At 34.7% G+C, this 62,285-nt stretch overlaps 2 protein-coding genes and 1 pseudogene across 2 annotated transcripts; 2 read left to right on the top strand and 1 right to left on the bottom strand.

Annotated features, from left to right (window-relative positions):
* Positions 1–4,618: 4,618 nt before the first annotated feature.
* Positions 4,619–10,566, top strand: LOC142531469 (casein kinase 1-like protein HD16; annotated as a pseudogene).
* A 135-nt stretch (positions 10,567–10,701) lies between these two features.
* LOC142531468 (flavanone 3-dioxygenase 2) lies at positions 10,702–13,615 on the bottom strand. Its single transcript, XM_075637596.1, has 3 exons — positions 12,888–13,615; positions 12,320–12,674; positions 10,702–11,077 (listed from the first exon to the last, which is right to left on the bottom strand). The coding sequence occupies exons 1-3, from the start codon at positions 13,421–13,423 to the stop codon at positions 10,853–10,855; spliced, it is 1,116 nt and encodes a 371-aa protein (XP_075493711.1). The 5' UTR covers positions 13,424–13,615; the 3' UTR covers positions 10,702–10,852.
* A 36,323-nt stretch (positions 13,616–49,938) lies between these two features.
* Positions 49,939–51,804, top strand: LOC142531083 (histidine-containing phosphotransfer protein 4). Its single transcript, XM_075637107.1, has 6 exons — positions 49,939–50,092; positions 50,310–50,440; positions 50,551–50,619; positions 50,974–51,045; positions 51,197–51,269; positions 51,671–51,804. The coding sequence occupies exons 1-6, from the start codon at positions 50,048–50,050 to the stop codon at positions 51,716–51,718; spliced, it is 438 nt and encodes a 145-aa protein (XP_075493222.1). The 5' UTR covers positions 49,939–50,047; the 3' UTR covers positions 51,719–51,804.
* The last annotated feature ends 10,481 nt before the right edge of the window (positions 51,805–62,285 follow it).

Genomic DNA, 62,285 nt, shown 5'->3' with positions numbered 1-62,285 from the left:
CTTATCAGCTGGTGCAATGTGGTTTTCCATGTGTAAGTCATGGCAACTCCATATCCTTCTCGCTATATTCAATCATTTATCTCTTCAATGACGGACAGTACCATTGGCCAGTAAGCAACAATATCATATGACTCTTTTACCTCTATAATCTTCCCAACTTGGTTTTTTCCTCTCATGGGGGCCACAGAAGCGATCCAACAACTCAATCCAAGGATATCACTTTGTCCTACTTTAAAAGTAATTTGTTGGACTTCAAATTCCTCTCTTGCTAATATCAAGCCTCTATGCTTTTCAACTGTATCTCCAGTGGCCTTTTCCAAATTTTTTTTCTTTTTCTGATCCCTCAACTTCTTTCATACGTTCAAGAGTTCTCTCTTTTAGCAATCTTCTAATTTGTGTTGTATGGAGAGGCTTTGGAAATTTTGGATGTTCCATATACTTCCATTGTTCACTAAGTACTGAGCTTGGAAGAATAACAAACTGAGGCCACATTGCCTTACTTCTTTGAGAATTTGAGAGTGATTTTTTTAAATGATCTGTTTCAAGATATTATTGGTCCTTCATCTCCTTGTCCTTGCTCGACCTGAAAGACAATGTTTCATATGTAAAGTGATTCCTCCTATTGTAATGATTGATCTGTAACGCTCCAGATTCAATGATTGTTCTCACTGTATCAAAACATTTCTGTTCAACATACTCATGTTCTCACTCACGCACACCCTGATAAACTTCTCATAACGTCACTCATCCCAAAATTTCCCCAAACCAAACACGTTTAACTTTAGAGTTCTGTGTAATGAGCCCCCAGAAAAAAAGATGTACCTTGATGATATGAGTAGTGTCTATCAAATATCTTTACCCTTCCTCAAATGTACAATATCACACCTTCATAATCATGGTATCCCTTTAATTCTTGGATGAAATATCACATTCAATCATCTTTCAAAATGTAAAGTCCTCGTTATGGCTATCTCATCAATCCATCAACGTAGGGAATCTAGAGATGGTTCATACGGGTTCAAGAGGTAGCTCTCGTGCGTGTATCACTTTGCCCCATGCAACGTAGAACTTTGCCCCACATAACACTTATTTCCCCGTGTTTCTGCCTGCGACCGTCTTTGATACCATTATGTAATGCTCCAGATTCAACGACTGTCTCTACTGTATCAATATCAATCTTTTCAGCGTGTTTATGTCCTCAGTCACATGCACTTTGAGAAACTTTTCAGGGGGTCACCCATCGCAGAATTGCGCAAATTTAAACACGCTTAACTTTAGAGTTCTTATGTAATAGACTTCCGAAAAGAAGATACACCTTGATGGTATGAGTAGTACCTAACAATTTTTTTTAACCCTTCCTCCACTGTAAAATCCATGTCTGCACAGTCTTGAAATTATGTTCATTCTTGGACGAGGTATCACACGATCCTTTATATTGAAACTTTCACCTCTTCTGTCTTTGGCTTTGATAACCATCTTAGTTGGTATCCAACACTTTATGTTAATGCTTTTTGGGCCAACGAATTTATTCTCAACCGTGTTCCTCCTCTCGTAAAAATGATTCTCTACATGAACTTCTTATGTACGTATCATTCACCTCAAAATTCTTATCTCTTGACACCCGACACTCTTTTATGGATTTTTGTGAAGGAATTCTTCCTTTTCCAATTTGAACATGAGTTTTTTTAGCTCAAATATCTTTTCTTTGAGAATCCAATATATTTTTATCATTTTCTTCATATTTATCTTCTCTATTCTTTTTCTTTGTTTCAATTTTTCTTTTTTTTCCTTAATTAAACAATGTATCATTTTGTAGGACCGAGCGCTTGCCGCTTTACCAAAAGGTATAGCAGGTGGTAATGGTGCAACTCAAATCTTTTAAACCGCATAACAGCTCAAGCACTACGGTTCGATCGCTCTACTAAACAGGGACAATTATTGCACCCAACAATCTCCCTCTCAATAATTACACTCTTTGCAATAAATGAGAATCGAACCCGTGACCTTGGCTCTGATACTAATTGTCGGACCGAGCGCTTGCCGCTTTACCAAAAGCTATAGCTGGTGGTAATGGTGCAACTCAAATCTTTTAAACTGCACAACAGCTCAAGAACCAAGGTTCGATCGCTCTACCAAACATGGACAATTATTGCACCTAACACATCTGAGCAAAATATTCTTTCATATGATAACTATATGAATTTTAGATATCTTTCTTCCACGTTTATGTGGCATGCAAACGAATTTATAAAAGAGGTGATGAAAATTCCATGATGATTCTCCTATATCGGCATTTTTTTGTGGCCACTATTCCGGTCTTCTTCGATATTCTGGCCTTCCTCACTATTTTGGCATTCCTTACCTTGGCCAGAACTCTGTTGAATTTACAGAGCTTCTTTCAATCAACTCACTGTGGTTTACATGATCTTGCTCACTTTTTCTACCATGAGACGTAAAATGTATAGATTCCTTTATACGTCTCTTGACACTTGACATAATTAAATCCAATTTATCGATCTCATAATTCAGTTCTGAGGAAACACGAGAAACTGATAGTTCCTTAGGGATTTTGTTAGAATTCTCCTCTTGATATATGTTTATCTCCCTATGTTCTACCATGTGATGGACGGATCCTCCAACTAATCCTCCTTGTTCTTTAGAGCCTTGTGGTAGTACCTCATGTGAAACCCATGTTTTCTCTCTTGAATCATAATCGTATGGATGTGAAAAATCAGAAATCACATATTCTCCAATATCAAACTATGCATTATATTCTTGTGTATGCATTCTTATGTTGTAGCTTTCATCTAAAAATTTCTCTTATTTTCTCTGTAAAAGAGATTGAGGAATCCACATTTTATCCTCAGAAACACAACCATATAAACATGAAGATTTTGGATTAGGATATTCTCCAATAATTTATCCGTGTACTCGGTTGATGCAATGAAATCTCTCAATAGTATTCACCATCTAATCCTTCAATCTTTTCTCGACAAAAATACCTGAGAAATCCAAGTTTCATCATGTGAACTATAATAATATGAATCTGGAAAATTAGTATCAATAGGTCCTTCATTGCAAGTATCTTTTGAGTGAATTCCCTTACGATGATTCATAAACCTACTGGAATTTGAAGCATCCTTCCGCCATTCTCAGTGTTTTCCGATTCCTTGGCGGCATGGTCATTCCCCTATGATTGGGGAATTTCTTCATGCTTCTCAGTATATTTTGGAGCCATTGTGTCCCACCGAGCGTGTCAATTTTTTACCACAAAATTTCCGCATGTATGCCATGCTAGGCACCAGATGGTGACAAATGTGAAATCTTACTTTTAAACCAAATGATGTGAGCTCCGAATCAATCGTTATTTTCAAATCCCTCGGTAAGCATCAAGAACCGAAAAATATTTTAGAAAAACAAAGGAATTTGAAATAAATAGCCATAAACAAAAACAAAACAATTATGCTTTTATGAATCAACATTTTACAATTAGTTATTGAAAATAAAAGCTGAAGAAATATGCTAAATCTAAGGAAAGCTAAAATCATAGAAACTAGAAATACACGAACTAGAATGAATAAAATTTGCAGAGCATTCTCTTTGAGTTGTTTATTGATGACTTGTCCGTATGGTTTGTTTCTGATCTTCCTATTAGTTTTCTCCCGTTCTTCCAAGCGGTTTGGTCATCTTCCACGATCAAGATCATGGGTAAACTTTCTCAGTCGCATGTGGTCTTCTCGAATTACCAACTGAAACTCTAATTGACATTAGTAGAATTTGGGTTTTTTCAAAATGACCTTTCATTTGAATTCAAAACAGCGACTAACCCAATATTCTTATCGGACAGTAATTTACATATCACGTTAGTTATGTCAATCGCACTGGGTAAACTCTGTGTGACAAACTCATCCGAGAACATGTTTATGGAGAGAATCGAACTTCTAACTACTGCTCAAAGTGCTCACCTACTCCGATAACACGGAGACCCCCTAATGGATAATATTGATGGTTTGTTAATGTACATAATTTTGCATTTGAGTTAATAGATTTAAATAATGATTCAAATTATTTTTCGAAAACTCATAAATACGTTGAAAAGAAAAAAAGGATTATTTTTTCCTAAATAAATTTAACCAATCCTATTTCAAATATTCAAATTTATCATTCCATTTTATATAATCAATTAAAATAAATTTATTCTATTTCCAACGTACTTAATTGTTTGAGAATTGTAATTTTCATTATCTATATATTTTTTATTTTGTATTTTATATGTTGTCCAAATTGAGTGTATATTTTCCAACTTTTTATAATTTCAGTTATATTTATCTTAATGTGATGCGACACTTTACACATGAGCATCGGTCAATTGCTATAATCGAAAAATGATCATGTTTGCAAAAGAAACAAAAATAACAACGTAAAACTAACATTTAACAAAATAAAAAAAAATATAAATTACAAAAAAAAATCAAATATATAAAACTAAAATTACAATTTTTTTCGATCATGTTAATGTTTCGAGTTAACGAGTTCGAAATCTCTTAAATTTGATATATCCCAAAAATATATTGTTAAATATGAAATTATTTTACATCAAATTCACAGAAACCATCCATCAAGTCCTTCGGTATAAGCGAAATCTATTTCTTGTCAAATTCTTGGTGCATTTCTTTAATTATCTGTGAAGCCCAACGATCAACCGGATATCTAAGTATTGCTACTCTTCAAAATCATCTCTTGTCTACTTTTTTTTTTTACTTCAATTCAACCGACTTCAATCCAATTCCAATTCTCGGCACGTAATTTTACTCGTTCTTGATTCATGGTTCGATTAATCAATATGCCCGTCTTTCTTTCTTGGAAAATCAGCGATGTTTGCGTACATGCAGTCAGGGGCCAGCCGAAAAAGTATTGATATATTGTTTGAACGGACTGGTTCTTGAAAGGCGATTTAGTAGTTGAAATATTGCATTTTTAAAATGATTACATAGAGTTCTTTATAGACAGTTCATGTAGATATGTTATTGGGATTTATTTTGTTTTTATTTTTCTTGAATCCGGGAAAAGGGGACTTTGATGAGAGAAACGGAGGAAGAAAAGCCAGCGGATGGCTGCGACAAATACAAACATAGAAGTGATTATGAATCAGCCAAGGCTGCAGGTCTTCCTGAAATTGTGAGATCATAATATCAGATTATGTTCCAAGATTTTTATGAGTTTGTTATCTTTTGAGTTGTGGTGTTGTCGTTTTTTGTGCTGTCACATGCTTGTTGGGGTGAACACGAGTAAAGATAAATTATACGTGCATTCATGATTCCGAGTTGAAATATATAATGACTGCTAGGAAAGTGATTTAGATTTTGAAATTGTTAAACATTTAATTCTTAGATAAATTTTCGGAACTATGCCAGCTGTTTGAGATTCAGGTTTGAAGACGAGTATAAACGCTTATATATGTACATTTGATGTATGAACCATCTTTGTTTCCTGGTTATCTTTATATGTTCGCATGTATGGGCCTTTTTATATGTAAGAACCAACTAATTTGAAGGGAGAGCTACAATTTAGCTTAGTTTTGGTAAAAAACGTGCAAATCTTTTTATTGTTTATTTTTCAGTTTTCTGGTCTTTAGTTTTTTGGGTGTGATATCCTGTGACACAAAGTGTCGAAGAGTTATTCCCACACTTAAGAAAAACAAGCTCTTGCGTTCTTCTAGAACCTATTGGAATTGGAGACACTCTCATCTTTAATCCATTTCATGACTCGGTCATTACAGATTCAGATTGATGATTCGCTGACGTATAAAATTGAAAAGAGGCTAGGTAAAGGAAGTTTTGGACAGGTGTATGTTGGTCGTGCGATAGCTGGTGGTAGCATTTCTAGAGGAACTGGTCGTGAAGCTGCAGAAGTAGGCATTCTAGGTTCATTTAATTCTGCTGGCTCTCAATGTACACATATATTCTCCATCATATTGAAATACCTCTGCTTGAACTTAACAGGTGGCTATAAAATTTGAACATCATTTGAGTGAAGGATGCAATTTTGGCCCGCCTTATGAATGGCAGGTTTATTAGTAAGAATCTTCAACCTATTCTGTTGTGAATTCGTCTCATTGATTTTGCAAGTAAATATGTTATGAATTGTGACGAGCACAGTAAGATGGAGGAAAGTCCTGGTATACCACGAGTGCACCATTTCGTTCGGAAGGGTGACTATTATATGATGGTATGTTGATTACAGCATTTATCTGTTCTTCTTTTGTCTGGTAATATTGTTTTAGGTTTTCTTCCTATATTCTTCCTTTTGGTTTCTCAATTTGAAAGTTGAAGTTGGAGAATTAATTTGCAGATCATGGACAAGCTTGGACCAAGCTTGTGGGACATTTTTTGCAGTAATCCCCAAGTGTAAGTGTAACAATGCTGTGGTTTCTCTACCATTTCCAACAATGAACGTTCTTGGTTGTTTTTTTTAATTGCTCAACTAAACTTTTATCTTGCAAAATCCAGGATATCTTTTACAATGGTGGCTTGCATAGCTGTCGAAGCTATTTCTATACTGGAGGGGATGCATTCCAGAGAGTGAGTTTTCTTCACCATTTGTGCAAGTCCGGGCAAAACTTTGGGGGTTCTATGTTTATTTAGTTTTTATGTTATTATGATTCAGCCTGTGTGTTCAAATTGGAGTGTTTTTTATAGTTATTTTATGCCAGGTTGTTAGTTTGCAGATTGTATTTTCAGAATTTTAGTATGTCTTCTTTTCTATGTTGATGCAATGATTTTATTTTTATGTTTACTCCCTGCCTCTCCAGATCCACCAACAGCCCAAAAAAAACATGAAACTTCTAAGTGAAAACACAATGAGTTCATTCTTCAATGTCTAAAATTTGAGTTTTGTCCAGATAATCAACCCTTCAGAATCAATAAATACTGAGCCATAGTTTCAGATTTGTTTTATTATTGCTTGCATCTTCTCAATTACTCACAAGTCACAAAGAGTAGTGGATGCTTGTTGTTCAATTGCAGACTTTCAAGACTTAAGTTAAGGAGACTTTTGAAAATGCATCACATAACTTGATGTGTTCCACTTTGAGAAGTGAAGGGAAGTTTGAATTGCATTTGATCTACCTTATATTCTCTTTGAAACTCTTAGGTGCGGTGAACTGGTAAATCATACAAGCTTTGATCTTCTTTTTATGCGTCTTTCTCACGGATGATGATGTGTAGATACTTGCATGATGAAACATAATTGATCTTTTCATTAATTACTTGAAAAAAACTGACAGGTTTGTCCATGGAGACGTGAAGCCTGCAAATATATTGCTTGGTCCTCCAGGGACCCCAGATGAGAAAAAACTATACCTTTTAGATCTTGGTTTAGGTACCTGATTTTGTTTCTTGTCGATTCATTTGTATCTCTTGCAATACCTAAGAATCTATTGCAAGTACTTTTTGCATCACCAGCCTCTAGATGGAAGGATGCCAATTGCCAACTCTAATTTGCATGTGCAATATGACCAACGACCAGGTTTGTTCAGGTATAGGCATCCAAATAACTTGAAACTTGTAGGGAAACCTCATTGTTTCTATCCATGGTTTTCATCCCTTTTGTTCGGGACACTGTTGTTGAAATGTGTTTTTTATTGGCTGTTAGGGGAACTCTCCGTTATGCTAGTGTTCATACTCATTTAGGTCGAACTGCTAGCAGGAGAGATGATTTAGAATCTCTTGCTTACACACTCATATTCCTTTTGCGGAGGGGATTACCTTGGCAAGGATTCAAGGTCAGTGTCCTGAACTACCCGTGCTGTTACTTTTTTGTGTCTATCTTCTCATTGTTCTAATCACATAATCTCTTTCAAACATTTTTCTGCTGTAAAATAGGGTGATAATTGTGAGTTCCTTGTTTGCAAGAAGAAGATGGAAACTTCACCCGAGGAACTTTGCTCTTTCTGTCCACAACCTTTTATGCTGTTTATGGAATATGCGGTAAATTTGAAATTTGACGAGGACCCTGATTATGCTAAATGTATCTTCTTGTTTGATGGAATCGTTGGGGCAGAGCCAGATTGCAGACCAATCAACATCGAGGGTGCACAAAAGGTGCTTGCTGCTAAGTAATGGACTAAAAAGTTTTCTTTTTATGTTTATTGGATGATAAAATGTACGAGTGACATGTAGTTTGGCTTACCTGTTTGTTTTTTAAATGAAGCTTATAAATAAGGTTGGTTACAAGAGAGATTGGCTTGAAGATGAAGGTGATGAATAACCTAAAAATTATCCACTGTATTGGCTTGAAGATGAAGGTGATGAACAACCTGAAAAGAAAGTTTGCTTCGGAATACCTGCAGTACAGTGGATAAGCGTTTATAATGGTTGTAAACCCATGCACCAAAGGTATTTGACCCCTTCATTCTCAGTTCAATTTCTTCAAAAGTTTATTTTGAGTTTCAGAACATCTTGTTTCTGTTTGTTGTTTTCTCGACAATATTTTCTAAAAATTTATTGAGAACGAGAAGTATTTATGTATTATTTTTGAACTGAGATATATTTTCAGATGGATATCAAATGATATATATTGAATTCTGATTTGAGAATTATGTAAAATAATGGATATATAATTTTTTCAATAGTATGTTTGATATTTAAAGTTTTTAAATATAGAATCTTTGATAAAACATAAATAATATTAGAATATTTATTGGAGTGGTGAAGAGGATGGAAAATCAGTTTTGGGGAGGAAAATGAAAATGTGAATACAAGGTTTTCTTTTATTTTAACAAATGGAGAACTAATCCTGGAGCAAATATTACTTATATAGTTAACATTATACTTCTGGTGACTTTCTATAGGTGATTTGTTTAAACATTGAGTTTACCTTTCAGTCTTTATTTATTTCCTTTTTTTACTTTTCTAATATCGACTTCACGCTTGATTGGCTACATTGAAGATACCATTATGATGTGATGGATTCAAGGCTTGTCCACCACATTGTAGAGGGAAGAAACCAATGCTTATTCATCAGAGCCGTAGCATCCTGCGAAAATCTGTGGGCACTTGTAATGGATGACAGTACTGGCTTCACCGAACAAGTTTGCAGGCTATCTCCTCTCTTTCTTGACAGGGTACACACTACCTTTTGGTTTTTTTCCCAACCCTTCCAATGTGTTTTATAATGCATTGATGTAGAAAACTATACTGCTTTTACTCACTTCTGTTTGAAATTTTAGGTCATACTAAAGTTTTCTACAAGATAACATTCTGTAATCAAATTCGATATTGTCAAGATTATTATACATATTTGATATGGTTATATGGTTTTGGATATATTTCCTTTTATCTATTAAAATATGTGTTTTAACCTATGAGAATAAGTTTTACTCTCTAAACATTGATCAAGCTAAGTAAATTATGTGTTATGTTCTCTATTTAGTGTACATCTCTCTATCCTTTAGAATTCAGCACTGCTAATTTTTGGGTTATGGTAGGAATGGATATACGAACAATGGGACGAGAATTTTCACATCAGTGCAGTTGCTGGAGCCAAGGATGGTAGTTCGTTGGTTGTATTGTCGAAAGGTAACTTAGTGTTCGTCTCTGAATATATTATTTTTCCAAAAGGATCTCCTAAATTTTTCGAACTTGACTCAAGGACGCTTTACACGGAACAGAGTTACAAAATATATGATTCATTTCCATATAGGTGGGTAAGCAAAAAGTGGAGTGAAGGTTACAAAGTTACGTCCATGGCCACTTCAGGCACTAGATGGGCAGTTGTTATGTCTCTTGGTGCCGAATTTTCAAACCAGGTTTCCCCATGAGCAATGGTTTAACATCCTGATTATTAATTTCGTGCAACCTAGACTGATTATCCCTTTCATTCTGTAGGTTCTAGTGCTAGATTTCCGGTATCCTAGAGAAGAAATTCGTCACCGCTGGGATAATGGCTACAGCATAACTGCGGCTGCAGCAACCACTGATCAGGCGGCGTTCATTTTAACTAGATCAGTTTTAAATCCTATGGATGAAATACAAGAAACAGCATGTACATCTACCTTTCCATGTTCCAATATCGCGGTTAGTTAGCCTTAATCTATAAATCCTTTTTTTTCAGCAATCATATTTTTATATGTTGGAACTCTCATGACATTAGGATTGATTGCTTTCTTTTTTTTTTTCTTTTTTTTTTCCGGGGCTTGTTAAAGGATATGTGGTTGAGAAACATGTATGTTACGTTGATTTGTTATGGTCGTACAGTTTCTAATAATCGCCATGGTTAAGATCCTTGCTTGATTGGAAAGACCGGAGCTTTAAAGTCGAATACATGGTCGATATATGCAACAAAAAGATGAAAAGAGTTAGTTATTCTTGGACTACATATGTAGGTTTTGTAAAATCTTGGTTACTGAATAGGTTTTATAGGTTGGTAGATGAGTAGAAAAAGGTGATATTGGATCTTGTATATTCTTTTTGTGTGTCTTGCTAAACAAATGTGTACATAGTTCTTATGGTAGCAACTTTGTTTCTTTTAGAAATCCTAGATTGGTAAATTGAATGCCAATCTATTCATAATAATAAATCATCCAAAAAAAAAAACATTACGAAATCGTTCTATTGGTTTTTCAAGAGACGGTCTCATGAGTTAATTTTATGAGACAAATCTTCTATTTGAGCAACCCACGAAAAAATATTACTTTTTATGTCAAAAATATTACATTTTATTGTAAATGTAGGTAGAGTTGACCCGTCTTTCAAACAAAGATCCGTGAGACCAGATCACAAGATACCTATGATGGGATATCTACGAAAACAAACTGCTCCACTCCTTAATTAATGAAATGATCACAATGACTCTATCTGAACAAAATATTGTAAACAAAAACTAAAAATTGAATAGAAAGAGTGAAAAATAGAGCAAAAATGGCTTGTTGGGCGAGTGAAATGACCACAATTTTGTCATCTTGGAAGAAGTTTGGAGATGGTGAGTAGAGGAAACTCATTGAAACGCACTTTTCTTGATCTTCACCTTTGAATACGGTCCTTCCTATTACATGTTTATATTGTCCTCTACTCCAAGCCTATAACCGTGAATATATTAAAAACAAATTAAATCAAAAAATCAAAACAGATCATTTATTAATAATGATGGCAAAAATAAAATAAATTCTCAGTTTTGATCACCACGATTTTAATAATGGGATAAAAAAATTCGCTAAAATTATATTCAATTATTTTAATGACAAAAATTATATATTATTAGAATGAAAATTTATAATTTTCATCTGGTACGTTTGTCTCGTGTCGGATTTGGTCATATTTGTTGTTAAAATTGAGTTTTAGTCTCGTTTCTGTAAAATTTTGATAATTTAATCATTCTGATGTAACACCGTACATATGAACGTCATATCTGTATCAAATCAACATCATCTTAGAAAAAAATACACATGTCGCACTCATCTCGAAGCTGAATAAACTTTTGCACAAAATATGTATCAATATAATATAACTTTTGATGTAGCAACAAGTCGCGGGGTAGACTCAGCAACTCGTGGGAAGAGGGAATGCACTACTTGCATTTATTTTCTAATATAAGTAATCCAATCCCTATAATAAAAGTTTTTATAAATATCAATGTATTTAATTTTTTCAATTTTCTAAAATGCCATTCTTGCTAATACTTTTAGCAATACAATGTATTAAATTTTGATACTAAAATTATTAAGTACTAATCTAACATATTAATTTAATTTAGACGTGCATAAAGCATGCGCAATAATATAACACGTATATATAAATGAATTACAATTTTAATCCAACATTTTTTATTTTTTAATTTTATCTATAAGATGTTTTTCTCAAAAAACTTTTATAAACCGCAATAAAAATTCCCAATTTTATTTCTTCCATTTTTGAAGTTTTGATGCAGCCAGAGGCGGAGTCAGAAAAATGAAGTTAGTAAAATATATTAAAAATTTTAGGGGAGTTTAAATTTTAAGGAGAGGAAAACGAAGTAATATAATTATATTTAACACTCTAGTATATAAAAATAAAAGGCAAAAACTTGTGTGAGACGGTCTCACATGTCGTATTTTGTGAGACAGATTTTTATTTAGGTCATCCATGAAAAAATATTGATTTTTATGCTAATAGTATTACTTTTATTGTTAATATCGGTAGGGTTGACCCGTCTCACAGATTAGAATCCGTGAGACGGTCTCACATGAGACCCACTCAAAATAAAAAATAACGGGAGATCGCACTGCTCTGGATATAGCAAAAAAAACTAAAAAAACATGGATAAATAAATAAAAAAAGTGTACCTGTAATTTGTCACCAACGGTGATTACTAAAGAATCTTTACTCGGGCTGAAGGAGTCCCATCCTTTCTTGGAATATACATGAAAATCATTGGATCCGTTGCATAAGTGCAAACACAATGCATGAGGGGATTCCGATCCCTTTATCAACATTCTTATCACATCGTATCTCAACGACTGCTCCGACTCGTCACGCGAGCTCGTTTTCCGGCCGTGTTTGTGTATGTAACAACCCTTTTTTGGGATTGTTTCTTGCTCATTTTTATGGCAAATGTTTTTTAAAGTGATAAGTTGAATAAATCGTAGGATTTTGGCAGCTACCTCTTCAATTTGGCCCGACAAATTTTCCATATGTTTCCTGTAAAAGACAAGTGAGTCTCTTGTGAGACGATTTCGTAGGTCTATATATGTGAGACGAATCAACTCGACTCATATCAGTCCTATAAGTTAATATTTTTTTGCATAAAAATTTATATTTTTTTATGAATTGAGTTGGATCGAAAATCTGCCTCACAAAATTAAAAATTATAATTTGCGTATTTATGGTAAAAATAAATAATATTAAATGTACCTGAAATTTGAATATTCGTTAGGCCAGATTCTCTCCATTTCCAAGCTCAACATCTCCTCTCCACACCAAAAGAACTCTTCTCCTTCCCTAATCTCGTCCTCTCCGTCGATCTCCTCGAACCCGTACGGCGTCTCAAGTGACCTCGCCATCGCCCTCTTTTTCTCCGGCGGAATCCCAAAAAGTCCGTCCCCCAAATCCATCACCAGTTCGATCAAATCCCGGGAGATCCCATGATTAATCAATTCCAAGGACCCCAATTCAGCAAGCGGTCCCAAAATATCCTCCACGTATTCGGTTCTCATGGACGCCAGATCCTGAAAATCTAGCTTCGGAGCAGCTCGAATCGAATTTTTACGAGGGAAGACCTTGTCGGGCAAGATTAGATCAGGGACTTTAAGCGAATGCTCGATGAACTCCGTCAAAACCTCCTCGTTATTGAAAGATGAACGCCGGCCGTACGCCTCCGGAGAAGGCGGAGGCGCTCGGAAATTGACAGCATTGTTCATCTGTAACGTTTCTGGCTTCATAATCTCCATTCTTAGAATTTAATTCTTCAGCAAAAAAAAAAAAAAAACCAATTTCGAAAACAATATGCTAAAAAATATAATTGCTTTCTCGATTAAATTCTGAAATCTGTATCCTTTATTTATATAACAACAAAAAAAAGCAGGAAGGAGGCAGGAATGATTGAGATGTTTGGAATTTGGGCTACATTTGGAAAATGGGCATCATAATTCAAAAAAAAAAAAAAACAAGAAGAAGAAAAAGAAAAAGTTGGTTGCTTTAAATTTACCTTTGCTTTACAGAAATTGAAGATTATGGTAGTAATTATATCTTGTTTGCTTTGGGGTACCATTGCCAGCTGACACTCTCCAAAGCACTTTTTTTGTTGTTGTTGCAGAGAATTCTCTTACATATTACAATCATTATTATAATTTTAATTTGAGTAATCTAACAATATTTGGCATTTGTTTTTTCATTCATACTTCTCTTTATACTTATTTCGCGTTTTAAAATTGTCACATATTTTTTAAGACGTGAGAATCCACTAACGCTATTTTTCGGTGCACACTTAGTTAATCACTGAACTAATATATATAGTTTGAAAATCATATTTGTCAGATAAATCATATTAGATAAATCATGTATGACAAGCTCTTCCGATGAAAGTAACTAATTGTAATTACGTTTTCTGCTTTGCAATGTCATCAGATAGAAAAATTTCAAATTATATTGAGTTTTATACTTTTGATTGGATATTATTTTGTACAACCGCGTCTGAACACATGGGGCAGGCCCACTACCATTTCATTTATATGATTAGATGTTTATGTAATAATTGGGATTTGGATCCTCGGCTGTGTTGAAAACATTCGTGTTGTGCATTTTTTACACAGGATGATCACTTGATCATCTCGTTTAATTTGACAACTTTTTAAATATATCTTATATGATTTGATGTCCACAAGATGATCACATTATCACCGCGTGTAAAAAATGCACAGCATCAAATGCTGTCTTTTCAACACATTAGAGGATCCAAATCCTGATAACTGGATCATATTATGTAAAATTAATCATATTTGATAGATGTTAATTTCACACACACACACACATATTAACCTACAACTCCTTGTGTAATTATCAAATTACACCAAAATAATATTACCATTATACCCTTCATTAATTAATAATTTAAAAAATCAGAATTGTTCATTTAGTGTAGAATGTACATGCGTGCAACACATGCAGAAGAGAGCAAGAGAATTGGATCTCAATGGTAGGCATTGAATCAATTCAGAACAGATCCGAATTCAGTCTGGTTCAATGTTGAACCAATTATATCGGTTTCATTAGTGAATAGGGGTTGGGTTGTTTCAAACGGACCCAAAATTATTTTAATCTTATTTATTTGAATCAGATACCGAACTAGTTCACGACCAGTTTCTTGTAGTTATAATAGATAACATGTAAACTATATATATATATATATATATATATATATATATATATATATAAATATCGATAATTAATAAATATACTAAGAATTTACAAAATACTTATATTTAAATACATAACGGTTTTAAAAATTAATTGCAATTTGATTTCAATCCGGTTCAATTCGATTTCAATACAGCTTAATTCGAAGGTGTTTGTACCCGGAACGTTTTCAAGAAATTATTTGTGGCGAGTATATAAATTATAAAGATACATATTTTAAAAAATATGTCCTTATGATTCCGAAGATATTTGTTCCATCATCAGTTTTTTCAAGCAATTTTTGCTGATATACTAGTTCTCCAACAAATGTCCGCGGGGTGTCACGCCCTGAACCCGAGCCCGCGCCTGCGTGACTACATAATGAGCCCCTATAGCAACTACTTCGTATTCGTTATCGCTTTTAAGAAAATGATATCTCAAGTATATTTAAATTACATTTGAAGAGTTCATTTTTTAAAAAATTAGTTCAAATATACTTGAGAATATCATTTTAAATAAAATAGTTGACCAATGTTATTTTACAAATTTACCTAAGAAATTTGTGGGAAATAGCGACATTGTTCTCCCCATTTATAGTGATCTTCGTAATCGAGATTAAGGGTATATTTTAAAGGTGATTATGATTGCCTCATGTTTTGTTAACCCATTTTTTTTCACAATTTTGGTCTCCTGTCCCGTTACAATATATGAGTATCTTTATCTTTCATTTAATATTTTTTTTTTTGTAATTTTAGTTATTTTTCATAAAAACACTTACACAACATTGGATACATAAACGGTCATGTTAGTGTCACATCAGTAACAAGCAGGAAAGAATTAAAATTTGCAAAAAAAAATGCATATTAAGAATAAAATTATTAATATAAATTATCAAAATCATAAAAAAACAAATATAATATCCAAAATTATAATTTTTCACGTATATTATATTGAGAAATTAGAAATGATCTGGTGCACTCTGATCTATGTGGGACGATGTCATTGACGCTTTGAGGAGCGAGGTACTGGGTAAATTTTATGATGAACATTCTCGAAAAATTTAGGTGTGGACTCTCCTAACCAAGGACCAAGTAGCGGAAACATTCAACAAATTTCTGAACTTGGTTGAACTACAAACATGCATAAAACTCAAATGTATTCGAACAGATAATTGAAGATAATACATTGGAACATTTGATGAGATATGCAAAAGAAATGGAATCAGACATCAAATGACACCACAACTCAACGTATTAGCTGAGATGATGAATAGAACTTTGGCAAAAAGAGTTTAAAGCATGCTCTCACATGCAAAGCTGACTAAGGAATTTTGAGGTGAGGTCGTGGTTGTTGATGCATATATATTGAATCTCTCACCTTGTGTTCCTCTAAATTATGATGTCTCGAAGCAGGTGAGGCAAGGAAAAGAAGTTTTCTATAATCATTTGCGGGTATTTGGCTGTGTTGCTTATGTTCATATACCAAAAGTTGAAGATATAAGTTGGATCTCAAAACAAAGAAGTGTATATTTATAGGCTATGACAATGATCAACTTGGTTACAAGTTTTACATTATAGACCTCAAAAAGCCTATAAAAATTCGTGATATCGTATTTCAAGAGATTGAATTTTCGAAGACAGCGGGAAAGGAGATTTCATGATCTGAACAAAATATGGAATTGTGGTCTTCGACGGTAAATTCACAACCGGTTGAAGATGAAGATTTGCAGAACGATCATGAGGATGATGTTGTGATTCGTGTTCACAGTGAACCACCAGCAGTAAGTTCTCGTGGTACATTGACCACATGTTTTGGAAGTGAAGTGCGACCCTCAATCAGATATTCCACAAATAATTATATTCTACTAATTGACGGGAGAGAACTAGAGAGCTTCGAGAAAGCTATTACCAGTGAACATAAGGATAAGTGGATGAAGGCCATGTAAGATAAAATGATATCCTTGTATGAGAATGAGACATTTGAGCTGGTGAAGTTGTCGAAAGGCAAGAAAGTTTTGAAGAATAAGTGTGTGTTCAGGTTGAAGCACAAAGAACACAGTAGTCAACCAAGATTCAAAACCACATTCTTTCATGGGGATTTAGAGGAAGAAATCTACATGGAGCAACCAGAGGGGTTTGCAGAGAAGGAGAAAGAGGACTTCGTGTGCAGATTAAAGAAGAGTTTGTACGGTCTCAAGCAAGAACCAATACAGTGGTACAAGAAGTTTGAATATGTAATAACTCAACAGGGATTCAAGAAAACCAATGCAGACCATTGTGTGTTTGCCGGGAATACCTCTGATGATGATTTGATGATGCTTCTGCTCTATGTAGATGACATGTTGATTGTTGGCAAAGATGCTTCTGAAATCAAAGGCCTAAAGAAGGAAGACTTTTTCTATGAATGACTTGGGGCCAGCAAAAAGAATTATTGGCAAGGAAATCAATCGAGACAGGTATGCCAAAAAGACCTGGTTGTCGTAGGAGAAGTATATTGAGAAGGTACTACAAATGTTCAACATGGACCAGGACAAAGCGGTTGCATGTCCTCTTACCAACAACTTCAATTTGAACTTAAAGCAGAGTCCTATTACGGAAGACGAGGAAGAAGAAATAAAAAGTGTTTCATATGCTTCAGCTGTTGGAAGTCTGATGTAAGCCAAAGTATGTACTCCGCCAGATTTAGCTCATTTTGTAGGTGTAGTGAGTAGATTCTTTTCAAAACAAAGAAAGGAACATTGAGCTGCAGTAAAATGAATATTCATATTTTATGAGGCATCTTTAAACACAGATTGAGTTTTAGAAGATACAGACTTAAGCTTGCGGGCTACACAGATGCAGATATGGCTGGAGATGATGAACAAGACATTGTCGAAATGGAATTTGGAATACTGTAAGGCTGTTACAGGTTTGATCGAATTCACAAAATGATCATGAGAAGGATAATTGCTAAGAAACAAGCCATTTTTCAAAAAAGCCAACTTTGAATTCAAAGCACATCATTTTTTTTATAAATAATTAAAACATGGTTTGAGTTAGCAAAAAATATTAGTTTTATTATATATGCAATGATGTATAACTTTTTGTTTTCGTTCTCAAACCTCACCGATAAATACTCATCAATTATTCATTCTTCATCACACCAAAACATAAAATTATCTCATCTACAATCATAAATGCAGAAGTGAGATAAATGATTTAATTAAGATTTCTTAAGGAGTACTTATCCTTGAATGGAATAGCTAAAAGAAAATGAGTGTTTTTTTCTGCGGAATTAGATTTTGAAGTTCTCCCCGAATGTGATCAATAAATTTTTTTGTCTTGGTTGCTTATATTTTTTCTTGAAATTATATCGCATTTTATATTGTTTCGTACTGGAGGAAATTAACTCCACTTAAGTGATTTCTATGTCACTCAGTCTTACATCTCTTCCAAATGAGAATCAGATTGGGGAGAATCACGTTCCCGCATCCGAATTATATTACTTTCCGCTGCTGTAGTTTGTAATCCTGTTTAGATAGTGTGTTTATGCTATTATAATGTGATCGAGAAGCTTCCATGTTGATAAATAAAAAGACTAGTACTTTTTAGCATGGTTCTTGGAATTGTTTATTTTTGAGTTTCGATAACATCGTCAAGCCAAGCTTTGGATCTAGGGCGTGACATTAACCATATTCACCTTAAACCATCCATGTTCTATTCTCAATTGACAGGCTTCTTGAATTAGCTTTTAATCAAGTCACTAAAGTTTGAGCGAGCTTTAGAATGGCATCCACTTCATGTACTCCAATTTTAGTTATATATATGTTGTGAGTAGGAGGTCTCTTGTGAGACGGTCTCACGAATCGTTATCTGTGAGACGGATCAATCCTACCGATATTCACAATAAAAAGTAATACTATTAGCGTAAAAAAATAATACTTTTTCGTGGAAGACTCAAATAAGAGATCTGTCTCACAAAATATGACCTGTAAGACCGTCTCACATAAGTTTTTGCCATATGTTGTATATTGTAAGCTTAATCATGTGTCTTGTCGAAGTTCATTTTTCTTGATTTTATTACATTGATCTGTTGGATCTCGGTTTTCTACACGCCCAAACGCAGCGGAAGTTTTAAAATTTTTATTTATTTTGACAATCAAAATATGTTTTGTTTTGGGCGCTCGTATGATTTAATAATAAACATTCATAGGGTGTTGAAATTTTATACCTTTGTGAATTAATCACGTGGCTCCAACTAATCCGGTATAAACGGATTAGCTCTTGATGAATCCCTACGAACTTTCTTCAAGGACTCCTTTATTCTAATCAGGTCCACGTCGAGATTATTTGTCTCTCTTCTAATTTGCACTAGAAAATTGGAAGAAGTTTTTCGTTTGAGATTTAAAATTTGAGAGAGACTCAAATCTCTTTTCTTGAAAAAATGGAAAAACTATTTTGGAGGAATTTGAATTGTCATTCACGTGAATCACAGTGGGGATCCATGGAGGCTACCTTTTTTTTTTCTTTTTATATTAAAAACAAAAGCTTTTAACCTAAATTCCATAATTATGGATTTAGGTTCCTTAATTAAATCCAATGGGCTTTGTTAATTAAATGGACTAGTCAAACTAGTTTAATTAATTATATTAAAGTCCATTAAGAACTTTAATCATTTAATATGTTGGACTTGTACTCCTACAAGCCCATTAAATATATCTCCCATCATATTTAATTTAATATTTAATAAACTCAACTTTTGAGTTTAATAAATTAAATCCATAATTATGGAATTTAGGTTAAAAGCTTTTGTTTTTAATATAAAAAGAAAAAAAAAAGGTAGCCTTCATGGATCCCCTTGAATTTTATCACCTCAATAATTTAATATTTAATAAACTCAACATTTGAGCTTAATAAATTAAACATATTATAAATTCAACATTTGAATTTAATATTTAAATTATAAATTCAACTCCTTGAATTTTATCACCTCCAAAATTTAATATTTAATAAACCCAACATTTGATTTTAATAAATTAAATTCTCAAATTTTATAAATTCAACTCCTTGAATTTATTCTCTCCAAATTTCATAAATTCAACTTCTTGAATTTACTATATCATAAATTCAACTCCTTGAATTTATTTTCTCAAAATTTAATTATCATAAATTCAACTCCTTGAATTTACTATATTATAAAATAAATTCAACTCCTTGAATTTATTCTCTCAACGGGAACAAACGATCCAGTGCTTGTGTGACCCTCAATGGTTCAAGGATACAGCTAGCCGTGGGTTCACAACTCTTTGTGATTCAGAATAATATTTATTCTTATTCGGGCTTACCCTAGTTAGCCCCATTCTTTTCATCAACACCTTGATTAAGAATGTCAGAACTCATTTATGATTGCACCCATCAGATCATGGTAAGAGCGTCTAGTAGCATCGCCCCATGATCCCTAGGTATCACTGATAGTGCCTGCAATAACCAGTCGATTATGATTAACGCACAGTACGGTCCATTCATCTCATATATCCCGATCGAATTTGCAACCATTGGTTCAACGAGGGTTGCATAATAATTCGATAACTATGTGATAACTATAATAGTGGCATCGCGTGTACTATTTGGAGAACTCCTTCTCCAACGTACATCTCGTACTCTGGCCAGAGATTCCATGCACTATTATTTCATTAGGTCACATAGGATATCCACACCCGTAGGTGAGCGGTGAATCCCCAACTACAATGCACTGGCTCCTATATGTGTCGCAACTGTACCCAACCTCGCCACCTGATGACTCTCCTGGAGCCGGTAAACGAGTCAAAGCACAGCCCTAGCATATAGAGCCTCAGTGTTGTCCCGGGTCGTAAGGACTAATGGTGTACAATCATAACCACGGACTTATCCTCTCGATGAATGATAACCACTTTGAAAGTCCGAGGGAGGGTTGTTCAGTATAATCATCATATGACTATCCATCTGCATGTTTGGACATCTCCATGCCCTTACCAAGAAACGCAGTACACAACATCACAGATGCTAGTCTCGAGCTCAAGCGACATTTATCCCTGTTTTAGGCGGCTGAATCGACTAGGAACGAATTTAGAATATGCAGTGTTTACAAATGAGTTTCAACATCGAATTACGATTCATTTGTATTAAAGCATAATCAAGGACTTTATCTATGCTGTTTGCATGGGTATACAGATAAAGTATAACAAGACCATAAAAAGTTAAATTATTTTAAAATAAAGATTGTTTATTTCACTTGAGTCAATAAATTTCCTAGTCAACCGTTGGCTTGCAGGGCATCTACTCTAACAATCTCCCACTTGCCCTAGAGCCAACTACCCTTAATCCCATTGCTTTGCGATGCTTTTCAAACAATGGTCCTGGCAAGAGCTTTATGAGTGGATCGGCAACATTATCTGCAGAGGGGACTCTTTCAACTGATATGTCTCCTCTTCCCACCATCTCCCGTATGATGTGGAACTTTCTTAGTACATGTTTGGATCGCTGATGAGACCTTGGTTCCTTTGCTTGCGCTTCGGCACCAGTGTTGTCCCAGTACAACGGGACTGGATCAACTCCATTAGGAATAACGCCCAACTCTTGGACAAAATTCCTCATCCAAACTACCTCTGTGGCTGCATCAGATGCAGCAATGTATTCAGCTTCAGTGGTGGAATCCGCAACGGTGTCTTTCTTGGAACCTTTCCAAGAGACAGCCGCACCATATAGCATGAATACAAAACCAGAGGTCGATTTCGAATCATCTACGTCACATTGGAAGCTAGAATCAGTGTAGTCTTCCAATTTTAATTCTCCACCCCCTTAGACCATGAACAAGTTCTTAGTCCTTCTCAAGTACTTAAGAATATCTTTCACGGCTTTCCAATGCATTGGACCAGGGTTCGCCTGATATCTGCTTGTAACACTCAAAGCATAAGCAATATCAGGACGTGTCGATATCATACCATACATGATACTACCAATAGCTGACGCATATGGAAGACGTGTCATCATCTCTATCTCTTCATCAGTTTTGGGACACATAGATAGAGTAACACCATGACACATTGGTAAATATCCTCTCTTGGACTCTTCCATAGAGAATTACTTTATAATGGTATCGATATAAGTGGCTTGGGTGAGTCCCAGCATCCTCTTCGATCTATCTCTATAAATCTGTATTCCTAATACATAAGATGCTTCACCCATGTCCTTCATGGAGAATTTACTGGCCAACCATACTTTGGTTGATTGCAGTAATCCTACATCATTCCCAATGAGCAGGATATCATCAACATAAAGTACTAGGAATGTCACTGCACTCCCACTAACTTTCTTGTACACACATGGTTTCTCAGGATTTTTTGCAAAACCAAACTCTTTGATTATTCTATCAAATCTGAGGTTCCAACTCCTTGATGTCTGCTTGAGACCATATATTGATCTCTGAAGTTTGCATACCTTATGCTCACTTCCTACTGATGTGTATCCCTTGGGTTGAGACATATAAATTTCTTCTTTGATGTCTCCATTGAGGAATGCAGTCTTTACATCTATTTGCCATATCTCATAGTCGTACCATGCTGCTATGGCTAGTAGTATTCTAATAGACTTAAACATAGCAACTGGTGAAAAGGTTTCCTCATAGTCAACTCATTGCCTTTGAGTATATCCTTTTGCAACCAGTCTTGCTTTGAAGGTCACTACCTTCCCATCTGCCCCAAGCTTTCTTTTGTAGATCCATTTGCACCCTATAGGAACGATTCCCTCAGGTTGATCCACCAATGTCCAGACTTGGTTTGAATACATAGAGTCCATTTTTGACTGCATGGCTTCAAGCCATTTGGTTGAATCAGTATCAGATATTGCTTCCTTAAAGTTCATTGGATCATATCCAACACAAGACTCATCATGGTCTTGTTCATGAAGAAGCATATATCTAGCAGGTGGTCTAATAACACTATCAGACCTCCTAGGAGCTTGTACTTCAACTACTGGTTGTTGGAGATTAGGTTCAACTACTATAGTTGAGGGAGTATCTTGAATTTCTTCAAGTTCTATCATCTTGCCTTTTCTATCTAATAGAAATTTCTTTTTCCAAAAAGTGGCATTTCTTGAAACAAACACTTTTGCTTCATTGGGATGATAGAAATAATATCCGACAGAGTTCTTTGGATATCCTACAAAGTAGCACAAAGTGGATCTACTATCCAATTTGTCTCTCACTGTCTGCTTCACTTAAGCAGGACATCCCCATATTCTCATGTAAGAATATGTGGGAGTTTTTCCCATCCATATCTCATATGGATTTTTATCCACTGCCTTAGTATAGACATTATTCAACAACATTGCCGCAGTTTTAAGCGCAAAGCCCCAAAACGATGTAGGCAATTCAGTGAATCTCATCATTGATCAAGCCATGTCCAACAAGGTTCGCTTACAATGTTCAGAAACACCATTCAATTGTGGTGTTGCTGGTGGAGTCCACTGTGAGAGAATCACATTCTCTTTTAGATAACCCAAAAATTCAGCACTCAAATATTCTCCACTTCGATCAGATCGAAATGTCTTAATACTCTTTCCAGCTGGTTTTCTACTTCAGATCTGAATTCTTTGAACCTTTCAAATGCTTCAGATTTGTGTTTTATCAAATAAACACACCCATACCTCGAATGGTCATCAGTAAAGGTAATGAAGTAGGATTGCCCATATTTTATGCTAACACTTAGCGGGTCACAAACGTCTGTGTGGATCAAATCCAGTAGACCATGTGCACGTTCCACGTTTCCATTGAATGGAGTCTTAGTCATTTTTCCTTTTAGACAGGACTTACAAGCATGTAGAGAATTTATATCTGACAAGTCAAACATACCTTCTCCCACTAGCTTGTGCATCCTTCTTTGGGAAATATGACCTAGTCTAGCGTGTCATATTTGTGTGGGATTTGGATCATCTAACTTTCTTTTGTTTGTTGTTGAAATCATGTTTACTCGGACATTCACTTATCATTTTCAGAACATTTCTGGCACATATAATTTCTTATGTCCGAACTTCTTGCAGTGAAATAAATATGTTCTAACTTATCGGGCTTTGTAGGCCTTTTAAGTGTCTTTCAGAGTTTGCCTCTTATTGGGATTGTTTTTCTTGTGAGGGGCAGAACATTTCTTTCCCTTACCTTGTGGGCCATTTTCGTCTGACGAGAGGCCCATTAGAAAAACAACGATTTTTCTTATTTTATGGTGATCTCATAAGTTATAAGCATATTGACTAGCTCTTCAAGGCTATCAAATATCTTATTAAACTTGAAGTTCACCATAACCCCGTCAAATGAGGAAGATAAACACAACAAATTGATGTTATCAATTAACTCGTTAGGAATCACATATTCCAGGCCCACCACATTTTCAATAAGCCCAATCATATGTACACCACGCTCATGGGCCAGAGCCCCATCTTGCATGCATGTAGTCATGATGTGGGGACCCGGACGCTAATCATCATCTTAATCATCTTTGGGATTTAATTATCAATTAAGATAAACAGGGTCTAAAAATTTTTCTTTTAAAATGCGGAAGGTAATGGAATTAATCTATTATACAAACCAGTATAATAATACAAATCTTGTACAACATGCTTCTAGTTCAAACTAGTGTAAGGTTTAACTACTAAATTTCAAGTATTAAACCAAGTCTACATCCAAGTCCGGAATCACAACTCTAATCTCGATCTCTCATCATCTTCTTGACCCTGATCTTGTCCCACCTGTTGTCATGCACACATACAAACAAGACAACAGCCGGATACTCCGGTGAGAATAAATCCCAGTATAAATAATGTATACATGCAGTTAACTGATTTAACATAAAAGCATGAATTATATCTTATCACATGTAGCATAATCAAACAACATGTAATCAATACCAGTCTGTAAATGAAACATGAATCATAATCTACGAAACATAAATCAATACAAATCTGTAAATCAGGTTCTAGTCTCGATATCTAAGACTCGACTCATCTCTCATTCTAATATAGTCTAGGGATCCCAGTGAATAAGAACGTAACAAGTCTCCCACCTACTACCACCAGTCGCATTGGCGGTACGTTCTTATTTCTGGACTTTGGTCTAGCTGTATCGAATAATCTACAATAAGAACAATATCTGTATCTTAAGCACATCGATACACCAAACGTCCAGTGCCTTGGCGTATCTACCAAGACTAAGCCTATTCTGACAATGTGCAATGGGTCAGTGACAAGTCTGTCAAAATCTAACCCCTCTGTCAGTGACTCTTACTTAATAGCTCTCTACTTTCTACTTCTAATTTAATAGAATAAACATACTCATTAAAACACAAAGGTATAAAAACAATACCATACAAGTATGTGGTTTAGGGAAACTCGAGTTAAATCTAACTCAAGTCGATCTCCCAATTGACATCCATTTATACCTTTCTCTTCTCGGTCTGATGAAGACGAAGTCTTGTATTCCAATCTGTCCATATCCAAATCTGATAATGACAATCATATAAATAACATATCAGTATATAACTCAATTCATGACCTGTTCTGATCAATACTCAAATCGGTATATAATATGATCCATATCTGAACAAGGTACAATCTTATTCATATCAATGATATCACGATACAATCGAAATCATTACTGAATCTGATCAATATCAATCTACTGATGTTTCGACGGCATAACAATACAGTCACGATAACCCCGTCTATCTCAACATCACAGAGATACTACCAGAATTCATAATCAGTATCAATACAATTCATAATCTCAATATCGGTACACTTAAAATCAGTAACAACCCTACTCTGATATCAAATCTCAATCAATATCTTTCGAAAATCATAACAATTGCATGCACAGTCTGTTCTGCGATCTGACTTCAATTATGCGATGCATACTATATCAGAAACACCACATCTGGTTCATATTCAAATCGAACAATATCATGTTTCCAAATCATCTCAAAACTTAATAAAACTTACGTCCTTGTATAGCTCGTAGCGAGAGGAGTACGATACTGCATTCGGATTCGACTTCTGATACACGGATATCTCAAAATCACTATTTGAAGATATGAAAAGCTTTAAGAAATTTGTTGAAGGAAAACCCACGATTTCTTCTGCTGAAATTGTGAGAATCAATACATATATATATATATATTTCAATTGCATGTCAAACAAATGGCTAAACCTTCATACTGCACGTCGCACCGCGGGTGCGCTCACTTTTGCACCGCGGGTGCGCTCCATGTATTGATATGCATCAATTTTCCCCGAAGCTTGGACCGCGGGTGCGCTCTGTCTTTTAACGCGGGTGCGCTGACCCTACTGGTACAACACCGCGGGTGCGGTCTGTCTAGCACCGCGGGTGCGCTCAATCTCCAGTAGCAACTTTCATACCCTACTGGCCATGCACCGCGGGTGCGGTACTTCTTCACCGCGGGTGCGGTGTTACTTCTGTAATTAATCTCCAACTCTCTGTCCATCAACCGCGGGTGCGGTCTTGTTCGTAGCGCGGGTGCGATCTAGACTTTATGCAACCCTTCATAATCTCATTCAGTGCCTCTCATTACATGTCATGCATACTCATATCTTCCGAATATCACATCAATGAAGACTAATAAATCTCGAGCCTTACACATGAGCTCCTTGAAAGTGGTGTGCATAGTTTCATGCACCATGCAACTCTTGCACGTGCATTCGAATGTCAGCAGCATTCAAAATTTCCTCAAACTGTCCCTACAGTTCATTTGATATAGAAGCGAGCACATCACACTTTAGCTTGCATACTATGGTCCTACCATCTTGCATTCATTGTCAGTTCAACAAGACTGACATTAGTGTGTATGTCATTTTCTCTGAATTCAGAACAATTTTCCCAACCAGTCTTGAAAATTAGATTCGATTAGCTTGTTAATAATAAAAATTTATTACGTGACGAAATCGAAAAATATACTGATATGGAAACAGAATAATGGTTGCTGATTATTTTAAAATAATTTTAAGATATAAAATATGGACTTTATTTTATAAATCTCCCTCCCACTATTTTGACATTTCCACCACCCTCTGATGAAAAAGGGAAATCGTATTTCCTTAGTGGGCACATAGGGTCCAATTAGCCAATTATAATCCCGAATAATATCAGCCAATTATAATTTCTAAAAGGTAGAATCCAATTGCATCCCTATGCAACCTCCGCGTGTTTTGCCTCACGTTTAATAAGGACCCAATAATATGAAGCCGTTTATTTTCGCGTGTCAAACTGACCCATCAATATTGAATTGTAGTAGACGGTCGCCATGAGTTCCCCCAATGATATGAGCCGAAGTCATGGGAGTTCCACTCAATTCACATCATATGACCGGTGGAAGTCACAGCTTTCCGGCGTACAGGCCTCCCCAATAATATGAGCCAGACACTGTCCGCGGGTAGCGATCAACATGCAACCACGGTTGATGGAAGGCAAGAAAAAATTAAACTCTTTTAATTTTTACTTTTTCGGTTTGATATAAATTTTGAATCATATTCAAAATGAGGGATTTTAATTTTAAAATTGTCTCATCATTTTAATTTAAAAATTGCGTGCCACGAGTTTGTATGTTTGCCGGATTCATGCAACTATATTATCTTATAATATACATACATGCATACTACTATATATCGCATATATTATAATATGACATTCAACAATAAATAAGGATGATCGATTGCCAACACTATTAGATCCATGTGAGCCATACATGGATCTAGGTCCAAAACCTAGGTGAATGCAGGGATGCAAATGCAACTATTACAAGAGCTTCCAATATTTTACATGTCTTCATCTCGTTCATCGGGCCCACCATCTTCCAGTCTTGATCTCCCACTATTTCTAATAATTACATTTAAATAGCCATGGCACATAAGGGATACATCTCATGGGGTGGGAACGGGTCATAAACCAGGCCCACTTTAATAATATCAAATATTAACAAAACGAATAAAACGGTAAAATATCCTAACATACACCTAACACATTGGTCAAGGCTCTCGATTATCCTTCATGCATTTAATATCAAATATTAACATCAATTAATTAAACAAATTTAATTAACTGATCAATCATATATCTAATAATTTATCACTAACCACCACAATTATTAAAGAATTTAATAAATTAAATAAACTCTTTTATTTAATTTCCAATTAAATCAATAATAATTGATTTCTTATAAAACTCATTTTTACCATCAATAATTAAAATCATATTTTAATTATTTATTTCACAAGAAAATTATTAATTTTTCAAAAATTAATTTCAAAAATAAAAATTGAACCAATTTTCAAAAAATATCAATTTTGCCCAAAAATTTGAAAAATCAGAAAATTGCACCCTGGGCTGAAACAATTCAAGCCCGCCATTCAGCACGCTTCCCGAGACGATCCCGGGCAGTCGCCCTCGCTGCCCGAACGTTTCGGGCAGTGGCGGTAGCCCCTGTGCGCGCGGCGCTGCGCGCTGGCGTGCAGGACGCCGTGCGCGCTGCGCGCTGCCGTGCGCGTCCCTGCGCACACGACTGCCCGGAACAGTTCCGGGAAGATTAAATTTTTTTTTTTCTGAAAAAAATAATTTTATGGTGCATCAATTTTCTGAAAAATTTTCTTGTGTGGTCAGAAATAAATTATTCAATATCAAACCATACGATTTAGAAAAAAAACCTTGGCTCTGATACCACTGTTGGATCTCGGTTTTCTACACGTCCAAACGCAACGGAAGTTTTAAAATTTTTATTTATTTTGACAATCAAAATATGTTTTGTTTTGGGCGCTCGTATGATTTAATAATAAACATTCATAGGGTGTTGAAATTTTATACCTTTGTGAATTAATCACGTGGCTCCAACTAATCCGGTATAAATGGATTTGCTCTTGATGAATCCCTACGAACTTTCTTCAAGGACTCCTTTCTTCTAATCAGGTCCACGACTAGATGATTTGTCTCTCTTCTAATTTGCACTAGAAAATTGGAAGAAGTTTTTCGTTTGAGATTTAAAATTTGAGAGAGACTCAAATCTCTTTTCTTGAAAAAATGAAAAAACTATTTTGGAGGAATTTGAATTGTCATTCACGTGAATCACAATGGGGATCCATGGAGGCTACCTTTTTTTTTTTCCTTTTTATATTAAAAACAAAAGCTTTTAACCTAAATTCCATAATTATGGATTTAGGTTCCTTAATTAAATCCAATGGGCTTTGTTAATTAAATGGACTAGTCAAACTAGTTTAATTAATTATATTAAAGTTTATTAAGAACTTTAATCATTTAATATGTTGGACTTGTACTCCTACAAGCCCATTAAATATATCTCCCATCATATTTAATTTAATATTTAATAAACTCAATTTTTGAGTTTAATAAATTAAATCCATAATAAATTCAACATTTGAATTTATTATTATAAATTCAACTCCTTGAATTTTATCACCTCCATAATTTAATATTTAATAAACTCAACATTTGAGCTTAATAAATTAAATATATTATAAATTCAACATTTGAATTTAATATTTAAATTATTAATTCAACTCCTTGAATTTTATCACCTCCAAAATTTAATATTTAATAAACCCAACATTTGATTTTAATAAATTAAATTCTCAAATTTTATAAATTCAACTCCTTGAATTTATTCTCTCCAAATTTCATAAATTCAACTTCTTGAATTTACTATATCATAAATTCAACTCCTTGAATTTATTTTCTCAAAATTTAATTATCATAAATTCAACTCCTTGAATTTACTATATTATAAAATAAATTCAACTCCTTGAATTTATTCTCTCAACGGGAACAAATGATCCAGTGCTTGTGTTACCCTCAATGGTTCAAGGATACAGCTAACCGTGGGTTCACAACTCTTTGTGATTCAGAATAATATTTATTCTTATTCGGGCTTACCATAGTTAGCCCCATTCTTTTCGTCAACACCTTGATTAAGAATGTCAGAACTCATTTCTAATTGCACCCATCGGATCATGGTAAGAGCGTCTAGTAGCATCGCCCCATGATCCCTAGGTATCACTGATAGTGCCTGCAAGAACCAGTCGATTATGATTAACGCACAGTACGGTCCCTTCATCTCATATATCCCGATCGAATTTGCAACCATTGGTTCAACGAGGGTTGCATAATAATTCGATAACTATGTGATAACTATAATAGTGGCATCGCGTGTACTATTTGGAGAACTCCTTCTCCAACGTACATCTCGTACTCTGGCCAGAGATTCCATGCACTATTATTTCATTAGGTCACATAGGATATCCACACCCGTAGGTGAGCGGTGAATCCCCAACTACAATGCACTGGCTCCTATATGTGTCGCAACTGTACCCAACCTCGCCACCTGATGACTCTCCTGGAGCCGGTAAACGAGTCAAAGCACAGCCCTAGCATATAGAGCCTCAGTGTTGTCCCGGGTCGTAAGGACTAATGGTGTACAATCATAACCACGGACTTATCCTCTCGATGAATGATAACCACTTTGAAAGTCCGAGGGAGGGTTGTTCAGTATAATCATCATATGACTATCCATCTGCATGTTTGGACATCTCCATGCCCTTACCAAGAAACGCAGTACACAACATCACAGATGCTAGTCTCGAGCTCAAGCGACCTTTATCCCTGTTTTAGGCGGCTGAATCGACTAGGAACGAATTTAGAATATGCAGTGTTTACAAATGAGTTTCAACATCGAATTACGATTCATTTGTATTAAAGCATAATCAAGGACTTTATCTATGCTGTTTGCATGGGTATACAGATAAAGTATAACAAGACCATAAAAAGTTAAATTATTTTAAAATAAAGATTGTTTATTTCACTTGAGTCAATAAATTTCCTAGTCAACCGTTGGCTTGCAGGGCATCTACTCTAACATGATCAGCATCAACACCATATCACCCAAGTGTCGTCCCGTGGAACAACAATCAATTATTTCATATCTCTATTAGGCTCAAACTTAAGATAAGTAGAAGGAAACTGTATAGCGTATAGAGCAAAATTCAATTTAGATTAAACCATAGGGTTATATGATACAAATTCTTGAAAATTACGTTCTCGTGAAAACCCATGATTTTTCCTCATATTCCCCTTTTTAATTTGATTCTTGATATCTGATATTTCGTCACTTTGTACGCGAGATTCTTGTGTTCTATCAAGGCAGAAATGAAAGTTATATATTTGTGAAATCCCGATTTTTTCGGAGATAAGAATTTTGATGATAACCCTAATTTTGAGATAAATAAACCAAGATCTAAGATTTGATATGATATTGATACTAGATAAAGATCTAAGATTTGATATGATATTGATACTAGATAAAGATATAAGATTTGAAGATAATATGATCCCTAAATTTCGAAACATTGGAGTATTTAATTAGGATTTTCGAAATTATGGAGATAGAAAAAATTATGCACGATAAAAAAATACAGACATGAGAAAATTTAAAAGTTCACCTATCAGAATTTTAAGAAAAATCAAGAGTATTATTTTTGGGATAATTACCACAAATTTGAAATTACTAAAGGAGATTTTTGGGATTTAAGAGCAAGGATTTAATTGTACTGGAAAATAATAGATCTACCGAATATTGAGAATTAGACACAAAATTCGATATTTTGCATGCTTGGATAAGAGAATTTTTCTAAAATATATCCAAGGAATAGATATATAGATTTCGAAATTATCCAGTATTATGGATAAGATATGATAATTATCCTAGATTTAAAGTTTGATTCAAAGTTCAAACGCGATGATAATACACGATCAGGATAGCAAACAACCCCTATAAATAAGAGAGTCATGCCATTAGAAATTCACACCTCCACATTTTCGAAATTTCTTCTCTAGTTCTCCCTAGGAATTTTAGAGACTTTGCTCTCTTAGTGTGCCGAGTATCGAAGCTCTGCAGCAATCCAGATCCAGGCTCAATTTCGAAATCCTACCATCACCAATTCTCATTTTTTCGAATTATTCAAGATAAGTGGGTTTTTATTACACTATAATTTGCACGCTTCTCCTTCGCAAGTGCGCTTTTGTTATGCATACATTCTTTCGTAAGTGGGTTTTTGTTATACTATAATTTGCGTACTTGTCTTTCGTAAGTGTGCTTTTGTTATGTATATACTCTTTCGTGACTAGGTTTTTGCTATATTATAATTTGTGTACAAATCTCCCTTCAGTTTTCTTTCGAAAGTCCATTCGAGCATAATTTCTTGTTCACGATATGTTTTCTTCAAGATTTGTCAAATTATATGTTCAAAGCACTGTTAGGATTCGATTGGATATGAGAAATGATGTCCGAACTATGACCCTTAGACGATGAGATGGTAACTGTTGTACGGCCTCACTCCATAGAGGATTAACATATTGGACATGACATCACTCCTTAGAGGATTAACATATAGGAGACTGATATCAGGAAACCATGGAAATGAGATGACTTTCAGTGCTAAACAAGTATGATATGTGATGACATGTTATGATTATGAAGTGTGAATATTCGTTATTTTTCAAGTTATGATATGCTATGTAAAATTTGAATTCAAGTATATGTATATTTTGCTTCATGTCTCAAACGGCCCCCACTTGCTGAGTATTCCCAAAATACTCACCACTTACTTCCTCCCCACCCAGATAAGAACGAAGAACGAATGGATGAAGAAGAGCAAGAGCAATTTTGGGGATAGTACAATATCTCGAGTAATTCCAAAAGTTTTAAGGCTTAGTTTATGTTTATCGCTTCCGCACTATTAAAACATTTTTAATCAGTTTAATTTGATATTGGAGTTGTAAAGACGATTTTTTTGTTAATTATGAGAAATAAACTGGTTTTGGTATATATTGTACTGCGATGCTTGTTGTTTGACGATTATGTGATTGTTGAGCAACGTCGATGTCAACTAACCCCGGTCTCGGGGCGTGACAATATTCATACAAATGGAAAAAATAAAAGAATTAAGTTCAATCATGTGCCACAAAAATGAAAGCGAACAAATGCTCATTCTTGCGGAGAATGATTGGAATTTGGAAAGAAATCTTTAAAGCCAAACTTCATTGCATAAATCAACGCCACATATATAAAAATTTTGAATTAATATTCTCAATTAGGTATGATTCTATGCTTCCAAAAAATTTGATTTTAAAATAAAATTTATATACTAAAATTTTTGAATTCTCATAGGTAATGTTGCATCATACGTACATTGATTTAGACCCCGTTCTGAACCGGTGAAAATTTAACTCATACTTGATCTGATCATACTCGAAGTTCAGAAAATTTATTTTTATTTTATATTTTGATAAATTTAATTTTTTTTATAATACATTCATTAAAAAATAAACAAAATAGTTGGAGTTAATACTCTTAATTATCATAAAAACAACTCGATCAAATTAATTAGTTTTGTAGAATAATGTAAGATAATCTGGCCAGCGTCTACTTTACATGTGCCAACACATTCATTTTTTGTTTTTTAACCCAAAATGTCCGTTCATTTAAAAAAAATAAACTTTAAGGTAATGGGTTGGCTTCTTTCTGTTTATTCCCTTTAAAATTAAATGGCTTACAAACTTTAGGGATTAAATGACGTAATTCATAATATAAAATGTGGGGACTATCAGATGATTAATTAAGCATCTTGTTATTAATATCTATGTTATATGTGAAGGTTGAGGATTTACTGGTCGGGCTTTATGATACCGAATAATTTTTATGAAAATGTCATATTTATTTGGATAAGTAATTTTTTTCATAGAATTTACTATAATTACAATAGCTCGTTCATTTTAAAAAATTAAAAAATTCACATATTATCTCTACAAATCACATATTTAATATAATTACATTATTTAAATAATAATTAAAAAATATAAAAAAATATTATGAATCAACTCGATATATTAATAATCATGGTTATGATTCATATACGTAATAGTTATTATTTTACATATGCATCGTATGTGTGTCATTCGTTAGTTATTATTTAATTATAGTCGAGGCTCTTATACTAATTAATATCTATTAACTATATTGTTGTTATATGTTAGGATCGAGTTAGAGTTTAGAGAGGAGTGAATAAACTCTTTAAATTTTTTTTCTAAATCACTAGATTTAACGCGACTGGTTTTGATAGTGTTTGCTATGCAAGACCTGTTTTTCTCAACTTTAAATAAATGGTCGGTCCACAAATAGTGTGAAAAATGGTTTGATGGTTCTTCGGATTGTTATATACTAAAATATATAAAGTCGAAAAGATAAATAAATAAAGTAGAGTAAATGACACATGATATATTGAAGTTCGAATGCAAAATCATTATAGGTCTCATTTTCTTCTACTTTGAAATGAATTTACTAGAAGACTTTAGTTTTACAAATCCTACGTAACTTTATCCACTGTCTAAGTTGAAATTTCTAGTATCTCTTACAACGGTTGAGACCCTTAGTCAAAAAATCAAAACACCACAAAGGTAATAAAAGAATGAATCCTAAGATTCAAAGTGTTTGCAACTCTTAGAAATGTTTTAGGCAAAAAATGGTCGAGTGGTTGTCTTTAGTCTATGAAAGATCATGTATATCTAATAATATCTTGAAAAGAGAGTTGTTGAGTAATGTAGAGCGTTCAGAAATGTTTGAGTTATACAAGTTTTTTGATTTTTTGCTTCGAATGTGTTTTATCATATTGTTTTACTTTTTAAATTCTTGCTTGCATTTTCTATAGATAGTACTGGAGTTCTTTTTCCCGTTCAACGATTCTTTCTACTGTAGTCCGAAAATATGGACACACTGTCAAGTACTATAGCTTTCACTAAATGCTCTTCGATGTCTTTCATACTTTTACTCCTTTAAAATCCATTTATATAAAAGTTGTCAGACCGCAAACTGATGGAATGCCTTTCGTCATATGAGAGTTGGTAGGATATGTGAAATCTTTCTATTTTAAGCATATCGTCTGATATGTTGACTTGCACAAGTATCCTTAAATCTATCCAGCTCTAAATTGCTATAATATCTCTCTTTGGTATACCAAAAACGTACATTAATAGTGCCTTCAAGATTATTAAGAATTATTTTAGTGTCCATGTAATGAGATTGTTTGGTGGCAACTTGAAATCTAGCACAAAAACAAACTACAAACATAATATCTAGTCGACTAGCGGTTAGATATAACAGTGAACCTATAAGCCCAAGATACATGGTTACCTCGAACATAATTCTCCCTTCGTCTTTATCTTACTTGATTGACGCATCACGGGGGTAGATACAACATAACAGTTGTCCATCCCAAATTTCTTAATTAGCTCTTTGGTCTACTTGGACTGATTAATGAATATGCATTTGTCAAGTTGTTTGACTTGCAATCCATAGAAGAAAATAATATATCTTATCATACTCATCTCAAATTTTTCCACATAAGCTCAGAGAATTTCTCGCAAAGTTTGAGATTAGTTGACCAAAAAATAATGTCGTCATTATAAATTTGAACTAACAGAACATGATATCCCTTGGTAAATTTGAGTCAGGTCTTGTCTACCATTTCTATCACAAAATCATGATCAATTAAAAATTTAAGGAGAGTATCATACCAAGATCTAGGTGCTTTCTTAAGTCCATATACAGTTTTATCTAGTCAAATTACATAATAAGGATAAGCAAGATTGATAAAACTGGTAGTTGTTCAATATAGACTTCTTTGTTGCTCTCAAACTGTTTGAGTTCTTCTTGCATGGCTTTTATCTAGTTAACATCTGCTAAAGTTTCATCGATCTTCTTAGGTTCAGCTGGGAAAAACATCATGCAAGAACTCATCAATCATTTGTTTCCTAATTCTAAGAAGAGCAGAAAAGTTACTGATGACCAAATTGTGTGGAAGGTTTATGCTCCACCGGTAGTTTGGTCCAAGATGTTGTGGATCCATTTGAGGTTGATCTTTTTTTTCAATGACAACATCTTCGACTTCTCTTGTTGGATAATTCTCCACGACCGATTCCTCAAGCCCTTGATTTGGTCGGGTAGATTGTCCTCAATGATTACCTGACAGGTTACAAGAGTCTTTTCATTTTTCTCCAAAGCTCAATCTCACTGTCACTTCATAGATGAGATTAATGTTCTCCAATCTCCTACTTAACTCCTTGGTTTTTACCTGTTCTTGAGCTGCGCATACAATATATTCATAAAAAATAACATGAACGATTTCTTCAATGGTCGGAGACTTATTGTTAAATAACCTATAAGCTTTGCTGACCGATTAATAACCAATAAATAATCATTCATCAGCTTTAGCATAGAAGGCGATCAAGTGATTTTTGTCATTGTTGTGAATGAAACACTTGCAGCCAAATATTTTGAAAAATGAAATATTTGTTTTATACCATTCCAGATATCATAAGGAGTCTTGTTATGTTTTTTGTTAATCATTGATTTGTTTCAAGTGTAACAAACTACGTTGACTATTTTCGCCCAAAGCTTTTGAGAAACATTTGAATCAATAATCATTATTCTAGTCGCTTCTTTCAAAATCTGGTTCCATCTCTCTATAACACCGTTTTGTTGAGGAGTTCGGGCGGTTTAGAACTCATGTTTGATTCACTGATCATCTAGATAGGATCCAATGTTTTTATTTGTAAATTCACTACCTTTGTCATTCTTTATCATATCTATCACAGTAGATTTTTCATTTTGCAACCTTTTTAAAACTTTGATCAAGTTTGAAGTGGTTTTATCTTTGGACGGTAGAAAGATTACCCAAGTGGATCAGGAGTAATCATCCACTATCACTAAATTATATCTATCAAATAGGTCCATGTGCATTAAATCCAAGCATTTGGTGGATGAGTTACACCATTTGCTTTTAAAGGTAGTTCTCACTTGCTTGTCCAACTGTCATGCAGTGAAAATTTTATTGTTAATAACAATGCATTTGAGCATACCGGTCACCAAACCTTGGTTACTCAGATTGACAATAGATTTAAAATTTAGCTGATTCGGCCTCTTGTGCCACAACCAATGCTTAACACTATTATGAGCAACAAAATATGCAGGAGAGGGAAGTTGATTATCAATAAGTTCTGTAAATGTTTTGTTCTCTTAATCTTGTTAGCATAATATCATCATTACTAGATTTCAACGTGTAAGTGTGTTGGTGAAATTCAACAGAGTTACCATTATCACATAACTGACAAATGCTAATTAAATTATAGTATAAATTTTCAACCAATAGTACTGTAATGCCCGAGATTTTGATTATCGTAATCTGAAATGATTTGTTGATAATTGATGTGATTGTAGCCGAAACGGATTAGACCGGGATAGGCAAAAAGAAGAAATGTTATGTGCGAGGACTGAGCACCTCGCGCATATGCGCCCGCGACCCAGCCGGGCGCATATGCGCGAGGTAGGCAGAGAACCTCGCGCATATGCGCGACATGGACCCGCGCATATGCGCGAGTATGGCAGAGAGTTGCAAAGAACCTCGCGCATATGCGCCGGGTGAGGGCGCGCATATGCGCGAATTTCTGTGAAGGATACGCGCCGAGACATAATGTCTCGCGCATATGCGCCGAGATAGGTCGCGCATATGCGTGAGACATGCAGCGTGAAGGACGAGCCACATGGCTTAAACATGCATGGTATATATATATTGAAAATGTCATTCCTTCAAAGAAACCGGCAAAGGGAAAACGAGAAGAGCTTCAGAGAAATTGCCAGAAATCCTTACGCCTTTTATTTTAGGAATTTGAAGTTTGTGCAAGATCCGCCCGTCAGAATTTCAATCCGACTTCAGTACTGTGTTCCTATCGACAAAGACTTCAAATGGACGTAAGTTTTACTACGTTTTGTTATGATTTGAAAATATGATATTGAAGGAATCGGATATGATTCATATATGGTGTTCTTGACATAGTAAACATCGTATAATCGAAACCAGATTGAAGAACAGATATCGTATGAAATTGTTATGAATTTCAGAGTTGATTTGATTCAGATTTGATATCAGAATTGTATTGTTATTGATTATGAGTTGTGGAAATTGATATCTGATTGATATTGTATTGCTGGGTATATTGAGATTATACCGTTATGTCGATGAAACAGAATTTGATTGAGTTCTGATTATATCCAGTATTGATTGAGATTGGGTATTGATATTGTACTCCTCGATATTGTCATTGCCAGATTGAGTATTGATAGGCTTCGAATTCGAGACATCGACTTCGTCAGATCAACAGAAAGAAAGGTATAAATCAATGTTAACCGGGAGATCGACTCGAGTCAGATTGGACTTGAGTTTCCCAAAAATCACATACTTTATTTATTGCATTGATATTTGCAATTTATGAGATTGATATGCTTACTCTATTGAGTTATACCAAAGCGTGTATTGAGTCATGGGCGGATATGTCAAGTCTTTGGCGGATATGCCAAGACACTGGATATTTGGTTTATATCGATGTTGAGTAGGAGCGGATCAGCTTCTATTGCGAAGATTCGGTATATTATGCCAATGTCCAGGAATCGGGATCCCTAGATTAGAAATAAGTCGAGTCTGAGATGACGAGTCCAGAGTTCTTTACAGCGTTATATCGATTCATGTCTTTCACATTTGATACATGTTATTGATATCTGTTGCATGATTTTATATCTGTTTATATGATTGCATATATACGTTGTTTATACTGGGATTATATTCTCACCGGAGTTATCCGGCTGTTGTTGTGTTTGTATGTGTGCATGACAACAGGTGGGACAGGATCAGAGTCAAGAATAGAATGAGAGATTCAAGATTAGCGTGGAGATCCGGGCTTAGAAGTAGATCGGTTTCATTACCTGACATGTAGTGAATGAACAGTAGTTTGATATGATTTACTTTTGTACTTAGATCTGGATATTGATCTTGTAAACGAAATAAGATTTATTTCATATGTTGCACAATCTTGTATTTTAAAAAAAAATTTAGACCCTATTTATCTTAATTGATTCAATTATTCCCAAAGATGATTAAGAAATGAATTAGCGTCCGGGTCCCCACAAGTACACTCTAATGATGACTTTATATGTAAAATATTACCTTTTCCAATGGTTCTACATTTAGAATTATCACCAAATGTGATTCTTGCTCTTTTGAATGCAGTTGCCTCTGGCAGTAGTTTTTTGTTTCCGATAATGTACCTTAAGCACCCACTGTCAAAGTACCAAATTGACTCTTTGATCATTTTTCTCTTGTACTTGTCAACATACAAAATATTTTTGGTACACATATCTTATTTGGGTTCAGATCGAATTAATATTTTTGGGACCCACACTTGAATCACCCTAATGGGCTTAATCGTGAATGTGTCCGTAAATTCTAGTGGTCGGTTAAAAGTGTGTGCTACTCTGTGCAGTGTTCTAGATTTAGCTATATGTTGTTTAGGTATTTATCCTTGCTATCCAGTCTGTACCTCTTTTGAATTGGTCTGCAATCGAATTACTATCTTGGTCTCATATCCATTTTTAACACTTTTTCTAGGTTGTGATGGCATAATCCAAGACCAGTTGGGATACGACCGATTTCCCTGTCCATTCGCATTTGGTTTGGCTTTAGCCAAGTCTTCCCAAACTTAGAGTCCTGAGGTTCAATGTATCACAATCCTCTATGCTTAGCTTTGTTCTCATATGACATTTTCTAGTCTGCTTTTATTACATAATTATTATGTTCATATACCGTATTGGACCAGACAAAGTTTATCACATTAGACTTGCATATCTCCAAATGCGGTTGAGTGCCTGTTTCAGAAAATCTCATCAAATCCTCTTGGTTCTGAGTCAGCCATCGGGAACTGGGCTGGATCATCATCACTCTCGCTTGAGTGTGATGCCAGATCCAGAAGACTCACTCTCTAGTATGTCCACTTACTTTTGTTCTCCTCGACAACAAGAACCTTCTGGTCTTTCTTCTTCTTGAAAGATTTCTACTTATCATTCGATAGTCTTCTCTTTAAAGGTTTTCTTATCATCCTTCTTGGGCCTGTTGCAATCTGCCATAAAGTGGATCTTCTTGCTAAAATCAAAACATTTTTGAATATATTTGGTATGGTCTTTTTTATAATATGATATAGTAAATTTAAATTGATTCTTTCGCATAAATTTACTAAACTTTCTAACGAATAAAGACTTGACCTCATTGCTTAATTGCTCAGCCAATTTCTTGCTTGAGGTCTCTTCGACCAGAATAGTAACAACTGTTGTAGCCAGAGCCTTTGTTGGTTGGGAGGTAGATGGCTCTTCCTCAGTTAGAACTCCAAGCTTAAAATCACGGGCCTTGAGATCAGCAAAGAATTTATGCAATTCCAGCTTGTTTATATCCTTAGATTCTCGCATGAACATTGTATTTACATCTCATTATCTGGGTGGTGCCCTCATTACCTTCAAGGCAATTTCAGGATTAGAATATTCATTACCAACATATGTGAGCTAAATATTGATATTATTAAACTGTTCATCAAACTCATTGAGAGTTTCTCCATACTTCATTTTGACATTTTCAATATTTTGGATGGAAACGATCTGCCTATTTTCCTTAGTTTGATCATTTCTCTTCCATAGTTGAGTTAGTTTCTCTCATATTTCTTTAGCTAAAGAACAAGTTTTTATTTTGCTGAACATATTTTTGTGTAAAGTTTTATAAAGGATATCTTTGGATACATTGTCAAAGTTGGCCTTATTATTGTCATATGCACACCATTCTGACTGGTGTTTATCTACCATCTATGGAGGGCCTTTGTCATCATTCAGAGAAGCTAAATGTGTACGCGTACGAATTTTTCAATCATCATTGTCTTCATTTGAAAACATTGAAATCTTGTTGAAAGATTCCATTTGATGGGATGAATAAACTCTTTCAAAAAAATTCTCTAAATCACTATATTTAAAGTGACCGGTCTTGATAGTGTTAGCTGTGAAAAATCTGTTTTTCTCAATTCTAAAGAAACGCTCGAACCACATATAGTGCAGAAAATGGTCCGATGATTCTCTGATTGTTATATACTCAAATATATAAATTCAGCAAGATAAATAAATAAAGTAGTGTAAATGACACAGGATATATGGAAGTTCGAATTCATAATCCTTTTATGTCTCCTCTTCTTCCACTTAGGAATGAATTTATTAGAAAATTTTGGTTTTACAAATCATTTATAACAACCCGTTTCAACCTTAGGTCTTAACGACAGACTAAGTTTAACAACGGTTGAGACTCTTATTCAAAAAACCAAAACACCACAAAGGTAATAAAAGAATGAATCTTAAGATTCATGGTTATACAACTCTTCGAAATATTTCTTGTAGAAAACAGTCGAATGATTGTCTTTAAACTCTGCAAGATGCTTGTAGATCTGATAATATCTTGAAAAGAGAGTTGTTGCGCAATATGGAGTGTATATGAGAAAAGTATTTAGAAATATTTGAGTATACAAGATTTTTGAATTTTTGCTTCAAATGTGTTTTATCCTACTGTTTTTTTCTTGCTTGTATTATCTATATATAGTATTGGATACGAGGACTCGAATTTTTGGAGTAAATCACGTAAGCAATAAAACTAAAGATTTTATGTAAAACTTACAAATTGAAAGCCCAAATTTAGACTTAAACTTCCAGCTCAAAAATCTCGAGGAGTTAGCTCCAAATAAATCAACGCGATGCAAAACAGCAATGGCCGAAGTGTAGCCGCTCGTGGAAGCAAAACCCCAGCTCATGAACTCAAGTCTCGATCTCGAACTAGCTCTATTCATGATGTCCTAAGATGACCACAAATGAAGCCAATAGATGAGCTAAGATTTGGACATAGTCAAGATGTAAAAAAATGACCATTGAGTGCACTGAAGTGACTCTTGGTTGTGATTAAACTTTGACCACATGGAGTCTAATTGTCCTATCATCATTGTGAATTTTGAAGGCCACACTCAGCTGATATGGGGGAGACCTATTTTTTTTTTCCTATAAATACCCCACCATATGTTGAGAATTGACACACCAAAATCCCCCACAAAAACCCTCCAAAGTTCGTCCAATCTCAAGCAAGAAAGGAGTTGTTGTGCTCGTCCAGTTCGGGCAGCAACTATGCGACATCCAAGGCATTATTTTGCGTGGGAATCTTTTCAAAACCCTATTCAAGGAACTATCCAATTTGCGTCCAAGTGTTGTCCATGATCAACTGAGTTTTCATCCAAGAATCAAGCAAGATCGAATCATATATCTGAAATAACTATAAGTGGGCTTATGTATTGTTTTAAAGTATGATATATGATTTAAAATTTAATCGATTATTATATGTTTTCCTCGGTTCGTATTGCTACATGATATGCCTTGTTTTGATAAGTTTTGATTCGATGTGTCAATCTATCTATTTCGTTCTGATTTGATCCGTCCATTTCATTCCATTTCGTAATGTTCTTTCATTCCGATGTGATACACCTGTTTGGTATGATTCGAATAGTGGTGCATCAGGAAAGCTTGTGAGATAAAAGACTCCAAAGAGAGCCCGGATGCGGAAAAAGACCCTAGAGGGAGTTCATTTGCAGAAAAAGGCCACAGAGGGAGCCTAAGATCAAGGATAGCCCATGATCATTCTAATGTGACTTGTTTCGATAAGATCTGATAAGGTTCTGTTCTGATACATTCTGATTTGATAAGGATTTTGTTCTGTTATGTTATGTGTCTGATACGATAAATCCTAAATTCAGTTCAAATTGTTCTGTTGAATTTTTCATGTATTATAATATTTTTAAAAGATATGTATATGTATAATTTGTTATTCTGGTATTCGATCGTCCCCCACTTGCTGAGATTTTTACCAAAACGCTCACCCATTTACGTCCTTCCTCAGATAATAAGGAATAACAGGTGGAAGATGTCAAGCCCTAGGGTCGAAGCGTAAATGGCATCCGACATTGTTATACAACAATAAGCCTCGTAGCCAAAACCAGTCTTTTGCATAAAGAAATATTGTTTTTTACAATGACAATGGAATAAAAAATTAATCAGTAGTTTGCGGAAGCGAAATGCAATATAAAATAATACTAAGAATAAACAAAGTCTTGCTCTTCAATCTGTTGATACTATCACCAGCCCCAGAACGTTTCTTGCTCTTCATCATTCAGTTGTTCCTCAGTCTTACCTAGGGAGAGATGCAAAAGGGTTAGCGTTTTAGGAAACACTTAGCAAGTGGGGCCGATCTATATCACAAAAACATATAGAGATAGATTTAAAATACATATCCTAAATAGATTTTCATAACTTAGTAAATCGACTTATCATATCATAACATTAATAGAATCAGAATCAAAATGTGGAACAGAGCTTATCAGAACAAATAAGAATAAATCAAATCAAAACACGAAACAATGTTATTTGTTTCGTTATCCATGGTAAATTGTCCCCCCATATGTTAGTCCTCTAAGAGACAATGTCAGAACACAGTTTTATACCCATTGATGGGAGCCATAACACAGTTTTATACCAATTGATGTGACTAGACAGAATTTAAAATCTTCGTCCATATCCAACTCGAATAGTAATTATGTATTATATAATCAAATCCATCAAGAATAACTTATCATAATTTTGAATGGAATCAGCAATATCAAAGGAAATCGAGAACATAATAAACATATAGTGCATTGATCGAGATTTAAAATATAATGCAGCATTTTTCAAAAATATGTTGACATACTTACAATAAACAAGCATGTCATATAATATTTATGCAAAAACCCAATTACCCTTGGTTCAAACGTGTGGTTCGAACTTGATCGAAACTCAGACGAAACCTTAGCCGAACTTATCCGCACTTGGATTGGAGTTGAGAATGGTTTAGACAGCAATTGGATATGACCTTGAAATGTTGATCAAATACTGCTCGAATTTTTGAGGAGCATGGACCGAAGATGGCTTCTTGTTTTGATAAGAAGAGGGTGGGAGCTTGTGGGGAGAGTGAAATTATGGGAGGTTTAGTGAGGTATTTATAGGCTAAGTGTGGCTGATGGTTTCCCCCATAATTCAGCCGAAATTTGGAGCCCAAAACATGTGCATGAATGTGTTCAAAACTCTATCCATGGTCAAAAATCTATCAACACTCAAATGTCACTTTGGTTAGTTAAATAGTCACTTCTTGCATCTTCAATGTGTCTTATCTTTTAGCTCACTTCTTAGCTGCATTTTGGATGCTCTTAGGACCACAAGATTGAGCTCCCTCTAGCTAGGAAAAATTGAGTACATGAACTAGGGTTTTTCTTCCCTGAACAGCCACACGTCGATCTTTGCGGTTTGGCATCTCTTTGATTTCTTTTTAACTAAATTCTTGATTTTCTTGAGCTGAAATTTTAAGTCCGTAGTTAGGTTGTAAATTGATAAAGTTGAGCTAAAATATCTAGTTTTATTTTTTACATCTTACGTGATTTGTTTCGAGAAATTTGAGTCCTCATAAAAGAGACGGAACAAGATCAATTTTGAGGCTAGTGAAAGAAATCAAGGGTTATGAAGACCAAGTCCCTGACTTCAAGTTTATAGTTAATTCATATTAGCTTCTGCGTTTCGCACTTTTCTTTGTAAGAACAACTACCCATTATTTGCATTTCGCACATGTATAGACAATGTTCTTTTATGAATTAGACTCGTTTTGGCTATTTGTTACGAGGCTCATTGTTTTCAATGAAAATGTTAAACAATATCGGATGTCATCTACGTCTCGGTCCCAGGGCGTGACATTGGAGTTTTTTTCAATGTTTAACGACTATTTGTACGGTAAGCCGACAATATGGACACATCGATGTCACATACTACAACTTTCATTAAATTGTCTTTCTTGTTTTTGCGGCTTTAAAATCCACTTTATATAAAAGTTGTCAAACCACAGACTGATGAAATGGTTTTTGTTAGATGAGAGTTCATAAGATATGTTCAATCTTTCTATTTTAAGTTATCGTTTGATTTGTTGACTTGCACAAGTTCCTTAAATCTGTCAAGCTGTAAATTGTTTTAATATCTCTCTGAGCCGTCCGGTCGAGTAATATATTTGTCTTTTGCTACAGTTGGCTAATCAATGAAGTGTTCGAGTAGCTTTACTGAGACTGGTTAACAGACTTAGTAGCTTGCAACCATTTACCCAACTCTTGTAGCAGGTAACATGCATGTTTGTGTCTTTGGCAAAAAGTTCGAGTACCAGTAAATGCAAGTAAAATGACAACTTTTTCTAATTTAATAAATTATTGTTTGTTATCATAAAAACTAATTGATATAATATTATTTAATTTTATTGATGAAACAAATTTTTTTCCCTAAAATAATTTTTTTAAATATCTTCAATCCTATTTTTATCTATATTTTTTAATTCAATCGTATATCTATTTATAAATTTTAAAATTTTAGATAGTATATCACTCTTAATAAAAAAGTAAAATCGTTAATTTGAAAATAATAAAATTTATCATGTTTAGATAAAAAATTTAAAGTTTATAAACATGCAACGCGTGCAAAGAGACACTAATATTAATATATTAAAACATACTAAGAATGTTACTCTAAGTATAGGTTAGAGTCAGCATCTTAATTCTTTAACTTTTAACATGTTTAAGAAATATTATAGTTTCAAATATTAGTCGGAACTTATGGGATTTATGTTGATTAAATTCTGCAAATCTCATATTTAGGCTGTTATAATTGTTTATTCGATAAGATCTGCCATGTTCTTGAACCAGTGTGAGTGCATATACATACAGATATATATCTGTGTATATATTTGTATAATGGAAATTTTATGAGTAAGAGTCATTCCAGGTTGGAATTCTCATCAACATATGATCAGACAGCGATGGAAAAGGGGAATCAAAACCTTTAATTTTGCCAGGACACCAATAATCTCATTCTGATCCCATTTCCCAACCTTTTGCCTTTTGCTGCTTTAACAAAGAATCAGATGTGACCACATACATAACTTTAATTTCTGCAGCAGTAATACAAAGTGAAACAGTGATTTTTTGGAATTTTATATAGAAAAAAATGAATTATTTGGTATATGATACATGATGATCAAAGGATCCCGCAAAAAATTGATAGATATATGTAATTTATGTATCGCGATTAATTATATGTTGTTTGATATGTAAGTTGAGCCTAAGGCTGAGAAATTAACGATCATCGAAAAAGTACTTACATTATGTGATTGATGATTGATAGCTTACCATGTGTCTGTGTTATGTTAATTTTTTAAACGAATTTTTGTTTGAGTTTTTGTTTTTCTACATTGTATTTTTTTTTAAAAAAAAAGAAAAAACCACAGGAAAGGTATATTCTAGGAAAAAAACTCTCTTTTAGAGACAAAAAGTAACTATAATATCGTAAATTTCGTTCCACGCACTTGGGATTTTTGAGAAGTATTTATGCTGTAATTGAAATTTAATATATACTTGGGGCAAATGGATAAATTAATATTAAATTTTTTATTTTATTTATTTGGCAAAAAATTGTGTGAGATGGTCTCACGAGTCGTATGTTGTTAGATAGATATCTTATTTGAGTTATCCATGAAAAAATATTACTTTTTATTGTTAATATCGGTAGGGTTGACCCGTCTCACATATAAAGATTTGTGAAACCGTCTCGCAAGAGACTTATTCTATTTATAATTTACTTTAATTATATATATATATATATATATATATATGTATATATAGACACACACGCTTATATATTAAACGAGACACACTTTTATTAACCGAAATTGATAAATTAATTATATAATATCACTGCATCAAATCATGCCAGCTATAAAATTTCAATATAATATCATAAGATCAAGAATATATTTAAAATACCAAAAAAAATTACACCATCTCGGCATCACCACCAAAATCTCCGTGTTATCCCAGAACTTTTTGGGATCTTGTCTAGACTACATATTACATACTACATATATAAAATATATCATGTGGTACTATTATTATTTGAGAAAAAATTGTTCTGTATTATGTATTGTGGAGTCTCAAATTTCGTCACGTAATTATACAATATGTGACGTCATATGCATAAAAAATTTCCCTTAAACGACGTAATAATATACACATTTACGACCAAATTAATGCAATCAACACATTATTTGTAGTAATGTATCAGAAACAGTGTAGTACACACATAACTTAGATATGACAATGAGTAATACTGACTCTATACATTATCAACTACATAACTTCTTTGACTACACATACCTATTCATTCATCTCTATCATGTCTTAACACTAGTCATGTAATATGTTCAACAGAAACAGCCCTTGAAGGCTGAGAATACACAATAATCATCATCGTAATACATAATAGTTATATTAACAACATAATATATAACCGAAATCACACATGAATATTATTCTCGCTGTTTCTAGACAATCAATTAATCACATTATAAACAATGTCACTCTCATACTACTGCAACAAACAATATCAACGATACATCGTACCTCTGTTCTGGCGACAACAATATCGTCAATATGTCGCTCTCCTACTACTGCGACAACAACATCAACGATACATCACACCCCTACTCCGGCTACAACAATATCATCAATATATCGCTCTCCTATTACTGCGATAAACAACATTAGCCATACGTTGCACCCCTACTCCGACGACAAAAATATCGTCAAGACGTCTCCCGATAAACGGCGGTCAACATCAACAATTATAAACAACAACAACAAATATAATATCTAATCACTCATTCTAAGTGATTTATTATTGTTCAAAAATCGTATATTATGGATAGTGCTCGTGGGATTCTGGCATTAACAAGTCATCAGAAACTGTATTAGTAACAAAAAATTTATCCAGAAAATCAGTGTGTCTTGATCCTTAACAAAGTAAATCTTTTTGTCAAGCTTGACTGATTCATTTGAATAAGGTAAGCTGTTGGTTTGAGTCAATGCTCCTCTTGATAACTTGATTCGACCATTTAAGGTTTTTTTTTTATCATCTAAAACTTAATTGATTTAACAAGCATAATGTTAACACTCTACTAAAAATAATTGTTAAAAATAATTGTTAAAAATAATTGCAATATAGGTCATATTATTACCCTGAGACATGAATTTTATTGATCAAAATATCAAAGCCTAATTTATACTACTTTACAAGATCAATTTTACTATTTTCTCATTTGCATTTACAAAATTTACATCGAACTATTTATTTTACTATAAAACATATCGAATTAACCGGTATGCATCAGAAAATTCAATTGTAATACACACACTAATTTATCATATCTAATTAGGATTTGGGAAAGAATTTATTATTTTTAAGAGTTAATGTATTTTTTTTTTTTGTATTTAAATGTATTTTGATCTTTCTCAATAGTAAAATCACTATCATTAAACTTAAAATAGAGGATTCTCTTCTCCAACACATAATTGTATCCTCTTTAACTAATTTTTTGGTGGAATTATTATTCTTGGAAACAGATTGAAATGACAATGAAAGAAAGGTAGGGACATGACATGGACCATTCTCAAAAGATCAATATCTTTCAATCATTATTGGGACTTCTCTATTTTTATTGGGACACACGTCTCCCTTACAAATTATGATCATGATAAGTTCAAACCACTAGATTGTACATGGACATATTTATAGTTAGATCCATATATATCCACATGGAAGATTATTATTCTTGTACTAACATCGAACTAAACATAATCATAACATGGTAATGGCTCAAAGCATACACAATGTTTGAGTTAATTATAAAAAAGTTAGTCTTATTTAAAATTTCGGGATTTAGTTCGATCTATTCTGATGACATTATCTTTATGATAGATCCATCCAATGACTATCATAAAAATATTTTTTTATATGATGTCGAGCTGATCGAACCTCGTAAATTTGGAGCAATGATAACAATCGAATCTACAATGATTGATAGTACTTAATTTTTAAGATCTAATTAACCAATTTCTGTATGTGAATTGATTTTGAGAGTGTACCAGTTGGACCATGAATGGATGTCTAGATGTACAAACCAACGGTGTAGAAAAGTACAAATCTTGTATGTTTTTAGACGTGGTGGTAACTAAGAAAAATCCCAATGAAACTTTGTCTTCTGATGGAATAAATATAGATGTGATTCCAAATAATATTATCAATCGCCTAGTCGAATTACTAGTTCCATCACAATTAACCGTTCATTCGAGTATTTAATCAAACCCGTCGTTCAATATTTGGTTCAAGTTCTATGAAAGATTAGTTACATGTATCTTAACCAACTATGTTGATTTATCATCTTTATATTATTCATCATCCAAATTAACTATGATAATGAAAAATAAAATCATGACAGAGAGAAAGAGGTAACATTATGTGTAATGAAAAAGCGATTAAAAATATATATTATTAAATTATTTGAGCAAGAAATCTAGCTAGCTAACTGATTAACGATGAAAAAATTTCATTTTACAAAGGAAAAATTGTAGTTTTTGATTTTTTTTTTGACTTTTTATAATTTTGGTCATGGTACTCCTCTATCTTTGCTTTTTTATTTGGGTTTATTCATTTTTCGACATACCGCTGAAATGACATCGATACGACGCTAATGTATGCAATGTTACATAAGTTCCGATGAAAAAGAATTAAGTTTCATAAAAAAATTAAATCAGTTATATTCAAATTAGATAACTAACATAGCCACCACCAAACCTAGCTCATGGTGATGTCCCTTCCTGAATTTGTCCCTTATCAGTGATTTGAGGGTTTGATTCGTTACATGTAGCCAAATCATAAGCCCATTGGCATATTCCTACAAACCACATTTTTCTTTTTAGTGCAAAAAGATTCTCTTATTTTTTTACCCAACCTTCACTTTGGTTCATTATTTAATCATAATGTTTTTTAAAATATAAGCATTATTATATGTGTTGGGAATATACACATGCATACAAAGATAGTGTACAAACTTTTTGGCCAAGCAGCTATATAAACCCTAATTTGCTTCCATTTCATTCCCAACTTCAAGCAACAAAAAACACATCTCAAATTATTATTCTCTCCAATTCAAAAAAATCTTCGATAATTTGCCATATTATAATTATTCCTTTGAGGAATGGATAAACAGCTAGCCAACATGAAGCAATCCCTGTTTGATCAGGTAAATTACATTAGTTCTTCTTTTTTTCCTATTACTTTTATTTGATACATTTGGATTCGTACTTAAGCATGGAAGATGAATATATAAGAAAAGCCATCGGCTCATCGTTCCGGAAATCTTTATAACTATCATGAAGAGCCAAACCAAATCTCACATTTATTTTTGTAAGCTAGTAAAGAATCACTGTCGAAACTTGAATCGTTCTTTGTGTACGTAGGGATATCTGGATGAGCAATTTGTTCAACTGGAAGAGCTGCAAGATGATGCAAATCCCAATTTTGTGGAAGAAGTTGTTACATTGTATTACAGAGACTCGGCTCGATTGATCCAAAATATTGACCAAGCTTTGTGAGTATATCGTAATCAAATTAAATATATATATCTATGTATATATATATGTGTAGTACTATTCTTGGAGATTATTGATTATACTTCGTTTTCATGCATGTTAATGTCAGGGAGAAGAATCCGCTCGATTTTACTAAGTTGGACAGTTACATGCACCAGTTCAAGGGCAGTAGCTCAAGGTAAAAAGAAAATACAGTAGAAAAAGGAATGTTAAAAAAAAGACTTATTATCAAGTAGACATTAAAATATAATAATAAAAAGAGTAATTTATAAGCTTTTCTCCTGACATTTGACACTGACCGGTATATTCTTTTTTGTATCAAAAAAAATTTATTTGAAATTATATCGAGACGAAGGGATTTAATATATTTTATTATACATAATATTTTAATATTTTAGTAAAATTATTCATAAAAAATTCAATTTTTTTTTTTTTTGAAAAAATTGTAATAGACTATAGTTCTAACTTTTCACACAAATTAAAGTTCCACTCTCGTATCAAAATGACAAACCATTTTCAAAAAATTTTGCAGCATTGGAGCCAAAAAGGTGAAAATTGAGTGCACACAATTCAGAGACTACTGTAGAACTGGAAATGGTGAAGGGTAATTCAATTTCCCTCTTCACCATCTGTTACGGTTTTTGGATTCCCTTCAGACAACAAAAAATGAAGTGTTTTTAGGATCTAATTTCTTATTCTTGATTTTTATTTCTTTTATTTATAATATATATATATATATATATATACATACACAGCTGCAAGAAAACTTTCCAACAACTGAAGAAAGAATACGCCTCTCTCAAGAAGAAACTAGAAGTTTATTTTCAGGTAAATCCCTTTCTTTTCTCCTTATTTTAGAGTTCCCACACACATGATACGCTCATACAAAAGGATAAGCCCACAAACTCTCTTTACTAAAATATTCAGATTTCATATCATTCATATACAAAAAAAGTCTTCTGGTCGACTAAGTTTTTAAAGTATGATTTTGGTAAACTAATTTTTAATTTTTTGTATGACGTCAAAAAATACTGATACGACATCATAAAATGCCGATTTGACATCGGAATTTAATGACTTGTCAGATGTGACATTTAAAATTTAAACCTCACCGCAAAATACAGCATGAATATCGTACCCTATGGACAAAGTTCAATTATTCACCTATTCGCATGGCATTGATTTAAAGCTTATTAACGTGTTCTCGTTTTGATTCTATGTGTGCGCAGTTTGCAAGACAAGTTGGCCCTATTGAGAAAGCATGTCGCTCAAAGTGATGAGGAATCAATGCAAATTTTTTGCATAAATACTGAAAATTGCTCGTTTCATTACGCATTTACGCGTCGATTTTAATGAAAAGGGAGGGAAAAAAATAAAGAGAATGGTGTGTAATGTTTTGGGCACACGAAGCCTAAATAGTAATGGAGTATGTAAGGAAGGGAGCAATGCATGGTTTAGGTAAATTTTTAAGCACTATTTGAGAGGAGATAGTTTGTTGGAATTCTTGCTTTTAATTTACTCTGTAATTTTTTACATATTGTAGAATCGATTAATATTCATGGCAAAAAAATAAAATAATAACATTAATTTAAAGAGTATGTCTCTTGTGAGACAGTTTCACGAATTTTTATCTGTGAGACGGGTCAACCCTACTGATATTCACAATATAAAGTAATATTATTAGCATAAAAAAGTAATACTTTTTCATGTATCACCCAAATAATGAGACCGTCTCACACAAGTTTTTGTCTAATTTAAATGAATTCCAATTCGGGTTTAGGGAAACAAATGATTTACTTGGTAAAATTTTAATTTTAAATAACTTATAAGATTATGTTTTATTTTATTAATTTTATGTGAAATAAATTGTGTGTTTATAAACATGCAGACAGTGGCGGAACCAGAAATATGGCTCTGTCCGAGATAAAATTTTAAACTCTATAATCTTTTAATATTTTAAATTGATCTACCCGGGCTACTATCATATTATTCCAAAATTATACAAAATTTACATATAAATATTTAAAAAAATTTGGACCAGCCCAGGTACAAATGTATGTGCCTCCGCCTTTGCACGCATAATCAATGACGTCGCAATTATAAAAATAAAGATTATATGTAATTAATCTATTTATGAAAACTTTTTTTGAAATAGATGCATATATAGAGATACTTCCAAATAACCTATGTCTAAAAAATATATTGAGAATTTTTTTAAAAAAAATCTGATATAGTATCCAACTAGGTCGATAGTTTACCGTGATAGTGTCGAATTTGACGTGTGGCTTTCTATAGTTCTAAGGTTGTGTTACTTCAAGTGATAGTTTTATGTAGACAATTTATATTATGATTATTAAAATGTGAAATAGTGATGGACAAATATTAACGTATTTAGTTTGATTAATTAATATTGAGATTGAAATTATGAGTTATTAACAAATTAAAGATTTACCCTTCAATAATTAAAAATAATATTAAATCTTTTTTATGTAGTAAATTGTGATTTTGGCAGAAATCAATTATTTTTTCAGTGTTTTTTTGCAAATTGTATTTAATAGTTCTACTATTATAATGTTACCATTTTTTAGTTGATAAATAATATTATGATAAGAATTATGAGCACGTAAAAACACCGAATCATACCCTATGAAAAATTATTTATTGATGCTTTATTATTATTTTTTATTTTTTTTTGAAATGGTGGTTTTCACATGTATTATTTTTGTTTTAGAATATTTCAAGTAACCTTAAGTTTGGATAATTAACAAAGAACAACATCAAGTTGTTTCAAATTTAGCCACTTTTAAACGTATTTCAGGTTTCGCACCACTGGACCAGATCAAGTCGTTCAAACGGGGGGCCTAAGAAGATCAAGCCGTTAGAGTTAAGAAGTCAAGACATAGAAATATCTAAATTTAAGCTCCAAAGTTATCATATGTCAAAACTGAACGACAGCCCATGGTATTCCAATCGTTGAAAATAAAGTCGCACTGCCACCAGTCAAAAAAGAGTTAAATCTAAAATTATACTAAAGTCAAGCCGTTCAATCAGTTGTTTCATTTGGAAAGATTACACGGTATCCTCCTATCAACTCCCGAACGACAGAAAGCTACCTAACTAAAATTATACTAAAGTCAAGTCGTTCAATCGGATGCTGGAGATAAGCTTCCTCTCACACAAGTCTTCTCTGACAAGAGGAAGCGGAAGAGAAGCCCAGAATAAAAAGAATCTAACTGATAGAGCATGTGTCTAAGTCGCTCCGTCCTGCACAATTCCTGTCATTCCCATATCCAGCCTTAACGGCATTTCTATTGTGGAACCGGACCAAACTTCTCATTATTCTGGTCTGCCCCTCATTGATCCAAAGGCCAAATGAAAAGAAATCATTGTGGTCATGCCAAAGCTGCCAAATGTTCAAGCCACTATAAACCTCGCAATGGAGCGAGTGAATCAAAGCGCTAAAGAGAAAATGGCGAAATTTGACCATTGGGTGGACTTCTGGACTGATGTTCACTTTGAAGTGATCAGGAAGGATAAAAATGTGAAGGAAGTTGCAGTCCTGGAACAAAAAATGTTGAAATGGTCAGAAACAAATTTCATCTCAGCTGGAGTTGAAAGAAAGTATCACGCGATACTTGGTTCAGCAGAAGAGAGACATTTTTGTTTCCCACTGGCCATTAATCACCAAAAATGTTGTAGAGGTAATAAGCCAGTTGGAAATTGATGTTTTCTCCCTATCAACGAGATTTAAAGTAATGAGATAAGATCTAGAGCTTCTAACCGCCAAAACAATTGAAGCCATCTTTGACTTAGGAGAGAGTCAGAATGAGAACCCACCCAAAATTTTCAAGATGAAGCTCCTCAAGTTCAAGATGTTGTTGAAATTGTTATGATTAATAAAGAGGTTAAGATACCCGCTCCTGTGGAAGAACTCCCTCAAATTCCAACTACTGTGGAATTTGTATTCAGACTGGTTGTATGAGGACAAGTCTGAACAATTGAATGAAGAAGCCACATCCTCACCTCCACAGAAAGCAGAAGTTGAAAATCTCCCAGAGATTCCTCTAATATATGTGGATGAAGTTGTGAAGTCTCTCACCTGGTTTTACTTCGATTAAAGCGAGACGAACCCCTCTTCTCATATGATAGAAGATTTTACTATTCAGAAAGAGGAAAATGACTTCGACGAAGATCTGAACTTGGAATCACCGCAAACCACTCCAGCTGATGAACAGAAAACAAAAGATCCCAATACTTCACCTAAAATATGTTTGGCAAAGAATTAGTCATTTTTTTTTTAGAAAAGGCCGATATGGTACAAATTGAAGAAATTGCTCATCAGCAGCCAGAGCAATTTCAAGCTGCCAATGCAGTGCCATCATCTTCAGTCCAGCTGGTGGTGATTTGGAACACCAAGCATGTTCGTCTTCTCCTCCTCCATAAGATTTCTTTCATGAAATATCAGAATCTCTTACTAATACTATATTAGATCATCTTATGTCACGCCCCGGGACGGGGGTTGGTTGACACCGGCGTTGCTCTCAAATTTACATTCGAAAACAACAAGCCTCAGAAGTACAAAATTCAGAAATCAGTCTTTTATTCATAATAATCATTGTCTGATACAAACTCAATGATAAATGTTTTACAGCGGAAATGTAAAACCAGAAAATACAATGTCTGAACAGATGCAGCGGAATATAAATCAGAACTAAGAACAACGATCTTCATCACCAGCCCCAAACTGAAGTTGCTCATCTTCTTCTAACAACTCTTCATCGTTCTTATCTGAGATGAGTTTGGTGGGTGAGTGATATGATTGTCACTCAGTAAGCGGGGGCGGGAATAACTCCCAGTTTTCGAAATCATTTTCATACAGAAACAGTAATACGAATGATATACAGAAATTCTCATTTTCATAACGGAAATCAGTATTTAGTATTCGGAAATCAGTAATCAGTATTCAGTAATCAGGAATCAGAAGTTTAACAAGTAAGCACTGAGCACGTTCGTGAATTTCATGGCTAACTGATATCAGTCCCCTATATGTTCTCTCCTCTAAGGGGTGAGGCCAGTAATCAGTAATCAGTGATGTTCAGAATATATATTCCTACCATTAGTTCACTAAGTTTCAGTGCTTCAAAATCAGATATCAGAAATCAAGAATATACTTTTGCTTTAAAGCAGAAATCATCAAACGGGTTTCAAGATATTTATACATAAGCCCACTTACAGTAATTTGCTAAAAGTGTTTCGGTTGAAGTCTGAAATCTGCTTCTTCTTGCTACTGGTTTCTGCTACTCGAAAATCAGCACTTTCTTAGCTCGAAAATTCAAGTGATAATCTCAAGATTTGTGTAACCCATTTCAGAGGTTTGAGAGTGTTATTTATAGGCGAAATTCTGACTGTTAGGCTCCCAATTAATGGTCATAATCTGCCATTAACAATCTTTATTCTGTTTTAAATGCTTCAGTTACAAGTCATGGCTGAATTAGTAACTGTCTGCTGGAATTTTCGTGTTGCTGCTGCTGGATTCTAATCTGCTGGAAAAATACCAGCTTCTGAAATATTAGCTTCTGCTGGAATTTCTAGCTTCTGCTGAAATTTGCTGGCTGCTGCTACTGCTGGAATTTCAGGTTCTCACATCCCTCCCTCCTTATGAGAAGTTTCGTCCTCGAAACTTGGTTATGCATGATCTTCAAAGAGATAAGGGTATTGTTCTCGCATCTTTTCTTCCAACTTCCAAGTAGCTTCTCTTTCGGTGTGATTAGACCATTGTACTTTGACATATGGAATAGTTCGTCGCCTCAGTACTTGGTCTTTGTTATCCGCAATTCGAATCGGAATTTCTTCATATTTCAGCTCTTCATTTAGATTGCCCTCAACCAACAGTGGTCCGGCTTCAAGAATATGACTAGGATCGGAAATATATCTCCTCAGCTGCGAAACGTGGAATATATTGTGAATTCTTGACATGTCGGGTGGAAGTGCTAATCTATAAGCAAGTGTTCCCACTTTCTCAAGAATTTCAAATGGTTCGACGTATCTGGGATTCAGTTTCCCAGCCTTATTGAATCGGATTACACCCTTCATGGGTGACACTTTTACATATGCCTTTTCTCCAACTTCAAATTCCACGGGTCGTCTTTTCTGATCAGCCCAACTTTTCTGTCGATCTTGTGCAGCTTTTAATCTCTCCTTGATCAAAGCGACTTTATCCACTGTTTCTTGGATTATTTCGGGTCCAACAATGGCTTTTTCCCCTACCTCATCCCAATACAGTGGTGATCGACATTTTCGTCCATACAGAGCTTCGTATGGTGCCATTGCAATACTACTATGGTAACTATTATTGTATGCGAATTCGATTAAGGGCAGATGTTCGCTCCAATTACCACTGAAGTCTAGAGCACAAGCTCTCAGCATATCCTCAAGAGTTTGAATTGTTCTCTCTGTTTGACCATCGGTCTGAGGATGATAGGCCGTACTAAGAGTAACCTTCGTCCCCATAGCTTGTTGAAAGCTCTTCCAAAATCGAGACGTAAATCTAGGATCTCTGTCTGATAGTATTCTAGCTGGTACTCCAAGTAATCGCACGATCTCATTCATGTACAAAGTGGCTAGCTTGTCCAAATTATAATTCATGCGGACAGGTAAGAAATGTGCAGATTTTGTGAGTCTATCTATGATTACCCATATTCCATCATGACCTTGTCTCGACTTTGGTAAACCAACTACAAAATCCATGGAAATATGTTTCCATTTCCATTCCGGGATTTCTAATGGTTGAAAAAGTCCACCAGGTCTTTGGTGCTCTGCCTTGACTTGCTGGCACACGTGACACTTAGAGACAAACCTTGCCACGTCTTTCTTCATTCCATTCCACTAGAAATTTTTCTTCAAATCTCTGTACATCTTGGTACTGCCAGGATGTACTGAAAATTTTGACTTATGTGCTTCAGACATTACTTCTTATCGAAGGTCATCAATGTCTGGTACGCACAATCGTCTTTCATCCACAAGATTCCTTTGTTATCCGTCTCTAATTCTGGTGATTTCCCTTCTTTAGCTTGCTCTTTCAGCTTCACTAAAGTGGAATCTCTATCTTGACTCATTTTGATGGCCTCTCGAAGGCATGATTGTGCTGAAAGTGACGCTAAGATTACTTTGTTCATATCCTTCCTACTCAAAGCATCGGCTACCTTATTTGCTTTGCCTGGGTGGTAGCTTATCGTCAAATCGTAGTCCTTCAAGAGTTCAATCCATTGTCTCTGTCTCATGTTTAACTCTTTCTGAGTGAACAAGTATTTGAGGCTTTGATGATCAGTGAAAATCTCACACTTAACACCATATAAATAGTGTCTCCAAATCTTTAGTGCGAACACCACTGCAGCTAATTCAAGGTCATGTGTTGGGTAATTCTGTTCATACGGCTTCAACTGTCTTGACGCGTATGCAATCACCCTTCCCTCTTGCATGAGTACACATCCTAAACCTCCTTTAGATGCATCACTGTATATGGTGAAGTCTTTGCCTTCAGTTGGCAATACCAATACTGGCGTGGATGTAAGCTTCTTCTTCAAAGTCTCGAAGCTTTTCTCACAATCTTCACTCCATTGAAATTTAGAGTTCTTCTGTGTGAGTTTGGCGAGAGGTATTGCTATTGAAGAGAATCCTTCAACAAATTTTCGATAATAGCCTGCTAGTCCCAAGAAGCTTCAAATTTCTGTCACAGTCTTTGGTCTAGGCCAATCTGCGATTGATTCTACTTTCTTAGGATCCACAGATACTCCTGCTGCTAATATTATGTGCCCCAAGAATGTGACGCTCTCTAGCCAAAATTCGCATTTCTTGAACTTGGCGTAAAGTTCCTTTTTCTCTCAGCGTCTGGAGGGTGAGATGAAGATGTTCCTTGTGGTCTTCTTCACTTGACGAATATACTAGAATATCGTCGATGAATACCACAACAAACTTGTCAAGAAATGGCTTGAACACTCTGTTCATTAGATCCATGAATACTGCCGGAGCGTTTGTTAACCCGAACGGCATCACTGTGAACTCATAGTGTTCATACCTTGTTCTGAAGCCTGTCTTCGGAATATCGTCTGATTTGACCTTGAGTTGGTGATAGCCTGACCTTAAGTCGAGCTTGGAAAAGACCGTAGCTCCCTTGAGTTGGTCAAACAAGTCATCTATCCTTGGAAGTGGGTATTTATTCTTGATTTTGATCTTATTCAGTTCTCTGTAATCGATACACAATCTCATGCTTCCGTCCTTCTTTTTAACAAAGAGGACAGGAGCTTCCCACGGAGATGTGCTTGGCCGTATCTGCTTCTTATCCAACAATTCTTGAAGTTGCTCTTTGAGTTCTTTCAACTCTGCCGGAGCCATTCGGTACGGTGCTTTTGAGATTGGTGTAGCATTGGGCACTAAATTAATCTCAAATTCCACTTCGCGATCGGGAAGTTCGCCAGGGAGTTCTTCTGGAAAGACATCCGGAAACTCTTGTACTACCGGAATCTCTTCTAGTGTTAGTGTGGTTCCTTCTTTTACCTCACCTAGCATAGCAAGGTAAACTTCTTCTCCACTTTTCATGGCTTTCCAAGTTTGAGAAGCAGAAAGAAGAGTCTTTCGTTCTTTTGTCTTTCCATGAAATAAAAGTTTCTCTTGGTGTGGAGCTTGGATGGTTACAGTCTTTCCATGACAGTCCACTAAAGCATGATTCTTGGCTAACCAATCCATTCCAAGAATTACGTCGAATTCCACCATGTTTAGTTGGATTAGGTTTGCCTTGAAATTCTGATCTTCTATGAGAACACTAATATTCCGATATAGAGTGCGAGTTTCTAAAATTCTATTTGCAGGAGTTGCTACTCTATATGGTTCTTCTAAGTAATCTGGCTTATCTCCTAACTTCTTGGCAAATCTCTTAGACAAGAATGAATGCGTAGCACCACAATCAAATAACACATAAGCATGTATATTATTAATTAGAATGGTACCAGCTACGACATCATTCGAGTTGTCAGCCTCTTCTTGAGTGATAGCATAGACTCGAGCATTTGGCTTATTCTCCTTTGGCTTATTTGGAGCTGTCCCACCTGATGGACCATTCCTTGGATCTGGAAAAGGGCATTGAGCGATGCGGTGGCCCATTTTTCCACAACGGAAACAAGCTCCAGAATTCTTACGGCATTCACCAGTATGATTGAATCCACAATTTTGGCACTTGACTCCCTCTTTGCTTGATGGAGAAGAAATGGTTCCTTTAACTGGATCACTGGTGAATTGGTTAGTTGAAAACCTAGGCCTCTTGAATTGTTGGCCCGGTTGGTATTGGCTTGACTGAGGACGTTTGAGTTTGTTCTCACCTTCACGCCTCTTAATGTCATTCTCAGCCCTGATGGCGGCTCCCATCAATTCATCAAAACTGTTGGGCTCGATAACGGCAAGGGCAGATTGAATACGGCTGTTCAATCCCTTCTTGAAGCGATGCATCTTCAAGGCCTCGTCTCCCATGATGGTTGGGGAGTAAGTTCCCAATGAGTGGAACTTAGATGAATACTCCACCACTGACATGTTTGGTTCTTGAACCAAGCTTTCAAATTCTGACAGCTTCTGCACTCGGACTGCTGTCGGGAAGTACTGCTTCAGAAATGCCTCTCGTAACCTTTGCCAAGTGATAGATCCCGCCCTTACCATAGCTGGTGAGACTCCTTCCCACCATTTGGCTGCTTTCTCCACAAGAAATGGTGTAATCACATCTACTATGATCCCTTATGGAACCTCAAGTAGTCGAAGATGATTCTCCACCTCTTTCATCCAATTTTGTCCAACCTCAGGATCGGAGCTTCCATCGAAGTTAAGGACTCTTGCTCTTCGGAGAGCCTCATAGTGCTGTTTCGTCCCATTCTGAGCTGGAGGTGGTGGCGGTGGCTGATTAGCATTAGGGTTCACTAACCCTTGTATCGTGGTTCCCATAATCGTGGCTATAGCCATCAAGTCCACCTGACTGAGGCCAACTGCTGGTGGTTGCTGTGGTGGTTGCTGTGCATCTTCTTCATTGCGGTTGTTGTTACGGTTGTTGTAACGAGGGTTGCGATTGTTTCTTACTGGTCTTCTGTCCATTTCCTACAAATACGAAAGTTCTAAGGTTGATGGCAAAATATGGACTCAAGAAAAGAAACACAATGATTGAGTAATTGCTCAAAATTTGGATATGAAACCAATGGCTAAAAATAACTTCTATTGATTTCCCAAGAAAGTGCAATTACAACTGAACTTCGAAATGAAAACAGAAATACAAATGGAACAAGTGTTATTACAAAGAACTACTACTAATGTTTTAATCTATCACTTCTCCCAAATCTAAATCCATAGGATCCTCTTCAACTTCTTCTTCGGGATCCTCCTCGGGTTCATCTTCATGGTTGGCTATTACTGCTTCTAGATGTTCAATATGACTATGCAGAACTGCATTCTGGTCACTAAGAACTTCCACAGTATCCTGCAGCTCTTGAATCTGAGCATCAGTCTGTGCACTATATTGGTTATGCTGGTGCACGAATTGATGGTTTTGATCCTTAAGTTCTTGGATCTTCTCAACCAAGGTATCACGTAATTCGATTAACTCTGCAACAGTCTCTTGGGAGGTTTCGAACTCCTCTTGAGCTTTCCTATTCCCCTCTTCTGCCTCATGCATATAGTGAGCATATCTTTGAACATCACTTCTTAAGTGTTCTGTTCGACGCTCTAATTCATCCTTGTCCAACTCTAGGCAGTAGTTATGTTCTTTTAGTTTTTGTAGCTTCCTCTCTAAGCTTTTAATGTAGCTATTCTGGTCAGCCATATCCTACATCCAAAACATGAGGATAAAGGTTCAGAAATGATCTTCAAGAATACAGGTTAAGTTATAGACGAATACTGGAATGAACAAAATCAGTAAGCCTATAACATTCAGTAGTAGAAAATAGCCCAAAACTTTTCGGTCTCAGAATTGCGTGAAAAATTTACTAAAAATCATTCACATCAAGAACATGAATGTTACTAAGTTTGGTGTAAAAATCCTAAGCCATTTGGAAATGAGAATTTCTCAAAGTTTCGAAAAGTTGGAAAATTTTACGGAAATGATGATATCACTATCTTAAAGAAGGATTTTGGGGTTCGTCAGCGGTGCTAGAACGATTCACAAAGTCTGTTATTCTCTCAACGCTCCGATCCTTAATTAGGAAGATTTACGGAAAACCTTTCACAATAAATAAAGACGATTTCATGAAACATAGTAGAAGTAGCGATGTTTTAGTATGTCGTCGCTAATTGCGACGGTAATGTAAAACCGTTGTTATAAATATCAACGTTTGCATAGTCAATCGTCACTATTTTACCACGATTTCATAAAAACATGGTAATTTGCCAAATATATTATTAAATTCATGGATAATTAGGAATTAGCAATGGTTTTTCCTTAAATTTCGCAAAAATTAGCCACATTTTTATTGTAATAGCCTGCGTTTTTTTTGTAGTGAGCATGTGTAATGCCCGAGAATTTGATTATTGTAATCCGAGATGATTTATTGATTATGAATTGATGTGATTATAGCCGGGCCATTCCGAGATAAGATTTGGACTAAGTATATGAAAACATAAGAGTTGGGTCGAAGGTGTAGCGCCCGGGCGTAAGTGTTTGTCCGCCCGAGCGCCCATGTTCCCTGGAAGAAAGCCGAACATATCGCGCCCGGGCGGAACTTTATGTCCGCCCGCGAGACGTGCAAAATGAAAAGTGTGCCACGTATCTTGGCATGCACTTGGGATATATATATATATACATATAGTCACGTAATTCTC

The sequence above is a fragment of the Primulina tabacum genome, chromosome 17 (assembly GCF_025594145.1).
Source record: "Primulina tabacum isolate GXHZ01 chromosome 17, ASM2559414v2, whole genome shotgun sequence".
Lineage (NCBI taxonomy): Eukaryota > Viridiplantae > Streptophyta > Magnoliopsida > Lamiales > Gesneriaceae > Primulina > Primulina tabacum.
The sequence above is the reverse complement of the archived record's forward strand: the minus strand, read 5'-3'. Positions and strand labels throughout refer to the sequence as shown.

Excerpts from the sequence above, each read along its gene's own strand:
- LOC142531083 (XM_075637107.1), top strand. The coding sequence starts at position 50,048 with ATGGATAAACAGCTAGCCAACATGAAGCAATCCCTGTTTGATCAG. Across the intron at positions 50,620-50,973 it reads TTCAAGGGCAGTAGCTCAAG|CATTGGAGCCAAAAAGGTGA; the intron begins GTAAAAAGAAAA and ends AAAATTTTGCAG. Across the intron at positions 51,046-51,196 it reads AGAACTGGAAATGGTGAAGG|CTGCAAGAAAACTTTCCAAC; the intron begins GTAATTCAATTT and ends ATACATACACAG.
- LOC142531468 (XM_075637596.1), bottom strand. The coding sequence starts at position 13,423 with ATGGAGATTATGAAGCCAGAAACGTTACAGATGAACAATGCTGTCAAT. Across the intron at positions 12,675-12,887 it reads AACGAATATTCAAATTTCAG|GAAACATATGGAAAATTTGT; the intron begins GTACATTTAATA and ends TGTCTTTTACAG. Across the intron at positions 11,078-12,319 it reads CCGTTGGTGACAAATTACAG|GCTTGGAGTAGAGGACAATA; the intron begins GTACACTTTTTT and ends TCACGGTTATAG.